This window comes from Zea mays, chromosome 4, assembly GCF_902167145.1.
Source record: "Zea mays cultivar B73 chromosome 4, Zm-B73-REFERENCE-NAM-5.0, whole genome shotgun sequence".
NCBI lineage: Eukaryota > Viridiplantae > Streptophyta > Magnoliopsida > Poales > Poaceae > Zea > Zea mays.
In genome coordinates, this window is record NC_050099.1 from 249,599,128 (window position 1) to 249,671,216 (window position 72,089).

Here is a 72,089-nt window from a genome sequence, read left to right on the forward strand (position 1 = left end):
CCTTGACACCAAAAGTTCTACCAAATCATCATTGTATTCGATTTTTTCCTTTCCTTTGTCTTCTTCGGCCTTTCTTCTTGATTCTTCTTCTTCGGCCCTTTTCTTAGCATCTTCCTCTTTCATTTTGAGGAACATCTTATCGGCAATCTTCATGGCGAGGTCGAGGACCTTGGGGTCTATTTCCTCACCGGAAGATGTGACAGGGATTTCCTCGAGGAGAGGATCCACATGGTCCCTTTGAGTAGACATGATCGTTTCCTCACGCGGTTAAGCGTAAAACGAGGTACGGTGCTCTGATACCAATTGAAAGTAGCCTAGAGGGGGGTGAATAGGCTAATCTTAAAATTTTCACAACAAACTTCGAAAGATTGTTAAATACACCGTTCAACTGGTGCAGGCCGATTCAACAGCTACGTGGGCAAGTTGAACCACTCTGAACCAATCCAACTGTTTTATAAACTTTAGACTATAATCTACTCAAAAAAGTATTTCGCGAGTCCTTTTGAGAAGTGAAGTATAACTAAGTTAAAATGTGAAGGTGAATATATAAGAGCTATTTCACTTCTAGATCCACACTATGAGAAAATCTATATGTCAATCTTGCAAGTAAAAATATCTTAAGTTAAAGACAAGCAAGAACACAAGACACAAGATTTAACCCGAGGTTCGGCCACACCACAAAGGTGTCCTACTCCCCGTTGAGGAGCCCACAAAGGGCCGAGTCTTTTTCAACCATAATCCTCCAAAAGCCGACCACCAAGGTCAAGGCAATCTCTTCTTATCTTCGCTCAAAGAGCGGGTGATACAAACTTCTTGGGGTCATCCACAAATTTGGAGACTCATAAGCAACCTCAAACGGTCTTGAAACTTAGGGTTTCAAGAACACCAAGAACGCACAAGAGATGTTTGCACAAGCTCAAGATCTTGAAAGAGATGGGAGAGGAAAACCAAATCATTAGCACAAGCACAAACCTCACACCCAAGAGCTCCTCCAACAAGGTTGAATCTTGAGGAAGATTTAAGTGAGAGAGAGAATGGGGAGAGGAGTGCTTTTGTCTCAAGTTAGGTGAGCAATAAATGTGTAAGTGTACAACAGCATTGAAGAAGGGGGTGGAGGGTTCTATTTATAGCCCCGGCTCAAAAACTACCCGTTTGACCTAGAACCCCACTGAAAACCGGTTGAATCGCCCCCTAGGGCGGTTGAACCGCCCCCTGGCAGGTCAGTAGACTGTCTGCCAGTCTGACTGCCAGACTGACTGGCAGACTGACCTGCAGACTGGTCAGGCTGACAAGACCGCTTGAACTGCCCCCTGACAACTCTGGTGGCCTGACTGCCAGTCTGACTGGCAGACTGCAGGTTAGAAGTCAGAGGGGTCAGAGACCAGTTGAACTGCCCCTCAGGACCAGTTCAGCTGGTCTAGACCAGAGAGTTTAGGAGAGAAAACCCCAGCTCAACTGCCCGGAGACAAGTTCAGCTGGTGTATGGTCAAAGAGGTCCACAGCTAAAGTTGAAGTTCAGCTGGAGTTGAGAAAGCTCAACTCAGCTGAAGTCCAACTCAGCTGCAGCTGAAGAAGCTCAACTCAACTTAAGTTAAGTTCAGCTGGAAAGTTCAGCTGCAGTTGAAGAAGTTCAGTTGTTTTTCAACAAGAACGCTCTAGGTTTCTCAAACCTAACCACGGTCAACCATAGAATGTTAAAGTGATTTTTTGGTTTTCAAAAATAGCTTTTGAATTTGGGGACTTGAGCTATAGCAAACACCACCTGTGCGAAAAATAATAAGGAAGAATTACATCATGCAACTCAAGATTTACATAAAATTTTATACGTCCGTTGCATGAAGTCCTTGATGCTTCCTTAAGTTCCTGTTCCTTTCTAATCATACACTGGGAACAAAAACTGTTAGTACCCTTATTTGTTTTGTCATTAAATCACCAAAACCCTCACTTGGGGTTGATTGCACTTACAGAGGAGTACAACAAGGTGCAAGGGTTGAAAAGTGCCAAAGAAATTTGGGACGTCCTCAGGACGGCGCATGAAGGGGACGAGGTGACCAAGATCACCAAGCACGAAACGATCGAGGGAAAACTCGGTCGATTTTTGTTCTCAACAAAGGAGAAGAGCCACAAGAAATGTATAACCGGCTCAAGACAATGGTCAATCAAGTGTGCAACCTCGGGAGCACGAAGTGGGATGACCATGAAATGGTCATGGTTATTCTTAGATCTCTAGTTTTTTCGTAATCCCACTCAATTGCAACTAATCCGTGAAGATCCTAGATATAAACAGATGTCTCCGGAGAAGGTAATTGGCAAGTTTGTGAGCTTTGAACTTATGATCAAAGACTCCAAACACATTGTCAACTTGGAGCAAGGTGAAACTCCACACTCGAGGTACAACCTGTTGCATTCAAAGCAACGGAAGAGAAGAAGGAATAGTCTACACCAAGTAGTCTCCCAATCAATGCCTCTAAGCTCGACAATGAGGAGATGACTCTTATCATCAAGGGCTTCCGGTAAATCCTCAAGCAAAGGAAGGGGAAGGACTACAAACCCCGTTCCAAGAGGGTTTGCTATAGGTGTGGTAAGCCCGGTCACTTTATTGCAAAATGTCCATACACAAGTGACAGTGATAGGGACGATGACAAGAAAGGGAAGAAGAAGATGGAAAAAGAAAAGATACTACAACAAGAAGAAGGGTGGCGAAGCACACATGGGGTAGGAATGGGACTCCGACGAGAGCTCCACCGACTCCTCCTCCGATGAGGACGCTGCCAATATCGCCATCAACAAGGGCCTACTTTTCCCCAACGTCGGCCACAAATGCCTCATGGCTAAGGACGGCAAAAAGAAGAAGGTACATTCTAGAGATACCCCAAATACACTACTTCCAATGATGAGGGTAGCTCTAGTGATGATAACGATAATTTAACTTCTCTTTTGCAAACCTTACCAAAGATCAAAACAAAAAGATAAATGAATTGATAGAAACCATTAACGAGAAGGATGATATCTTGGAATGCCAAGATGACTTGCTCGTTAAAGAAAATAAAAAATTTGTTAAGTTGAAAGATGCTTATGCTCTTGAAGTAGAAAAATGTGAAAACTTGTCTAACGAGCTTAATATTTGCAATGATTCAATTTCTTGTCTTAGAACTAAAAATGCTAGTTTAATTGCTAAGATTGAAGAATTGAATGCTTGCAATGTTTCTACATCTACTGTTGAGCATGTTACTATTTGCACTAGATGTAGAGACATTAATATTGATGCTACAAATGATCACCTTGCTATGATTAAAGAACAAAATGATCACATAGCTAATTTAAATGCTAAAATTGTCGAGTATGAGTTAGAGAATGAAAATTTTAAATTTGCTCATAGCTTGCTCTATAATGGGAGACATCCTGGCATTAAGGATGGCATTGGTTTCCAACATGGGAGCCAAAGCAACATCAAACTTCATGCCCCTATGAACAGACATTCTAATTTTGTTAAGGGCAAGGCTCCCATGGTTCAGGATAGGGAAGGTTACATTTTATATTCTAAAAACTATCATGAGCACAAAATTAGAAGAATTCATGTTAGGAAATCTCATTTTGTTTCTCATCGTGCCTATATGTATAGTAATGAGGCTTCTAGCTCTAGGCATTCAACTCATCAAAATGCCTAAAAAAGATTGCAAATGCATCAAGTGAACATAGCATCTCATTTAAGACTTTTGATGCATCTTTTGTGCTTACTAACAAATTAGGCAAGGTAGTTGCCAAATATGTTAGAGGCAAACACAAGAGTCCTAAGACTTGTGTTTGGATACCCAAGGTGCTTGTTTCTAATGTGAAAGGACCCAAAACCGTTTGGGTACCTAAGAACAAGGCCTAAATTTGTTTTGTAGGTTTATGCATCCGGCGGGTCAAGTTGGATAATCGATAGCGGGTGCACAAACCACATGACAGGGGAGAAAAGGATGTTCTCCTCATATGAGAAAAATGATGATCCCCAAAGAGCAATCACATTCAGGGATGAAAATCAAGGTTTGGTCAAAGGTTTTGGAAAATTGCTATATCTTCTGACCATCCCATTTCTAATGTTTTTCTTGTGGATTCTTTAGATTACAACTTGCTTTCTGTTTCTCAATTCTGTAAAATGGGCTAAAACTGTCTTTTTACTGATGTTGGTGTTACCGTCTTTAGAAGAAGTGATGATTCAATAGCTTTTAAGGGAGTGTTAAATGGCCAACTTTACTTAGTTGATTTCAATGATAACAATGCTGAACTAGACACTTGCTTAATCGCTAAGACTAATATGGGCTGGCACTAGCATCGCCGACTTGCTCATGTTGGAATGAAGAATCTTCACAAGCTTCTAAAGGGGAGCACATTTTAGGACTAACAAATGTTCATTTTGAGAAAGACAGGATTTGTAGCGCATGTCAAGCAGGGAAGCAGGTTGGAGCTTATCATCCACACAAGAACACCATGACGACCGAGAGGCCGCTTGGGCTACTCCACATGGATCTATTCGGCCCGATCGCTTACATAAGCATCGACAGGAGTAAGTATTGTATTGTTATTGTGGATGATTATTCTCGCTTCACTTGGGTGTTCTTTTTGTAGGAAAAATCTCAAACCCAAGAGACCTTGAAGAGATTCTTGAGATGGACTCAAAATGAGTACGGATTGAGAATCAAGAAGATTAGAAGAGACAATGGAACGGAGTTCAAGAACTCTCAAATTGAAGGATTTCTTGAGGAGGACGGCATCAAGTATGAGTTCTCATCTCCATACACAACTCAACAAAATAGTATTGTGGAGAGGAAGAATAGAACTCTTTTGGATATGGCAAGGACTATGTTTGATGAGTACAATACACCCGATCGGTTTTGGGCGGAGGCGATTAACGCCGCTTGCTACTCCATCAACAGACTCTACCTTCACCGAATCCTCAAGAAAACATCGTATGAACTCCTAACCGGTAAAAAGCCCAATGTTTCTTATTTTAGAGTTTTTTGGGAGCAAATGCTTTATTCTTATTAAGAGAGGTAGAAATTCTAAATTTTCTCCTAAAGCAGTAGAAGGCTTTTTACTTGGTTATGGCTCAAACACAAGGGCATATAGAGTCTTCAACAAGTCCACTAGATTAGTTGAAGTTTCTTGTGACATTGTGTTTGATGAGACTAATGGCTCTCAAGTAGAGCAAGTTGATCTTGATGAACTAGATGACGAAGAGGCTCCGTGCGTCGTGCTAAGGAACATGTCCATTGGGGATGTGTGTCCAAAAGAATCCAAAGAACCCTCACAAGCACAAGATCAACCATCATCTTCCATACAAGCATCTCCACCAACTCAAGATGGGGAAATGGCTCAAGAAGAAGAGGATGAAGATCAAGACGATGAGCCACCTCAAGAGGAGGACATTGATCAAGGGAGAGATGAAGATGATCAAAACAAGGAAGACGATCAAGAAATTCAAGATCAAAGACCACCACACCCAAGAGTCCACCAAGCAATTCAAAGAGATCACCCCGTCAACTCCATACTTGGTGACATTCACAAGGGGGTAACCACTAGATCTCGAGTTGCTCATTTTTGTGAACATTACTCTTTTGTGTCTTCTATTGAGTCATACAGGATAGAGGATGCACTTAGATATCCGGACTGGGTGGTGGCAATGCAAGAGGAGTTCAACAACTTCACGAGGAATGAGGTATGGCATTTATTTCCACGTCCTAACCAAAATGTTGTAGGTACCAAGTGGGTATTCTGCAACAAACAAGATGAGCATGGTGTGGTGACTAGGAACAAGGCCCGACTTGTTGCCAAAGGATATTCACAAGTTGAAGGTTTGGATTTCGATGAAACCTATGCACCCGTAGCTAGGCTTGAGTCAATTCGTATATTACTTGACTATGCTACTTACCATGGCTTTAAGTTGTATCAAATGGACATGAAGAGTGCCTTCCTCAATGGCTCTATCAAGGAAGAGGTATATGTTGAGCAACCTCCCGACTTTGAAGACAATGAGTACCCTTCACATGTTTATAAGCTTTCAAAGGCGCTTTATGGGCTCAAACAGGCACCAAGAGCATGGTATGAATGCCTGAGAGACTTTCTTGTCACTAATGGCTTCAAAGTTGGAAAAGTTGACCCTACTCTCTAAACTAAAACAATTGCTAAAGACTTGTTCATATGCCAAATTTATGATGGGGGAGTTGAAGTATTTCCTTGGATTCCAAATCAAGCAACTCCAAGAAGGCACCTTCATCAGCCAAACTAAGTACATTCAAGATATACTCAAGAAGTTTGAAATAAAGAATGCCAAACCCATCAAGACACCCATGGGGACAAATGGGCATCTCGACCTCGACACGGGAGGTAAATCCGTAGATCAAAAGGTATACCGATCGATGATAGGATCTTTACTCTATTTATGTGCTTCAAGCCGGATATTATGCTTTTCATATGCATGTGTGCAAGGTTCCAGGTTAATCCTAAGGAAGTTCACCTTAGGGCCGTAAAAATAATCATGATATATTTAGTTTACACTCCTAAGTTTGGGCTTAGGTACCCCAAGGGATCTACCTTTGATCTAATTGGGTATTCCGATGCCGATTATGCTGGATGTAAAATTGATAGGAAGAGCACATCAGGGACTTGTCATTTCCTGGGAAGATCCCTGGTGTCTTGGGCTTTCAAAGAAACAAAACTCAGTAGCTCTATCCACCGCCGAAGCCGAGTATATTGTTGCAGGCCATTGTTGTGCACAATTACTTTGGATGAGGCAAACCCTTAGGGACTATGGCTACAAGTTGAGCAAAGTCCCTCTCCTATGTGATAATGAGAGTGCAATCCGCATGACGGATAATCCCTGTTGAACACAACCGCACTAAGCACATAGACATCCGGTATCACTTTTTGAGAGATCACCAACAAAAGGGGGATATCGAAATTGCTTATGTTAGCACCCACAACCAATTAGTCGATATCTTCACCAAGCCCATAGATGAAAAAACTTCTAGCAAGCTAAGGAATGAGCTCAATATCCTCGATTCTCAGAACTTTGATTAAAATCTTGCACACATAGCTCATTTATATATCCTTAATCATATCTCATTAATTTGGTATAAATGCATATTTCTTATTCTTCTTGTGCCAAAGCTAAGACTAATGTGCTTCCAAGTGTATTTCTATCCTTAGTCTTAGATTGAAAGGGAAATGGAGTATTCTGTAAAGACAAGGCTTCCACTACGAGTCTATCGGTATCATTTATCCTTTGCCCTACTCATAAACTTTCATTCATATCCTTTTACACAAAGGGAAGAGAATAATAGGCCTCTAGTTCTCTCTGTTTTTGGTGCTTAATGCCAAAGGGGGAGAGAATATAGGCCCAAATCAAAAGGACCGCACCACCACCCTATTTTTTAAAAACTTTTTAACACCCTGTTTTTCTAAAAAAATTAAAAAAGAGACAGAGATTATTCAAATTGCAAAAAAACCTCTTGACAGATAAGGGGAGAACTTTTTCAATGGGAGCTTTTATTTAGCCAAAGGAAAAGCATTTGAAAAAGGGGGAGAATTTTCAAAAGTTGAAAATGCATTTTGAAATCATATTCTTATAGCATTAGCTATTTGCAAAAGAATTTGAAAAGACCTTTCTAAAAGATTTGCAAAAACAACCTAAGTGGTGCAAATGTGGTCCAAAATGTCAAACATATCAAAACAACCATATATGCGTAGAAATACTTTCCATTGGTTCATTTCAAAGTAACTTATGCTCATCTAACAAAATTCAAGCTAGTTACATTTCTACACTTTATATTTGCTTTGGTTTGTGTTGGCATCAATCACCAAAAAAGGGGAGATTTAAAGGAAAATGGGCATAACCATTTCCTATAATCAATTTCGGTGTTTGACGTCCATCACAAACCATATGGACTAACTAGCTTGTCTAGTCGCTATTTTCTCAGGTGCATAAAGTTCAACATAAACATCCAAAGAAAAAGACTTGAAAGAATTCTACAGAGCTTGGAGCATACAAGTTTGGCGCAACCTGTGGCGCACCGAACACTGTCCAGTGCACAGGCTGCAGCCCTCCGCGAACTGGCCGCTCTCGGATTTTCTCAGCACGCGTCCGCTAAAATTCACCAGACTGTTCGGTGAAACTACGGAGCAACAGTCAACTTCGCCCAACGGTCGACTGCGCTGGCTGCAGCACAGTCAGCAGAGCAGAAGTCAGAAGTCAGTCTACAAAGTCAGAATGCACCGGACTGTCCGGTGTTGCAAGAGGACAGAAGACTTCAATGGTCAACCGCTCCAAATCCCAACGGTTGGCTGACGTGGCACTCACCGGACAGTGAACAGTGCAGTGTCTCGTGCACCACCGGACTGTCCGGTGTGCCCATCGACAGCAAAGCCAGCCAACAGCTAGGAAGTGGTTGGAGGCTATAAATACCCCACAACACCTCCATTCAAGCCATCCAAGCTTTCCAACCTTCTCATTCAATACCAGAGCAAAAGCATACACTCCAAGACACAATCAAAGCATCAAATCCTCTCCAAGCTCCAATATCAAATCAAGTGCTTAGTGACTTGAGAGTGTGTGATTGTGTTTCTTTTGTTGCTCTTGTTGCTTGGATTGCTTTCTTCTTCTCACTCTAAACTTCTCAAGTGTTATGTAAAGCAAGAAAGAGACACATATTTGTGTGGTGATCCTTTCGGGGTCTTAGTGGCCCATGTGATTAAGAAGAAGCACTCGACCGGTCTAAGTTACCGATAGAGAGAGGGAAAGGGTTGGAATAGACCCGGCCTTTGTGGCCTCGTCAACAGGGAGTAGGTTCTTTGGAACCGAACCTCGGGAAACAAATCACCGTGTTCATTTGTGTTGATATTCATCACTCGATTTGTTTCTCCCCTCTCCTCTCTCTCTCTAAAGTTCCCTTGCTCATATTATTTTGAGTTTGCTCCCAAAGTTATCTGCATTGATTGAGCAACTCATAGAAATAGGAACTATCTTCCGCACTCTGAACTCACTATTATTTATTTCTAACCCTAACACCAGGTGAAGTGCGTGTTCAAAGTTTGTAATTTTTCAGGTTTCACCTATTCACCCCCCTCTAGGTGACTTTCAATCATCTCATAGAGAGCCCTTGGTTCTTACGAGGACCAAGGGAGAGCAATACCCGTGTGCGGGTGTTCCAACAAGGACTAGGGAAAAGTGCCAACTTTTCGATACCTTGGCAAAAATTTGGAGGAGTCTTCTTACCCTAACTTTACATTCCGCATTTACTTTGAGCATTTTACTTTGTCCAATTCCTTAGCTAGTATTTGTAGTAATGACTTAGAGTTGTTGTTCATCTAGTAGTATTTACTTATTGCTAGTAGTTGGGTGAAGTTGGACTCATGCTTAGGGTTTAACTTTTGTTGGAATTTTATGAAAGCCCAATTCACCCCCGCTCTTGGGCATCGTGATCCTTTTAGTGTCGTCTCGGGAGTTTCCCACCGGTTTTCATTTAAAAAAATAGCTACTGGACTTCCCGTCCACCATAACTCACAACTCAATGCCGAACCTTTCAAAACCTTTTTTCAAAATATTCTAGAAAACAAAACATTAATTGTCAAATCCATGCCATAACTCATCCATATCCATGGACACGGACTATTCGAATAGATTTTTGAACTTTGCTCAGAGGTGTACACTTTACCCACTAGTCTGGTTTCTGCAATCTCATAGTCATGAGATCTGAATACCAAAACTCTATCCTCCCTTGCACGACTTTACCTTCACAATTATACCAAAAGGAACAAGGCCACCTCCATGCCCTAACCAGGACAAAACTTTCCCCCTCCTTGTCCTCCTAGTGCTCCTCAACCACCATAACCCTAGGGTGCAGATCGTGCTGGATCGAATCAAGCGACTGCCCATACAGTCTTGAGTGGTTGTACTTGATAAGAGTATAGATAGGGAGTGATGAAAAACTGATCCTTATGCGAGATGGACAATCCTTCATGCTCATAACTAACACGGCTGAGCCATCACCTTAAGGCCCTCCCAAACCAGGGACTCCCTGATCATCCCGCTCAAAGGTGACAAGGGTGATAAACCTTCATCATACCCATTTTGAAAAACATTTTCTTTTGAAAAACTCACACCTTTTCTCAAATCATTTTGTAATAAAAATGTCAAGGAATATAAAGATGAATTGCGGCAAAGTTCTAAGCAAAATCATATAATGCATAAAATAACAGGCTGAGGGTTGTGTTTGAAAAAGAATAAAAGGGAATTTACATGAGTTAAGTTATTACCTTGAATAATATATTTAGAGTCATTCTCTAAAATGGTATAGGTTAGAGTATCATTTAATAAATACAACACCTTGTAAATAACTTTTCTAAAATAAATATTGTGGTGTGTATGTTTATAAGCATTTGCATAAATCAATAAAACAATAAATAATAATAATAATATTATGCTTACATTTCATGCTAGAGTTTATTGTTTGTGCAATTGAACTAGAGCATGGAATTCAAATTTTAATTCAAATTTGAAAAATTAAAATAGAAAGGAAAATAAAAAAGAAGAAGTGAACGCCTAGGCCGACTTCCCATCCGGCCCAAAGTGCATTCGTAACCTAGTTCACCTCGCGCAGCCACTTCGGGGCGCCGACAATCCTGCCCCACATGTCAGTCTCCCATGACCACAGCCCACGTGTACGCTCCTGAGACTGATGCACTGGGCCCGCCGGTCAGTCGCACGCACACACGCCTGTGCCACCTTCTTCATTTCGGTTATCGCGCGCCGCATCCCCTTGTCCCTATCGCTTGGGCCCAGCGCGTGCAGGTCATCTCCCCCAAACAGAACCGAGCTCTGCAATGATCGCGTGCGAGATCTCTCGTAACCGCCTACTCTGGCTCGTGGGGATGTGAGCTCCATCCCTGGACTATAAGACTGACCTGGGCACCCCTTTGACTGCCATGGGTAGAGCTCCAAGCCTCACGCATTCACGGGAAGTCGTGCGCTTCATAGTGAGAGGGAAAGAGGAACCGGGTAGAAGATGGCACCGCCGTGAGCTTGCTCGGGTCATGCCACCGGAGTCCTGCGCCGAGTAAGGGAAGTGATCCGTTGGACCTCACCGTGAGTGTACGGGTACCAAAGAAGCTTAGGGGATCGCTTGGAGCCAATTAATTGCTCAATAGAGTGCCACCTCACACCGTGGGCCAACTCGTCTTCGCTTTAATCGTGGGTGAGGACCTTCTTCTCGGATCTGCCATCGTCTAGGCCACAGTTAGCGCTTAGGGTAGTTGGGTTGGCGCATCGGGGCCAGGAGTGCCCTACGGCGGCGCCGTCGCCGCCGTGGTGTCCTGTTCTCGCCCCCAGCCCTCCGATCGGCTAGAGGTAGGAGATATGCGATGTTCGTCGGATCCTGTCTGTGCGGCTTAGATTAGATCAGGGTGTAGCGTTTCGGTTGGATGACTCTGACCGTGGATCCATCATTTGATGATCAAGATTAGATCCCAGGTGTTTTAAATATCGGCCATCGGCTTTTGATCCTACGACTCCAGGTGCATATCGTTTCGGTCTTGGGCCGATCTAATCTTGGCCCTTGACTTGCGATCGACGACTAGGGTCGTCCGATACCCCTTCACCCAGGATCATTTGCATAAGAGCCCCTGACTTTCTTTAGATTTAAACCCGCCATCCTATTTTATATAGGAAGCCACGCGACTGACTTTTTAAATTACGTTCAGTCCTTGGACTTTTCAAATAAATCCCTAGAAGTTATTTTTTAGGTATAAAATTAATTCCAAATAACCTAGAAACTTGTTTAATTCATATCTCATCCGTTTTAGCTCTGTTTTACTCCGTTCAAGTTGCGATATATTTGTAATAAAATTGCCTACATTGTAATAGCATTAATTGTGTCAAATCACATACTTTTATAATTAGATATTTGTTTATCCTATGAGTAGTAGATTTATCTTACTAATCAAAGTTAGTCTGTCTATGATTATAACATAACTAAAATATTATTTCTACTTTAGTATGATGTAGATTAAAGTTATTCATTTAATATCTTTATCACATGATTTGTAAAATCAACATAAAGACCTAGATCCAATTGGTTAATCACATAGATCTTCTGAAAACCATATCCTTTCAACCATAACTCCGGTTTTAGTGATTATCGAACCTACGCTCTCGTAGCATCACGTAGAATATTTTACGTTGTTTGTTTTCATGTTTGGTGTACTGTTATTTTTATGTGATCCTTGTATGTTTGTTTGTATTGCTATGAGTAGCAGTGAGGTTACGAGTTACTTGAATACCAAGTTGGTACCTAGGAATCTCGAGTCCAAGTCAAGTTGTGCCCTTGATCACTTTTCTCTTTACCCAATAACGTTCCTATTAATTAGTGTGACACGCTCAGGTTAATTTGATGGGACCTAATAGGCTTCCCTAGCATTGTTTATCCTGCACCTTTGAGACAAAAGAACTATTAGGTAGTTTTGCTATTGCTCTACCTGGTTTTGGAAAATTAATGTTACATTATGATCATGTTCTAGTTATGTTGTTGTTTTAATTATTGTTCATGATAAGATTATTATGTTAATTGGAACATGGAGCGACCACTCGGGAAAACAGTGCTACCACAAGGGTGGTATGGGACGCCCTTGGCTGACTAATTAGGAAAGCTAGTGGAGGACTACCTTACCCGAAAGGGCAAGGGCGGTAGAGGAGCTGTATACAGGGAGGTTCTCGGGTCGATCATGCCGCGATGGATTTTCGGACGAGGGATTCCTATATTGCCCTTCTCAGAAACCGTAGCGGGTTTTCTGAAGCTAGTGCAACTTTGTAAAGTCCTCGTAGTGGATCCCTAGTCATTCACCTCGGAAGTGTCTAAGGGCCTTGCAAACCCTGGCTAGACGAGATACACGACTTGTGGGTAAAGATGCACAATCTCTGCAGAGTGTAAAACTGGTTATCAGTCGTGCTCACGGTCATGAGCAGCTCGGACCCTCACATGAGTAATTTATGGAACTAAACTTAATTTGTCATATGCATTGCATTATGGGTGTTTTTATCAATCTTGATCTCTTATTTATTTGGGTTGTGGTGTCTACTTATACTTAGTAATTGCTAATAAAATTTTGACCAACTGTAAAAGCAATGCTCAGCTCTAACCATCTCCTTTGGTAAGTCTTACACGTCACATGAGCTCCCATCTTTGGCGAGTTCATGCATATTATTCCCCACAACTTGTTGAGCGATGAACGTATGTGAGCTCACCCTTGCTGTACTCACCTTCCCCCAGGTCAAGAATAGGTACCATAGGATGAGGCGTATGAAGGATGTTGTGATGAGTTCGTGAGTGGTCTAGGCCGTCGTCTCCCAGTCAGCTATGATTGCTGGATCATTGTCTTCGTATGATGTAATCATTTAACTATTTTGTATAGAACTATATTATATAGTAAAGATGTGAGATTCGTTTCTGTACCATGAGTCATCATATGTGTGAGACTTGATCCTAGCACACACTTGATTATTCGCGCCTAGGTTTGGTACCCCTAAAATCCGGGTGTGACAGAAGTGGTATCAGACTAATGTTGACTATAGGACTTAACCTAGATAGAACTGGATAACCCTTATGTACTTACCTTTGTTACTCTGATTCTTTCTAAAACTTACCTTAATATTTTTCTCATCTATTGCTGCTTTACTCTGATTATTCTTACCTTTTCACTTCTAAAGACAAAAGTGGATTTCACACTTAGAAATTTTGTCCCTAAAGTGACCTTTAGGAATAGGAGACCTAATCTTAGGAACAAAAACAAAACTATTTTTGTATCTATACGCTTGAATGTTTGTTCTTATGAAAACTGGATGATTTGGTTCTTTGATTGAGTGTGATGGGTTGTGGAATAATATTCACAATTGCATCTACATATGCATATAAGTATAAAAAATTTATGTTTGGAAAGATAAATTATCTCCCATAAAAGAAAATAAAAATAAATAGATAGATCTATCTGGTAGACCATCTTACCTTAAAAAATTATTCTATCTTATCCGTATAGATTCATCTTACCCTAACCACTTTGCTTATATCATCCTAGAGCAAGAACCATGATCTAGTCCAAATTGATTAGATCCTATTTGGTCTAATATAGTCATGCCAAACTAATCTAGATCCAACCTAATCTAATGTAACCTCTGATCTAGCCCAATAAAACCTAGTATACTTGACTCATATTTCTTGCACTTGTCTAAAGGGTAGAGTCAGCTATACCAGATTAGTTAATGGATTAAACTTTACACATAGAACTTCTTTTCCTATCTAGTTCACTTAATCCTAAATTGATGAATTAGACCGACTTGGACATGAACAAACAACCTACTAACATATTCATGGTGACCATCCATTTCATCTTAGATTTTGCCATAATACACTCATGCATCCTATGCCATCTACCCATTAACCATTTGTCCTTACCTACAAGTTATCTGTTATTGTCCCTAGCTCGGATGGCAACTCCAAAATTAAAGACTATTGATGATTAACTTCATCAAGGGATGATAAGCACCAACTCAAGTCTACAAAGAGCCAAGTTAGATCACCATATGGGTCAAGATCCACCATCTGTGATGGAGTCTTTCCTTGCCATAATCTCTCTTACCCCAACCTATCCATCTCATGCCCCTCATGTTAGGCGACTAGATACCCAGGCCCTCCTAACCACCCACTAATGGTTATAAAAGAAAAGACTCTTCATTTTCGAACCAATTTGAAATTTAAAGCTAATTTCACAAACCAACCTTTCTATATCCCTTTTCTTACTAATCTTGAGGACGAGATTATTTTTAAGGGGATAGAATTTGTAATACCCCAAAATCATATTTTGGGAAATTGATGAAGTCCTCAAAAAGAGCTAAATCAAAATATCTTTTAGTAAGAATTTTTCTCACCTTTTCATGACACATCCCCTAAAATAAAAATAATTATAATAAAGAGTTTCAATAAAAAGGGACTTCACATGAGTTAAGTTATTACCTTGAATAATATATTTAGAGTCATTCTCTAAAATGGTATAGGTTAGAGTATCATCTAATAAATACAACACCTTGTAAATAACTTTTCTAAAATAAATATTGTGGTGTGCATGTTTAAAAGCATTTGCATAAATCAATAAAACAATAAATAAATATAAATAAAAGTATGCTTACATTTCATGCTAGAGTTTATTGTTTGTGCATTTGAACTAGAGTGTGGAATTCAAATTTAAAAAATTAAAATAGAAAGGAAAAGAAAAAAAACAAGAAGTGAACGCTTGGGCTGACTTCCCATCTGGCCCAAAGTGCATCCGTGGCCCAGTTCACCTTGCACAGCCACTTCCGGGCGCCGATAACCCTGCCCCACATGTCAGTCTCTTGTGACCACAGCCCCCGCAGCACGCTATTGAGACTGATGCATTGGGCCCGCCAGTCAGTCGAACGCACCACACACGCCTGTGCCACCTTATTTGTTCCGGTTACCGCGCGTCGCATCCCCTTGTCTCTGCCGCGTGGGCCCAGCGCGTGCAGGTCATCTCCCCAAACAGAACCGAGCTCTGCATTGACCACGCGCGAGATCTTTGGTAACCGCCTGCGCCGGCTCGTGGGGGATGCGAGCTCTGTCCCTGCACTATAATACCGACCTGGGCACCCCTTTGACTGCTATGGATTGAGCTCCAAGCCTCGCACATTCAGGGCTTGTTTGGGACAAAGGGTAATGGAGGGGATTGAGGGGGCTATAATCCCTCACTATTCAAAATTAAGTAGTAGGGGATTCTAGCCCCCTCAATCCACTCCATTACCTTTGATCCCAAACAAGCCCTCAAGGGAAGCCGTGCGCTTCGCAGGGAGAGGGAAAGTGGAACCGAGTAGAAGATGGCACCGCCGCGAGCTTGCTCGGGTCATGCCACCGAGGTCCTGCGCCGAGTAAGGGAGGAGATCCATTGGACCTCGTTGTGGGTGTACGGGTACCAAAGAAGCTTAGGGGATCGCTTGGAGCCAATTATGTAACACGCAGAGATCCACAAACACCACGAGGTGCTACTAAACTACACATCTAGCATTCATATATAAAATTTTGACAGCATCTTCTTTGAAAATTGCATAAACAGGGAAGAAACAAAGTATAAACAAATATCATGACAAGAAAACATACTAGACATTAATAATCTGCTAGCAATGGGAAGATAACCATAACGACATGAACTGAATTAACTAGTGCGCATGACTAGTTAAAACAAACATCCTTTGACAAGAAGTTTCTAATTAAATCATGGCTGCGCCTGAGCAGCGTTATTATGAGAGTGAAGGTGGATGTGTTGCTACTTTCCTCATTCCCAACATGAATCAAGTACCTGCATTGAGTAATGCAAGAGTAAGATGACACATCTCAGCAAGTAAAATAATATCAAATTGTTTAACCACATAAGAACATTGTTTTATCACCACTTGATTTCACAACCTTCTTATTATGAAGGTGTGGCATGAATACAACGTACAACACATCTAGTTACCACACCTCGCAGGTAGAAACAACAATAGTAACATAGCAATGTCACACTTCATATATATCTCATGAGTGCAAATGACTGCAAATGCAAGGATGACTTCTGCCTTCATACCTTTAAGGATATGAAGCCGCATCATACCTCTCCTCGGGCAACGTACGATGCTAAATGTATCAGTACGGTCAGACCATAGATCACGACATAACTTCAAGATGCAAGATGGATGATGCAATGTGCATGACATCCCAACAATACTTCACTACATATAACATGCTTCATAATAGAAACTTCAACTTCCTCAAAGACGTGAGTCAACCACATATATCATTCTCAAATCATGATCATCAACATTATTAACATATACCATCAATACTTTCGATCAAATAAAACCTCATCGTAGAATTCCATGTTTAACACATGCAATACTTATGAATACTTAATGACATGGAATAAGATACGAATCAAGCGATAGCAAACCACCACTGCATTTTACTTGCTTTCGCCGGGAATTCGGAATTGCACTATGTATGATCCGGAGCCCCACCACCTGTTGTGGGCATTAAACTTAGTACAAACAATCACATAGCAATTGCTAATAATCAAAACCGCTCCTATGCACAACCTCAACACTAACGTGGACAACCACTGCTCCCTACCACCCGTCAACAGCAGCAGTGTTGCTTGTTAATTTTGTATCTTTAAAATTATTACAGCAGTGCTATCAAACAAAATATCTATAAACATCAAAACACTCTACAACTTCGGTATTCGATGGATAATTAAATTTTGCCATCTATAAGTTCTAAAACATCTGACATCATAACCAACTGAATCTGTTTCAAACAGCAGTATAATTAACTTTAAAGTTCGATATCTCCCAAACTACTCAACCAAAAATTATGAACTTTTGCTGGCAGTAAGTACTTTTATCCCTCTACAAAAGTCTCCATAGTTGGAAGAGCCAATTCAGCCATTTACTAGATAAAACCCACCAGTGAACAGACCTGCTTGGTTTGCCAGGAAAATAGGTACAACCACTGTAAAACAAACATAACTGGAGTTTCAAAATTCATATGAAACACCCTTTATAAATCTAGAAAGCTTATGAAATTATCTACAACTTTTTTTACTAACTCAAAGTTTAATTCTGTTGATAGAATTGCCTAAATCTTAGGAGAACAAATTCTGCACAGAATTATGAGACTGAAAAACTGTTATAACCAAACTTTAATTACTCTCTGATCTGATGTCTGATTGAGGTGTTCTTTGCAGCCATAGAAAGATCTACAAATTATCGATGACTCATAGATAGACTTTTTATTTTTTTGAGGCCACTAAGTCCACGGAAAACTGGCATGAACATAAACTATCGAATCTGTCACTCTGCAGAGACTAATTTCGAGATCAAAATCTAATCCTCATCTAATCCAACCAAGAAAGGCTAATTATAGGGCCTAAAACTAATCCAAAACAAGGTAAAGCATTCATCAAGTGGAGAAAAGAGAGAGAGGAAAGGAAATCCAATCGATTCTTGGAGAGGAACGACGACGATGGGCGACAATATGCCCTCAACTCCCCTCTCTTCTCTCCCTTGTTCTTCCTCTCTTCTCTTGGGGCAAGGCACAATAGGGTGATGGCTGCTAGGGGTGGGAGGACGCGGCTACTAGGGTTAGGGAGGTATAAATAGAAGAAAACTTCCACAATTCTAATAACCAATGGTTCATATCAACCGACACTCAAAAAAGACTCATCCGGACTCCAAACAAGGCAAACTAGTAATTGATCGGAATCATCTCGACAAGATCTATACATTTATGGCCTCCGATCATCCATAGGACATACCATATTTGGATTATAAACATGGTTTAATTTTTAGGGTGTTACATTCTACCCCCTTAAAAGAATTCGTCCTTGAATTCTGCTATTTCTACAAATCAAGACATTCACCAACGGTAAAACTCAGTCAAACTCCCTAAATAGACTCATATAATAGACTAGTAACATTGATGCCATCTTGAAAAAAAAAGTTTTCCTCGAAACAACCTCTAACTCAGACTAATTTATCAAAGAAAACAATACACCTTGACAACAATCATAAAACAGTATAAAATGAAACCTAAGGCATTGTCATATGTGCAATCAACACTAGGATTTCCCATCATCGAATTTGGATGCAGCTCCCCAGTCTTTAAACAACACTTCACCAAATACGTTAGAACACTAAGCACAACAATCATTGAATTCAACAACCTCGTTTGTTAATGCCACTAAGGCCAAACATCCATATATCGTTAATGTATGAAACACCTGACATACCACTCTCAAGCACTATAAAACATGGTTGTTATTACATTAGAATCCAACTACTAGAGACCTCCAAACTATTCTGTTGACATGAAGCAAATGGTGCTTATGTCATATAACGTCCTTTTCTCCTCTCAAAAAAGATAAAATTTGCGATATATAAACCCCACCCCCACAGGTGAAGAGCAGGTAGCCCAGGAGGAGGTCTACTACGAGGAGTACGAGCTAGTCTAGGTGGCGTCTCCCAGTCAGTTTTTTGGCGCTAAGGAATAGTATTAGTTCGCTTTATTGTTATCATTTATTTTTGTAAGACACTTCTGCGATGTAATAATATTTTTGACATTTATCTCTGTACACTTGGTCATTATATGTGTGGTTCTTCTTTGGCGCACATACGCGATAAAAAACGCGAAACAAGAGCGAGCAAGCGCGTGCGGCAGCTTCCATGTGAAGAGTAGTGAACACTCCCACATATAATGTTAGATTTGGCCTCTGTCAGATTTGGGACCACAACTCAAATAAGACTATCAAAAATGAAAAAAATCAATTATGAAAATAGGACTATCAAAAGTGAATGGAGGGAATATATCCATAGCTCTCTTCGGGGACTTAGTTAAATCCTCTATTATTTTGTTATTTCTTGTGCTTCTGGTAACCATAATCATATTTTCTAGATCGATTGGTCGAAGACATGATGTTAAGGTACCTTATGATTTGATCACTTTGATTCCTAAATAGAAAGACGAACCGCCCCTCCGCGTCTTAAAACACACCTCAGCATACATGCCAGCCTGCTGACTGGCCATTTGGTTAAATCAGCGTAAAATATTAAAAACGGAGGAGGTGGGGTTCGAACCCACACCCTGATGCAAGAAGGGCGAGAGACACTATGTGAAGTCGTCTAACCAATAGAACATCATGCTCAGATGTTTTTAATATTGAATATAAATTATACATATGTATATACATTTTTTGTAAAATAAAAAAATATAACCATGTCGGGTCGGGCCAGCACTACGAGCCGAGGCTACAGCCCAAGCAAGGCACGACGCTCGTGACGGGCTGGCCCAGGCACTATTAAATGGGTCGTGCCTCGGACCAGCCCATCAGACACGACCCATTTGGCCATCTATACCTCCGTATGATAATGATGGTCCTCGCCTCAATTGCCGCCACCTCCTTCGTCATCCTGCTTATTTTCTCTCTTCCCTCAGGCCTCTACCTTCGCGCCACCTCATTCTCGGCAGAGGGCATGGGAGTAGGCGTCTCCTCCTCGTATTCGTCCAACACCAGCCCTGACACCAACCTACTGCTCCCGCCCACGGCCGCAGCCGTGAGCCGACCGATGCTCTTCGACGCGGGTATAGGGCGAGTCGGTCTTGCTCCTGGCCTTTCTTCATACGTGCCGCTGAGGAGGACACGGTGGCACCTGCCACGCTTAGGTTATCTTGGCGATGAGGAGTACAAGTCTGAGATATTGGACAAACAAGGCTCGTAGCGCTGCAGTAGTTGGCATATGCTATGGAGTTGGTGGTGGTGTTGTGTCGCCTCAGCGGGTCCAGGGCTGGGAAAGCACTCGCATTATGTCGCCCTTCCCGGATCGACGCTTGGTGCGAGTGCCTTTCGGTTTGGAGCTGCTTCAGCTGGGCTTCTTTCTTCGCTTGCGTGCTCTCTCCCTATATGTATCTAGCTGTATACTACCTATGTCACCTCCAGATGCCTAAGTCTTCGTCGTGTTCTTCTTCAACAACGAACATGTATGTCCGCCTCTTCCCTTCCCTTCCTGCTCTACGAAACCTTGGAAGTGGGGAGACGAAGAATGAGGGTCACTGATTCGCTGCCTATGGTACCCGTTCGATGGCTCGGCATCTCCTGTCTACATGGCATTTCCCTTACCACGGTATCGACTCGGTATGCTTCTACCGCTTCTATGTACCTGTCACTATCCTTCTGTCATTGCAAAAATTATTGTGTTGTTCCTCTGTTGTTTTGGGTGTTAGTTTTTTGTTGTGCTAAGGACTGGACATAATTTGGGTGTGTTAATACTTTATTTATTGTCTGCATATGGTTTGTGTTCTTTTAATGATGGCTCATGGATCCTACAAAATATGTGTTAGGATTTGGAGATCCATGCGGGCACCACCATAGGGTGCTCGTCCCTTGTGTTTTTGGCTCTTGCATGCATTGAGTCGTTTCTAAGACTACATTGGCGCAATGTACTCCGTGGTGTTTGAAGTTACTGAATTGGATGGAGCAACAATGATTTGTCACACTAACAATAAAAGGAAAGATTATTTGTTGGTTTTAAACGTTAGTAATTGCTACGAAGTATCATAATTTGTATGGAGAGCATCCAGTTCTTATTGATGCCTGGTTTTAGCAACCACTTCATATTTTGATCTATCTTATTTTATAAATTTGAGTTCATGTGACTTGTTTTAGAAACTTGAGCTCACAAACTTCATCTTATTTGGTCTCTGTATGGTGGAATTATGTCATTTTGTAATCTCTGTTCGTTCAGTCAGACGTTGTGAACTCGCTTCTAATCGCTTCCTTCATTGGTCGTGTTGTACCAAGACATATTGAATGGAGTAAACAACAACATCAGCTAGTCAAATCAAAAAAATATTATGCGAAGAGCGGAGACAGTCAATAAAAAATATTAAGATCTTTTTTGTGGATAGTTTACGTGGGTATTGGGTATTGTTGTGAGTCCTCGCAACGCACGGTCAAGCGACTAGTATGTATTTATATACGTGGTATGGTGCTTGCAATGCGTGTAAAATTAATCGCACATTTATAGCAAAATGATATTTTTTTTTCCGTTGCATCGACGTACGTAGAAGAGGAGAGAGATCCAAAAACGCATTTGTACCCCAGGAAAAGAAGAACAGAAGAGTACGTACGTAGTGGAGCAATGGTGCGTGCTCAGCGGGAGGCCAGTGCAGTATATAGTAGGTAGGGTTCGTGGGTGGATGGCGCTGCTGCATGCACATCAGCGTATGCCTGCTTGCCTTTGTGGATCGGAACTACCCAGATGCGCATGAGCCACATGACATACCTAACTCCATGGATGCATATGATTATGCACGTCGTCGTCCATATATTCATTGCGATTAATCCTCCCATCATCCATGTCCATTATATACTATACTCCCTAGCTAGCTCCTAGCAGGCAGAGCAGCGAGCTAGCTGTGTAAGAAGAAGAGGAGGACTGGAGGAGGAAGAAGACTATCGATCGATCGATCCATCCATCCATCGAATTAATGGCGGCGACAACACCGTACAAGCCCAAGAGGATCCTGATCACGGGCGCCGCGGGGTTCATCGCGTCCCACGTGGCGATCCGCATCGTGAACAGGTACCCTGAGTACAAGGTGGTGGTGCTGGACAAGCTTGACTACTGCTCCAACCTCAAGAACCTCCTCCCCGTCATGGGCTCCGGCGGCAACAACTTCAAGTTCGTCAAGGGCGACATCGCCAGCGCCGACCTCGTCAGCTTCATCCTGGCCACCGAGGGCATCGACACCGTGATGCACTTCGCGGCGCAGACCCACGTGGACAACTCCTTCGGCAACTCCTTGGAGTTCACCAAGAACAACATCTACGGCACCCACGTCCTCCTCGAGTCCTGCCGCACCGCCGCCCAGATCCGCCGCTTCATCCACGTCAGCACCGACGAGGTGTACGGCGAGACTGACGGCGACGCCGTGGTGGGCAACCACGAGGCGTCGCAGCTGCTGCCCACCAACCCGTACGCGGCCACCAAGGCCGGGGCCGAGATGCTGGTGATGGCGTACGGCCGGAGCTACGGCCTCCCCGTCATCACCACGCGCGGGAACAACGTGTACGGGCCCAACCAGTTCCCGGAGAAGCTCATCCCCAAGTTCATGCTGCTGGCCATGAGGGGCCAGCGCCTGCCCATCCACGGCGACGGCTCCAACGTCCGCAGCTACCTCTACTGCGACGACGTGGCCGAGGCGTTCGAGGTCGTCCTCCACCGCGGCGAGGTGGGCCACGTCTACAACATCGGCACCAAGAAGGAGCGCACGGTGATGGACGTGGCCAGGGACATCAGCGGCCTCTTCGGCCTGCGCCCGGAGGAGGCCATCCAGTTCGTCGACAACAGGCCCTTCAACGACCAGAGGTACTTCCTCGACGACGAGAAGCTCAAGGGGCTCGGCTGGCGCGAGAGGACGCGCTGGGAGGATGGCCTCAGGAAGACCATGGAGTGGTACGTGGCCAACCCCGACTACTGGGGGGACGTGTCCGGGGCGCTGCTGCCGCATCCCAAGGCGGGAGGCGTCAGCGTCAGCGTCACGACGGACCACGGCGCCCGGGGATCGTCGGAGATGCTCGACGATCGTTTCATTTCCATCCCCTCTTCTCCGGGAGCGGCGACGGTTGCAGGAGACGACGATGACGGCGCACCAGCTGCAATGCCGTACAGCAATGGCGGCGCCACCAATGGAACCACCACCGTGCATTGATTGCATGCCTGCCTGCCTGGGTCGTCGTTTCGTCATATCACATCACATCCACACCTGAACAATTATAATTGTTTTTTCAAGCTATATATTGTATTATTTGCTACTACTACTAGATCGAGTATTATTGTTATGTAGTATGTTGTTTGAGTCCGCACGTGCCGTTGTATTCCGCTGTTTTGTTGGATCCACACATCACCTCCCGTTGGATTAAAATGAGTATTTAAACTGTAAGGACAAATTTATTATTTTAAAATAGATATCTATGAAATTTGTTGTTGACCTTTTCTTAGGTTATCCAACACATTATTATAAATAAGAATACAATTTTAAATAAATTATGTTATCCATTATTTGCTCCCTACAAAATAATGAAGAAAAATATGTATTTGTATGAAAGTAAATCATATTTATAAGCTCAATGTTAAATTTAAAGCTTACCTTTTATTAATCTTTATAAGCTCAATGTTAATAACAAGAATATATTTTTTTATAGCTGAATCTAAATCATAATTATTCACAATCAAAGGAAAAATACCATAAAATTAGCATCCGAATAATTATATGTTTTCATCATTACCGTTGACTATGAAAGTTATTCACAATCTAAATCCAACAGTTATAATTTTTTTTGTACTAATTGTTTATTCATTTGAATAAATACTTCTCACTAAATAATTATATGAAAGTAATAATTCACTAAAACCAACAAAATGAAGTCCTTTTGTTTATTTTTATATTTTTGTTTCTTCAAACTCAACTCCCAATGTCAAACTCAAATCTAAATTGGAACCATTAAGATTTAATCTTACAATTCATTTATTTATTTTACAAAGAATAACTTTGAAAAAGATAGGAAATTTCTATTAATGACATTCTAATTCTAATCTTTTTGGATATTTTTTTCTAAATCTCAAAAGAGGATTTAGGGTGTTACATGTGACGTCAAGATCCGCGAGCTTAGGTGATGGCAGGGGCGGGAGAGCACGGTGGAATCCACAACCACAAGGTTGTCCGAATGCAGGGATAGGAGGCAAGCCCATCCATAAATGACTGCAGCAACCAAAGATTCATACAATTCATCACCAATGACTGCAACAGTGTGAGGAGCAGGTACATAAATGAACCTACAATTACATACGATAAAAGTAAACATATGTGAAACAAGCAAAATATGAAAAGCAATCATATATATAAGTCTACCTCATGATAATATTTCTAAGGGTCCATGATTCATCATTAAAGTGGGCGGTAATAGCCATGTAACCTCTTTTTCGATTGTCAGTGGTTATGGCAACCCTTGATTGAATTGCAGCCATATATTCAATCGCTTTTTTCTCTCCAACTCATATTGTGCCATGATATCAGATCTACAACAAAAAACAAAATCACTAGGAAATACATTTCAACTAGACGTAAAACTAGAAGTCACATCTATTATACCTTATAGTGTTCCTTGTCCCAATCTTGAAAAGTGACTGAAGTGCATCAACAAACCTTCAAAAGCTTACATGATCAACCATGCTTAAGGGGTACTCATTAAGTACTATCATTGCACTAAGTTCTTGTCTAGTTATGTCTTGATCAAAGGTTTATTTCTCAACTAAAATTGTCCCAGCATATGTTTTACCAAACCTCAACGAAGCTTGTGCCATGGACTTTCGATTCACCTTGATCTTCTTTTGCACACAAGACTTCAAATGGAGACGATGATGGTTAGTTCCATTCTTGGATGATTCTAAAAGCTTCTTGGAGCAATAGTTGCATTTTGCATGTACATTGCCTCCAATCCGCACTTCAGTGAACTCTTTCCAAACAGCTGAAGTTTGTTTCCTCTTGGACCCAGCTGCAACATCTTCCTATTCATCATCTATCACACCCGGTTTTAGAAGGTAAACCGAATGCGAACCATGTATGTGCCAGGATCAACAATTCACGTACATAGCAGTTACATAACCGAACATCATGAAAGTTGCCTAGAGGGGGGTGAATAGGCAAGTTGAAACTTTTTCAACAAAAACTAGAAACAAACTGGGTAAAACCGGTTCAACTGGTTTGCACGAGCTCAACTAAATGATGAGATATAAAATTGAATTGATCTCGAAATTCACCCAGTTATCTTTGGAAATGAGATGTTCTAGATGATCCACAGGGTTCAAATTAGTAGATCTGAGAAGGACACTTCTCAAGATCCACACGCACCAAAAAGATATGAACAATCTTTCATAGAATGGTGAGAGAACGAAGAACACGAACAAACATAATGAACAAGAACACAATAGGCACAAGATTTATCCCGAGGTTCGGTCACACCACAAAAGGTGCCCTACTTTCTCGTTGAAGCGCCCACAAAGAGCCGGGTCTCTTTCAACCCTAATCCTCCCTTCGTTGACTACAAAGGTCAAGCCCACACACTAATCTTTGCTCAAACGAGTGGGTAATACAAACTTTCTTGTGGTCTTCCACAAGATTTGGAGACTCACAGGAGACACCTAGTCGTCTAGGAGCTAGAAGCTCCAAGAGTAATTAATCCACAAAGAACTCGATGTAGTACCAAAGCTCAAATAAAGAAGAGCAAGAGGGATCTAGAGACGAAGCACAAAAACTGTAGCTCTCAAACTCACTCAAAGATTTCTCTCCAAATATTTGAAATGGGAGAGGCAAGAGATGTGTGAGAGAGAGTGGGAGGTGTTTCTCAAGTTAGAAATGGAGTTTGGGTCGTGCTCAAGTTAGAGAGGCGGGGCTTCAAAACTAGTCGTTGGGCTGAATTTTCTAGGAAGGACCGGTTGAACCACCTCTGGTCTGATTGTCGGTCTGTCTGCCAGTCTGACTGGCAGACTGCTGCAAAGTCTGGTCAAGTTGACCAAAACTGGTTGAACCTCTCTTGGGGGCGGTTGAACCTCTCCTAGCAGACCTGTCAGCCTGTCTGCCAGTCTGACGGGCAGACTGCTGCGCAGTCTCTGACCAGAGACCGGTTGAACCGCCCTTAGGGACCAATTCAACTGGTCTTGACCAGAAAGTTTAGGAGAGAAAAACCCTAGTTCAACTAGCCCAGAAACAGGTTCAACTGGTGTATAGTCAAAGAGGTTCATAGTTGAAGTTGAAGTTCAACTGCAGTTGAAAAAGCTCAACTGCAGCTGAAAAGGCTCAACTGAGCTGAAAAAACTCAATTGCAGCTGAAGAAGCTCAACTCAGCTGAAGTTCAACTCGGCTGAAAAAGCTTAACTATAGCCACCACAGGAATCCAGGTAATTCCCGTCGGCTCAGAACCGACAGGAATAAGCTATAAACCGATGGGGATAACTAATTCCCGCCGGCTCTGAGCTGACGGCAATTAATCGTCGGGGTTAGGCCAATTCCCGTCGGGAGCTGATGGGAATAACTAATTCACGTCGGCTACGCGTAAGCCGATAGGAATTATTCAATTAATTTCTGTCGGCCACGTTATTTCTGTCGGCTATTACTGGCCCATGGGAATTATTCGAATAATTCCCGTCGGCTGCGCCTGGCCGACGGGAATTACCTAGCCCATGGGAATTAGTTGTTAATTCCCATCGGCTATGGTCAAGCTGACGGGAATTAATCTTTCCTGCTGCAAAACAACACCAAATGAGGTCTGTTGGGGGCCTTCGGCTTCCGAAGGTCCTCAAAAACATGATTTAACAATGCCTCTGGAGTATAATGTGTGGACAGGGATCTTCGAACAAGAATCCACGATATGAAGAAGCATGGAAACAATACGAAGGATGGAACAGAGCCGAAGTTGTGCGCAAGGGAGCTTCGGCATGGTGGCAGAAAAGAGGAAACCGACTTAAAAGAGAAAAAGACTATCTAGACCCAGATAAATTACTATAGAGTTATTGTCAATAGCAAAGGGCCTGGTTGTAATTTTGCATGGGCTGCGACCCGTGCCTATAAATAGGTGAACAGTGCTCCCATACTGTTCACGCTGACTGGGCATTCGCTTTTGCATCACGCTTGTACCCTTACTTCGCTTCGAGCCGAAGGTACATTCATAATTTGTTATGGTTGATACAGTAATGCAAATAAAAATAAGTTGACAGTAATGTTAAAAGTGTTTATGTTATTTTTCATATCTTGCATATGAATTCCTCTTCGTCATTTATTATGCTTATGAAGGTTTGTCCTTCATAACCTTCGTTCGGAACTCATTATATCCGAAAGGAGATAATGCTTCGAAGGACGAAGGACTTTAACATTTAACATTTTTCGTGTTGCCTTGCTCTTAACTCTAAGCATTTGAGAACAAGTCACCAACAAGGTCCTTATTTCTCCACAATATTGCACACAACAACACACATAACATATATATCATCAGACAGAACATAGATCAATATTGGCCAAATTACAAACACGTACATTGACATAGTTCACAAATACTTCACATCACCAACGGGAATTACATAAACATTTCAAATAGCAACAATGAGATAAGTTAAAGTGTTTAGTTCACGAAAAACATAGCATGCACGAGTTAATAAACAAATACGGCCAAACACCATATTTAGTGATAACCACCACTTGGATGATTAGAGCTTTGGCCGCTGCCACCACCAGGAGGAGGGTACGCGAAGAGGGACTCAACAAATCCAGTACCTGCTGTGAGATCAGACCCACTCCCACCCGCTTCGGGCGTAACCTATGCAAGGAAGCAAATATCAACAAGTTAAGTATACAAGTGTATAAATTCATCGAGAGTTATCAAACATACCCTATCTCCAGGTGCAGGTATATGTGTCGGAGGGGTGTTGAACTGTTGAGTCCCAATCCCTAATTAATGAATATTCAACAAGTTAAGTATAAGGTTCATGTTTTGCTACTACACAAACTAGATGAATTGCTAATTTAGACAATGTTATTAAACGAATTTGCTCAGATTAACGTACCAGAGCTGGTGTGGATGCAAACTGGCTCCATTGTGGTGGTGGTGGAATATTTGGTGTCATGCCATGTTGCTGCATTAACTGTTAAACATATGTGTTACTATTGAAGATGATGTATTGAAATATAATAATTTAGAGTTCGGTGTGCAGTGGTGGACGACGGCGGTGTACAGTTGCTGCATTAACTGTTAAACATATGTGGCTGTAGTGGTGGACGACGGCGATGTGGCGGCAGTGGACAACGGCGAAGGTGGGGCGACGGCGGTGGAGGCGGACGACGTTGGGGCGGCGGCAGTTTAGGCGGGTGGCGTTGGGCGGGGAGACGGCGGTGGATGTGCGCGCGACGGAGGAGACGACGTTGGGCGGCGGTGGAGGCGGGCGACATGGGGAGGCGCGCGGGGGGAGACGACAGCGGTGGTGGAGACGGTGGAGGTCGGAACGGCGGCGGCGGCCGGCGTCTCACATGCACAAATTTGAAATGAGCCCGTGCGGGTAGAGAATGTTGTCATATTCGATTAATTCCCGTTGGTCGTGGTACAGGGCCGACGGGAGTTATCTTATTTCTGTCAGCTAGGGTTCAGGTCGATGGGAATTACATTTATTCTCGTCGGCTGTCTTTTGGCCGACGTGGATTCTGTTATTTCCGTCGGCCTTTTCCCAGGCCGACGAGAATTACTCTAGCCGACGGGAATGCTTTGGATTCCTGTTGTGAGCTGAAGAAGCTCAACTCAACTGAAGTTCAACTCAGCTGAAAAAGCTCAACTGCTTTTCAATAGGAACACCCTCAGTTTCTCAATCCTAACAACAGTCAGACACAGAGTGTCCAAGGGATTTTGGTTTTTCGAAATAGCTTTTGAATATAGAGGCTTGAGCTTTGGCAAACACCAACCTTCTTTTTGGATCCCCTTGATAGTACGACGATTCCTATACTCAAGTTAAATAAAATATAATTAAGTAAACTCCTTGAGTAATTGGTGTCTCATGTGTTATTTCTCCATGGCGTTGCTTCATAAGGATCACAAACATCTTTGTCTCCCTTTTGAAGCAAACACAAATCAAACCATGTGACTTGTACCATATCACCATATATGAGTTCAAATCATGGCTTCAAGTCACCTTACCGATGCATCAACATGTTATAACTCTTCATAGCTGATTAGTTCATCGACTTAGTGCAAGTACTCTTTTCTTCACCTTAGCCATGGTACCTCGGTCCACAAGTCATCGCTTGGCCTTCACCTTCGCTTAGTTCCTCAAAGCCCTTTCCTTGCTATCTTCACCCTATCAAGCTATTCTTGAGTCACATCATATTGAGCATCCATTGAGAGAATCATTTCTTCAATATTGTGAACCTTGCTTGAATGTATTCTATATATAACTGTTAAGATCAATCAAGCTCTAGTTTGATTCTCATAGAAGCATATATGGACTGATAGTAATATGGTCAAGCCAATTCACGATTCCTCATGTCTTATTCACTTTGACTTGACCAATCCTCTTATCACTTCATCCTCTATTCTGATCATATCTTTGTAGTGATTTCTCAGGTATTGTCCATATATCCAAACCAATATAGAGATCATATTATATCCATTTGCATTGTCTCACTGGTTATTTAACCTTGTGTTGAATCTTTATTCACTGATCATTATACACTATTCAAGTATGTTCATCATACTGAATTTCCTATTCAACACTTAACAAACTTGTTAGACCTTTAAATGTGTTGTTATCCAAATTACCAAAACTCACAAAAGGGATGAATGCACTTTCACATCATCACACAGTGCTCAAATAATAACATAGAAGAGGGTAATAGTCTGATTACATCATGATGTCCGAGACATCCACATAGTCATTAACAATTATCAAAGTGCGAAAATGAAACATAGCTAAACACGGCTTTCACAGGTAGCCGACTGGGGGTTTACCGCTAACCCACGTTTAGAACTCATCATACTCTTGGAACTCCTGGAAATCCTCCACCACGACTTTATCTTCTCCTGAGCACTAGTTGCAATGTGGACAACCTAGGGGGTTTGGTTGTAAAGCAAGGGTGAGTACACATCAACATACTCAGCAATTGTCCCATTTGGCTGTAGTGGACTAGCTTTATGTGGGGTTAAGGTCAAGCAGTTGCTTTTAGTTGGTCGGGTAATTATTACTAGTAGAGAGCCAGGTTTTAGCATTAACCCAAGTTGTTAACCCAAAAGTACTCTTTCCAAATAGAAAAATACTAGAAACCATAATCATAATCAAAATCAACATCATCACTATCCTCATCATCACCTGTAAAAAAAGTATCTCTGATCAATGTGTATCTAATCAATGGAGCACCCAAGGCCGCTCATAATCGTGAGCATGGCTCATATATCAGTTTCATAGCACTCTGCAGAGGTTGCACACTTTACCCACGAGCCGTGATTCCCTTTTGCCTCGAGCCGATCAAACCCTTAAACACTACAAAGGTGAATAGGCAAGGTTTCACTATGTAGCCTTTACAAAGATTCCCCTGAGGTTGTAGTCGCACGTTAGGTTTTCTAAATGTACTGCACTCCTCCCCAAGGGGCAAACCACCCTCGATAGAGCGAGCCACATACACCGAGCCCCATTGACGGCATGACGGCGAAGCGAACTACAACTCAGTTCCTCAAATTATTCAGCTAAGGGCATCCCATACCACCCTCATAGTTGTACTGTTTTCCGGGTGGTCATCCAATGAACCAGTCCTTACGGAGAGGCACTCGAGAAACCGCTCGACTCCCCTTAAATGTCACAATATCACCATCATAATCAAAAGGGGAAAACAGCGTATCATAAATAATCTCATCATGTTCATTGATTAGGGTGAAGCACTAGCATAGAGCTAAACCAAAATGATCCAACCCACATAGGTAAATAAGGACAAGATAAACAAAGCTAGTCAATACTTAGGTATAAATTGTGTAAATGTGGGGAGTGAATTATAAAATGTATAGGACATATATGGGTCAAGGGACACCTTTACCAACCAGCTGCTGCACGGGGTCTTCACCTGCAACTCCTTCGGACTCCACCAACGAACTGTTATCATAATTGCAAACTAGTTACATCTTTACACTTTATATTTGCTTTGGTTTATGTTGGCATCAATCACCAAAAAGGGAGAGATTGAAAGGGAAATGAGCTTAAAACATTTCCTATAATCGATTTTGGTGTTTGACGTCCATCACAAACCACGTGGACAAACTAGTTTGCTTAGATGTCAATTATCTCAGGTGCATAAGGTTCAACATAAACCAAGAAAGAAATTAAGTTGGGGACTCAACCAAGTTTGGAGCAAAGACTAGTATTGGTGCTGCCAGTGGCGCACCGGACACTGTTCGATGCCCAGGTCAAGGCACCAACAAACTGGCCACTCTCGGGTTTCTCAGGGACGCGCTTCGCTATAATTCACCGGACTGTCCGGTGTGCACCGAACAATGTCCGGTGAGCCAACGGAGCAACGGTCGACTGTAAAAGTGAATAGTGTGCAATCAGAAGTCAAAGCAGCGATGTCAGGACGCACCGGACATGTCCGGTGTGCCACTAGACTGTCCGGTGCAGATAGAAGACAAAGGACTCCAACGGTCAACCGCTCCGAACCCCAACGGACAGCTGACGTGGCACGCGCCGGACACTGAATAGTGCCATGTTCGGTGTACCACCGGACTGTCAGGTGTACCACCGGACTGTCAGGTGTGCCATCGACAAGAACAGCTAGAATAGTGGTTGGGGCTATAAATACCCCCCAACCACCATCATTCAAGCCATCCAAGTTTTTTGAACTCAACATTCAATACAAGAGCAAAAGACTACACTCCAAGACATAATCAATAGTCAAATCCTCTTCAAGCCTCCAAATCAACTCAATTGCTTAGTGACTTGAGAGAGGGTGTTTTGTGTTCTTTTGTTGCTTGGATTGCTTTCTCCTTCACATTCTTATTTTTATAAGTGCTTTCTAAAGCTAGCAAGTGACACCTAAGTGTGTGGTGATCCTTACGGGGTCTTAGTGACCCAAGTGATTAAGGAGAAGCCTCGACCGGTGTGTGTGACCGATTGGCAGAGGGAAAGGGTTGGAATAGACCCGACCTTTGTAGCCTCCTCAACGGGGACTAGATTCTTTAGAACCGAACCTCGGTAAACAAATCACCGTGTTCACTTGTTGATCTTCACTCGATTTGTTTCCCCTCTTTCCTCTCTCTAAAAGTTCTCTTGCTCATATTGATTTGAGTTTGCTCCCAAAAGTTATCCGCATTGATTGAGCAACTCTAAGCAAGGAGAACTATCCTCCACACTCTGATTTAATTCTAACGCTAACCCCGGGCATAGCGCGTGTTTAAAGCTTGTAAATTTCAGGTTTCGCCTATTCACCTCCTCTAGGCGACTATCAATTGGTATCAAAGCCCAATGCTTCATTAAGAGTCTAACAACTTGAAGTGATGTTGGGAGAACACACCAAGAGGGAGATGGTCACCGGCGAAAAGCCCGAAGGCTCGGGAAGGAAGAACAACGAACGGACTCAAACAAAGGAGGATGGTGACAAGTACAAGGAGGAATCCGCTTCCTCCATCAAGTCACATAGGAAGGGTGACAAGAAGAAAAAAGAAAAATGAATAAGGTGGTCTACTACAAGACCGACTCTTCATCACCTTCCACATCCGGCGCCGAGTCTACTACTTCGAAGCGCCAAGAGCGCAAGAAGTATAGTAAGATGCCTCTACGCTACCCTCGCATTCCTAAACACGCTCCCTTACTTTCAGTACCCCTAGGCAAACCACCATACTTTGATGGTGAGGACTATTGTATGTGGAGTGAGAAAATGAGGCACCATCTAGCCTCACTCCACGAAAGCATTTGGGATATTGTTGAGTTTGGACCGCAGGCACCACAGGTAGGCGAAGAGGACTACGACTCAGATGAGGCCACCCAAATTAAGCATTTTAATTCCTAAGCAACTTCTATACTCCTCGCTTCCTTGTGGAGAGAGGAGTATAATAAGGTGCAAGGGTTAAAAAATGCCAAAGAAATTTGGGATGTCCTCAAGACGGCGCACAAAGGGGATGAGGTGACCAAGATCACCAAGCGCGAGACGATCAAGGGAGAGCTCGGTCGTTTCGTCCTCAACAAAGGAGAGGAGCCACAAGCAATATACAACCGACTCAAAAAATGGTCAATCAAGTGCGCAACCTCGGGAGCACAAAATGGGATGACCATGAAATGGTCAAGGTTATTCTAAGATCTCTTGTTTTTCGCAATCCTACTCAAGTTCAATTAATCCGTAGAGATCCTAGATATAAACAGATGTCTCCCGAGGAGGTTATTGTCAAGTTTTTTAGCTTTGAACTTATGATCAAAGACTCCAAACACATTGTCAACTTGGAGCAAGGCGCCACCTCCACACCCGAGGTGCAACCTGTTGCATTCAAAGCAACGGAAGAGAAGAAAGACGAGTCTACACCAAGTAGACTCCCAATTGATGATGCCTCCAAGCTCGACAATGAGGAGATGGCTCTTATCATCAAGAGCTTTCGGCAAATCCTTAAGCAAAGGAAGGGGAAGGACTACAAACCTCGTTCCAAGAGGGTTTGCTACAGGTGTGGTAAGTCCGGTCACTTCATTGCAAAATGTCCATATACAAGTGACAGTGATAGGGATGATGACAAGAAAGGGAAGAAGAAGATGGAGAAGAAGAGATATTACAAGAAGGGTGGTGAGGCGCACATGGGGCGAGAGTGGGACTTTGACGAGACCTCCACCGATGACGAGGACGACGAGGACGCCCCAACATCGCCATCAATAAGGGCCTTCTATTCCCCAACGTCGGCCACAAATGCCTAATGGCTAAGGACGGTAAAAAGAAGAAGGTACATTCTAAAGATGCCCCCAAATATACTACATCCGATGATGAGGGTAGCTCTAGTGATAATGAAGATGATTCAACTTCTCTTTTTGCTAACCTTACCAAGGACCAAAAGAAAAAGATAAATGAATCGATAGAATCCATTAACGAGAAGGATGATCTCTTGGAATGCCAAGAGGACTTGCTCGTTAAGGAAAATAAGAAATTTGTTAAATTGAAAAATGCTTATGCTCTAGAGGTAGAAAAATGTGAAAAATTTATCCAAAGAGCTTAGTATATGCAATGATTCAATTTCTTGTCTTACAATTGAGAATGATAATTTGATTGCTAAGATTGAAGAATTGAATGTTTGTAAACCATCTACATCTACTGTTGAGAATCTCACCATTTGCACTAGATGTAGAAATATTAATGTTGCTGCTATGAATGATCACATTGCTATGATTAAAGAACAAAATGATCACATAGCTAAATTAAATGCTAAAATTGCCGAGCTTGAGTTAGAAAATGAAAATTTTAAATTTACTCGTAGCATGCTTTATAATGGGAGAAGCCCTAGCATTAAGGATGGTATTGGCTTCCAACAAGAGAGCCAAAACAACATCAAACTTAGTACCCCCAAGAAAAAACTCTCTAATTTTGTTGAGGGTAAGGCTCCCATGGTTCAGTATAGAGAGGGTTACATTTTATATCCTAAAAACTATCCTGAGCATAAGATTAGGAGAATTCATGCTCAAAAACCTCATATTGTTTCTCATCATGCTTTTATGTATAGTAGTGAGGCTTCCAGCTCTAGGCATTCAACTCATATCAAAATGCCTAAAAAGAAAATTACAAATGCATCAAATAAGCATAACATTTCATTTAAGACTTTTGATGCATCTTATGTGCTAACTAACAAATCAGGCAAAGTAGTTGCCAAATATGTTGGGGGGCAAACACAAGAGCCCAAAGACTTGTGTTAGGGTACCCAAGGTGCTTGTTTCTAATGTCAAAGGACCCAAGACCGTTTGGGTACTTAAGAACAAGGCTTAAATTTGTTTTGTAGGTTTATGCATCCGGTGGGACAAGTTGGATAATAGATAGCGGGTGCACAAACCACATGCCAGGGAAGAAAAGAATGTTCTCCTCATATGAGAAAAATGAAGATCCCCAAAGAACAATCACATTCGGGGATGGAAATCAACGCTTGGTCAAAGGTTTGGGTAAAATTGCTATATCTCCTGACCATTCCATTTCTAATGTTTTTTTGTAGATTCCTTAGATTACAACTTGCTTTCAGTTTCTCAATTATGTAAAATGGGCTACAACTGTCTCTTTACTGATGTTGATGTTACTGTCTTTAGAAGAAGTGATGATTCAATAGCTTTTAAGGGAGTGTTATATGGTCAGCTATACTTAGTTGATTTCAATGATAACAATGCTAAACTAGACACTTTCTTAATTGCTAAGACTAATATGGGCTGGCTCTACCATCGCCGACTTGCCCATGTTGGGATGAAAAATCTTCACAAGCTTCTAAAGGGAGAACACATTTTAGGACCAACAAATGTTCATTTTGGGAAAGACAGAATTTGTGGCGCATGTCAAGCAGGGAAGCAAGTTGGAATTCATCATCCACACAAGAACATCATGACGACCGACTGGTCGCTTGAGCTACTCCACATGGATCTATTCGGCCTGATCACTTATATAAGCATCGGCGGGAGTAAGTATTGTCTTGTTATTGTGGATGACTATTCTCGCTTCACTTAGGTATTCTTCTTACAGGAGAAATATCAAACCCAAGAGACCTTAAAGAGATTTTTGAGACGGGCTCAAAATGAGTTCGAATTAAGAATCAAAAAGATTAGAAGCGACAATGGAATAGAGTTCAAGAACTCTCAAATTGAAGGGTTTCTTGAGGAGGAAGGCATCAAGCATGAATTCTCTTCTCCCTACACACCTCAACAGAATGGTGTAGTGGAAAGGAAGAATAGAACTCTATTGGACATGATAAGGACCATGCTTGATGAGTACAAGACACCAGATCAGTTTTGGGTGGAGGCGATTAACACCGCTTGCTACTCCATCAACCGACTCTATCTTCACTGAATCCTCAAGAAAACATCGTATGAACTCCTCTCCGGTAAAAATCCCAATGTTTCTTATTTTAGATTTTTTGGGAGCAAATGTTTTATTCTTATTAAAAGAGGTAGAAATTCTAAATTTACTCCTAAAGCAGTAGAAGGCTTTTTACTTGGTTATGACTCAAACACAAGGGCATATAGAGTATTCAACAAGTCCACTGGATTAGTTGAAATTTCTTGTGACATTGTGTTTGATGAAACTAATGGCTCCCAAGTGGAGCAAGTTGATCTTGATGAACTAGATGATGAAGAGGCTCCGTGCGTCGCGCTAAGGAACATGTCCATTAGGGATATCCAAAAGAATCCGAAGAGCCTCCACAAGCACAAGATCAACCATCATCTTCCATACAAGCATCTCCACCAACTCAAGATGAGGAAATCGCTCAAGAGGACGAAGATCAAGATCAAGACGATGAGTCACCTCAAGAGGAGGACATTCAACAAGGGGGAGATGAAGATGATCAAGACAAGGAAGATGATCAAGAAATTCAAGATCAAAGACCGCCACACCCAAGAGTCCACCAAGCAATTCAAAGAGATCACCCTGTCAACTCCATACTTGGTGACATTCACAAGGGGGTAACCACTAGATCTCGAGTTAATCATTTTTGTGAACATTACTCTTTTGTGTCTTCTATTAAGCCATACGGGATAGAGGATTCTCTAAGAGATCCGGATTGGGTGGTGGCAATGCAAGAGGAGCTCAACAACTTCACAAGGAATGAGGTATGACATTTAGTTCCACATCCTAACCAAAATGTTGTAGGTACCAAGTGGGTATTCCGCAACAAACAAGATGAGCATGGTGTGGTGACTAGGAACAAAGCCCGACTTGTTGCAAAAGGATATTCACAAGTTGAAGGTTTGGATTTTGATGAAACCTATGCACCCATAGCTAGGCTTGAGTCAATTCGTATATTACTTGCCTATGCTACTTACCATGGCTTTAAGTTGTATCAAATGGACGTGAAGAGTGCCTTCCTCAATGGCCCTATCAAGGAAGGGGTATATGTTGAGCAACCTCCCGGCTTTGAAGATAGTGAGTATCCTAACCATGTTTATAAGCTCTCAAAGGCGCTTTATGGGCTCAAGCAAGCCCCAAGAGCATGGTATGAATGCCTAAGAGACTTTCTTATCATTAATGGCTTCAAAGTTGGAAAAGCTTACCCTACTCTCTTCACTAAAACTATTGCTAAAGACTTGTTTATATGCCAAATTTATGTTGATGATATAATATTTGGGTCTACTAACAAGTCATCTTGTGAAGAGTTTAGTAGGATAATGATACAGAAATTCGAGATGTCAATGATGGGCGAGTTGAAGTATTTCCTTGGATTTCAAATCAAGCAACTCCAAGAGGGCACCTTCATCAGCCAAACTAAGTACATTCAAGACATACTTAAGAAGACTTGTTTGGAATGAAGAATGCCAAACCCATCAAGACTCCCATGGGAACAAATGGGCATCTGACCTCGACACGGGAGGTAAATCCGTAGATCAAAAGGTATACTGGTCGATGATATGTTCTTTACTCTATTTATGTGCTTCACGACCAGATATTATGATTTATGTATGCATGTGTGCAAGGTTCCAGGAAAATCCTAAGGAAGTTCACCTTAGGGCCATGAAAAAATAATGAGATATTTAGTTTACACTCCTAAGTTTGGGCTTTGGTACCCCAAGGGATCTACCTTTGATTTAATTGGGTATTCCGATGCCGATTATGCTGGATGTAAAATTGACAGGAAGAGCACATCAGGGACTTGTCAGTTTTGGGGAAGATCTCTGGTGTCTTGGGCTTCAAAGAAACAAAACCCAGTAGCTCTATCCATCGCTGAAGCCGAGTATATTGCTGCAGGACATTGTTGTGCACAATTACGCTGGATGAGGCAAACCCTTAGGGACTATGGCTACAAATTGAGCAAAGTTCCACTCCTATGTGATATTAGGAGTGCAATCTGCATGGTGGATAATCCCGTTAAACATAGTCGCACTAAGCACATAGACATCTGGTATCACTTTTTGAGATATCACCAACAAAAGGGGGATATCAAAATTTCTTATGTTAGTACCCACAACTAATCAGTCGATATCTTTACCAAGCCACTAGATAAAAATACTTTTAGCAACTTAGGAACGAGCTAAACATCTTAGATTCTCGAAACTTTGATTGAAACATTGCACACATTGCTCATTTATATACCTTTGATCATGTCTCTTTCATTTGGTACAAATGTGAAAGTCGCCTAGAGGGGGGTGAATAGGCAAATCTGAAATTTATAAAGTTTAAGCACAACTACAAGCCGGGGTTAGCGTTAGAAATATAATCGAGTCCGAAAGAGAGGACGAAAACAAATCACAAGCGAATAAGAACGGATGACACGATGATTTGTTTTACCGAGGTTCGGTTCTTGCAAACCTACTCCCCGTTGAGGTGGTCACAAAGACTGGGTCTCTTTCAACCCTTTCTCTCTCTCAAACTGTCACTTAGATCGAGTGAGCTTCTCTTCTCAATCAAATGGGACACTTAGTCCACTACAAGGACCACCACAACTTGGTGTCTCTTGCTTTGATTACAATGACCTTGGGAACAAGAATAGAGGAAGAAGAAAAGCAATCCAAGCGCAAGAGCTCAAAAGAGCACAAAAGTATCTCTCTCTCTAGTCACTAATTTGTTTGGAGTGATTCCAGACTTGGGAGAGGATTTGATCTCTTTGTTTGTGTCTTGGAATGAAGTCTAGAGCTCTTGTATGAGGTTTGATGGCTGAAAACTTGGATGCATTGAAGTGTGGTGGTTGGGGGGTATTTATATCCCCAACCACCAAAGTGGCAGTTCGGGAAGGCTGCTGTCGTATAGCGCACCGGACAGTCTGGTGCACCACGGACACTGTCCGGTGCGCCAGCCACGTCACCCAACCGTTAGGGTTCGACCGTTGGAGCTTCTGACATGTGGGCCACCGGACAGTCCGGTGGTGCACCGGACTGCCACTGTTCACTGTCCGGTGCGCCTTCTGGCGCTTGCTCTGACTCTGCGCGCGCAGTCGCGCACTGTTTACTGTTCTTGTAGCTTTTGCAGACGACCGTTGGCGCAAATAGTCGTTACTCCGCTGGCACACCGGACAGTCCGGTGTTACACCGGACAGTCTGATGAATTATAGCGGAGTGGCTCCCAGAATTCCCGAAGGTGGCAAGTTTGGAGTTGATCCACCCTGGTGCACCGGACAGTCCGGTGCGCCAGACCAGGGCAGCCTTCGGTTGCTTTGCTCCTTTCTTTTTGAACCCTTTCTTTTAACTTTGTATTGGTTTACTGTGAACCTTTGACACCTGTAAACTTATAATCTAGAGCAAACTAGTTAGTCCAAATATTTGTGTTGGGCAATTCAACCACCAAAATCATTTAGGAAAATGTGTGAGCCTATTTCCCTTTCAATCTCCCCCTTTTTGGTGATCGATGCCAACACAAACCAAAGCAAATATGTAAGTGCTGAATTGAACTAGTTTGCATAATGTAAGTGCAAAGGTTACTTAGAATTTAAACCAATATACATTTCATAAGATATGCATGGATGCTTTCTTCTAATTTTAACATTTTGGACCACGCTTGCACCACTTGTTTTGTTTTTGCAAATGTTTTGGAAATTCTTTTTCAAAGTCTTTTGCAAATAGTCAAAGGTATATGAATAAGATTTTGAGACGCATTTTCAAGATTTGAAATTCTCTCCCCCTATTTCAAATGTTTTTCCTTTGACTAAACAAAACTCCCCCTCAATGAAATTCTCCTCTTAGTGTTCAAGAGGGTTTTAGATATGAATTTTAAAAGAGGTCATTCCAATTTGAAATTATATCAAAAATAAGATATCAATTGAAAAACTTCTTTAATACAAATCGAAAGTCTACAATTTTTTTAAATTGGTGGTGGTGCGGTCCTTTTGCTTTGGGCTAATACTTTCTCCCCCTTTGGCATGAATCGCCAAAAACGGATACTTGTGAGTGAAATATAAGCCCTTTTACTTTCTCTCCCCTTTGGCAAATAATAGATGAGTGAAGATTATACCAAATTGGAGAGCGGTGTGGAGCGACGGCGAAGGATGAATAATTCGATGGAGTGGAGTGGAAGCCTTTTCTTCGCTGAGGAACTCCATTTCCCTTTCAATCTATGACTTAGCATAAAACTCACTTGAAAACCACATTAGTCATAGCATATGAAAGAGAAGTGATCAAAGGTACATAAATGAGCTATGTGTGCAAAATATCAATCAAAATTCCTAGAATCAAGAATGTTTAGCTCATGCCTAAGTTTGGTAAAAGTTTTCTCATCTAATGGCTTGGTAAAGATATCGACTAATTGTTCTTTGGTGATAACATATGCAATCTTGATATCCCCCCTTTGTTGGTGATCCCTCAAAAAGTGATACCAAATGGCTATGTGCTTAGTGCGGCTATGCTCAACGGGATTATCCGCCATGCAGATTGCACTCTCATTGTCACATAGGAGAGGAACTTTGGTTAATTTGTAACCATAGTCCCTAAGGGTTTGCCTCATCCAAAGCAATTGCGCGCAACAATGGCCTGTGGCAATATACTCGGCTTCGGCGGTAGAAAGAGCTACAAAATTTTGTTTCTTTGAAGCCCAAGACACCAGGGATCTTCCCAAGAACTGACAAGTCCCTGATGTGCTCTTTCTATCAATTTTACACCCTGCCCAATCAGCATCTGAATATCCTATTAAATCAAAGGTGGATCCCCTGGGGTACCAAAGGTCAAACTTAGGAGTATGAACTAAATATCTCAAGATTTGTTTCATGGCCCTAAGGTGAACTTCCTTAGGATCGACTTGGAATCTTGCACACATGCATACAGAAAGCATAATATCCGGTCGAGATGCACATAAATAGAGTAAAGATCCTATCATCGACCGGTATACTTTTTGATCTACGGATTTACCTCCCGTGTTGAGGTCGAGATGCCCATTGGTTCCCATGGGTGTCTTGATGGGCTTGGCATCCTTCATCCCAAACTTGGTAAGAATGTCTTGAATGTACTTGGTTTGGCTGATGAAGGTGCCCTCTTGGAGTTGCTTGACTTGAAATCCTAGAAAATACTTTAACTCCCCCATCATTGACATCTCGAATTTTTGAACCATAATCCTACTAAACTCTTCACAAGTAGATTTGTTAGTAGACCCAAATATGATATCATCAACATAAATTTGGCATACAAACAAATCATTTGCAATAGTTTTGGTAAAGAGAGTAGGATCAGCTTTTCCGACTTTGAAGCCATTAGCGATAAGAAAATCTCTTAGGCATTCATACCATGCTCTTGGGGCTTGCTTGAGCCTATAAAGCGCCTTAGAGAGTTTATAGACATGGTTAGGATACTCACTATCTTCAAAGCCGGGAGGTTGCTCAACATAGACCTCCACCTTGATTGGTCCATTGAGGAAGGCACTTTTCACGTCCATTTGATAGAGCTTAAAGCCATGGTAAGTAGCATAGGCAAGTAATATACGAATTGACTCAAGCCTAGCTATGGGTGCATAGGTTTCACCGAAATCCAAACCTTCGACTTGTGAATATCCCTTGGCCATATGTCGGGCTTTGTTCCTTGTCACCACACCATGCTCATCTTGTTTGTTGCGGAAGACCCACTTGGTTCCTACAACATTTTGGTTATGACGTGGAACAAGATGCCATACCTCATTCCCCGTGAAGTTGTTGAGTTCCTCTTGCATTGCCAACACCCAGTCCGAATCCCTTAATGCGTCTTCCACCCTGTATGGCTCAATAGAAGACACAAAGGAGTAATGTTCACAAAAATGAGCAACACGAGATCAAGTGGTTACCCCCTTTTGAATATCGCTAAGGATGGTGTTCACGGGGTGATCTCGTTGTATTGCTTGGTAGACTCTTGGGTGAGGCGGTCTTGGACCCTCGTCATCTTCCTTGTCTTGATCATTGGCATCTCCCCCTTGATCATGCCCTCCTCTTGAGGTGGCTCCTCTTGATCTTCATTTTCATCATCTTGAGCTTGATCCCCATCTTGGGTTGGTGGATATGCTTGCATGGAGGAAGATGGTTGATCTTGTGCACATGGGGGCTCTTCGGATTCCTTAGGACACACATCCCCAATGGACATGTTCCTTAGCGCGACGCACGGAGCCTCGTCATCATCTAGCTCATCAAGATCAACTTGCTCTACTTGAGAGCCGTTAGTCTCATCAAACATAATGTCACAAGAAACTTCAACTAGTCCAGTGAACTTGTTAAAGACTCTATATGCCCTTGTGTTTAAATCATAACCAAGTAAAAAGCCTTCTACAGCCTTAGGAGCAAATTTAGATTTTCTACCTCTTTTAACAAGAATAAAACATTTGCTACCAAAGACTCTAAAATACGAAACAATGGGCTTTTTACCGGTGAGGAGTTCATATGATGTATTCTTGAGGATTCGGTGAAGGTAGAGACGGTTGATGGCGTAGCAAGCGGTGTTGATCGTTTCCGCCCAAAACCGGTCTGAAGTCTTGTACTCATCAAGCATGGTCCTCGCCATGTCAAGTAGAGTTCTATTCTTCCTCTCTACTACACCATTTTGCTGTGGCGTGTAGGGAGAAGAGAACTCATGCTTGATGCCCTCCTCCTCAAGAAAGCCTTCAATTTGAGAGTTCTTGAACTCCGTCCCATTATCGCTTCTAATCTTTTTTATCCTTAAGCCGAACTCATTTTGAGCCCGTCTCAAGAATCCCTTTAAGGTCTCTTAGGTTTGTGATTTTTCCTGCAAAAAGAACACCCAAGTGAAGCGAGAATAATCATCCATAATAACTAGACAGTACTTACTCCCGCCGATGCTTATGTAAGCTATCGGGCCGAATAGATCCATGTGGAGTAGCTCAAGTGGCCTGTCAGTCGTCATGATGTTCTTGTGTGGATGATGAACACCAACTTGCTTCCCTGCTTGACATGCGCTACAAACTCTGTCTTTCTCAAAATGAACATTTGTTAGTCCCAAAATGTGCTCTCCCTTTAGAAGCTTATAAAGATTCTTCATCCCAACGTGGGCTAGTCGGCGATGCCAGAGCCAACCCATGTTAGTCTTAGCAATTAAGCAACTGTCGAGTTCAACTCTATTAAAATCAACCAAGTATAGCTGACCCTCTAACACTCCCTTAAATGCTACTGAATCATCACTTCTTCTAAAGACAGTAACACCTATATCCGTAAAAAGACAGTTGTAACCCATTTTGCATAATTGAGAAACAGAAAGCAAATTGTAATCTAAAGAATCTACAAGAAAAACATTAGAAATAGAATGGTCAGGTGATATAGCAATTTTAACAAGTCCTTTGACCAAACCTTGATTTCCATCCCCGAATGTGATAGCTCATTGGGGATCATGGTTTTTCTCATAGGAGGAGAACATCCTTTTCTCCCCTGTCATGTGGTTTGTGCACCCGCTATCGATGATCCAATTTGAGCCCCCAGATGCATAAACCTAGAAAACAAATTTAGGCCTTGTTCTTAGGTACCCAAATGGTCTTGGGTCCTTTGACATTAGAAACAAGCACCTTGGGTACCCAAACACAAGTCTTTGACCCCTTGTGTTTGGCCCCAACATATTTGGCAACTATTTTGCCTGATTTGTTAGTTAAAACATATGATGCATCAAAAGTCTTAAATGAAATGTTATGTTCATTTGATGAAACAGGAGATTTCCTTTTAGGCAATTTAACATGTGTGGATTGCCTAGAACTAGATGCCTCACTCTTATACATAAAAGCATGATGAGAGCCAGAGTGAGACTTCCTAGAATGAATTCTCCTAATTTTGTGTTCGGGATAACCGACAGGGTATAAAATGTAACCCTCGTTATCCTGAACCATGGGAGCTTTGCCCTTAACAAAGTTAGCCAATTTTTTAGGGGCATTAAGCTTGACATTGTCTCCCTTTTGGAAGCCAATGACATCCTTAATGCCAGGGCGTCTCCCACTGTAGAGCATGCTTCTAGCAAATTTAAAATTTTCATTTTCTAAGTCATGCTCATTAATCTTAGCAGTAAGTTGAGCTATGTGATCATTTTGTTGTTTAATTAGAGCTAGGTGATCATGAATAGCATCAACATTAATATCTCTACATCTATTACAAATAATAACATGCTCAATGGTAGATGTAGATGGTTTGCAAGTATTTAATTCAACAATCTTAGCATGTAAAATAGCATTCTCATCTCTAAGATTGGAAATAGAAACATTGCACACATTTAAATCTTTAGCCTTAGCAATTAATTTTTTGTTTTCACTCTTAAGGCTAGAGAGAGATGCATTCAATTTGTCAATCTTAGCAATTAAATTAGCATTATCACTTCTAAGGTTGACAAGAGAATCATCACTAACATTTAATTTCTCAACCTTAGCAATCAATTTATCATTTTCAAATCTAAGGTTGGAAATAGTGTCATGGCAAGTGCTTAGCTCACTAGTTAATTTCTCACATTTTTTATCTCCTGAGCATAAGCATTTTTAACCTTAACATGCTTCTTATTTTCTTTAATTAGGAAGTCCTCTTGGCTATCCAAGAGTTCATGCTTCTCATGAATAGCACTAATCAATTCATTTAACTTTTCCTTTTGTTGCATGTTTAAGTTGGCAAAAAGGGTGAGCAAGTTATCCTCATCATCACTAGAGTTCTCCTCATCACTAGATGTTGCATATTTAGTGGAGCCTCTAGATTTTACCTTCTTCTTCTTGCCGTCCTTTGCCATGAGGCACTTGTGGCCGACGTTGGGGAAGAGGAGTCCCTTGTTGATGGCGATGTTTGCGGCGTCCTCGTCAGAGGAGGAGTCGGTGGAGCTCTCATCGGAGTCCCACTCCCGGCAAACATGGGCATCGCCACCCTTCTTCTTATAATACTTCTTCTTTTCCTTCCTTCTTCCCTTCTTGTCATTATCCCTGTCGCTATCACTAGACAAAGGACATTTAGCGATAAAATGACCGAGCTTACCACATTTGTAGCAAACCTTCTTGGAGCGGGGTTTGTGAAAGGGAAATGTGCCCTTGGGCCATTTCTAAGTAAGTGAAGCGACGACGCAGAGAATTGAGAAGAAAAGGATGAGTCGGTTGCTATTCGCATATGTCCTCCGACTGAAGGACGTATGCCCTTTATAGACGGACCGCCGCAACCCCTTGATTTGATCTGCTAAATTCCAGGAACCGCCCCCTGGATTATCTCTACGTGCAACCGCCTGGAGATCTCACACGTAGTGTGCGTGCCCGTTACTCCTGGTTGACGTGGCAGTCTAGGTGTGATATTTGATAACCAAATAAACAAAAGGCAAAAATTAAACTGCCGTTTAGAACATGTCACGACGCGATCGAGGTGACCGCTGTCCACGGTGAGTGGGACCTTCTCCGTTCCATCGCGCAGCTCGTACTAGTTGTGTAGCTTCCGAGACCGAAACCACCACAGGTCCACACGCATGGCCGCTCCAAGGCCGTTGTCCTGGACGTATGCCTTCCATCCGGCGATGAAGCGATACCCGGAGTTAGACTCGAGGTACTTGCACGTGAGGTGGTAGCTCCTGCCGTCGCGGTCGAACGCAGTGACGAGCAGCCAGGCCCTGTCCCTGACGAGTCCCATCTCCGTCCGGGTGAGGACAAGGGTCACCTGCGACAGCGACTTGCGCTTCGATGAGAAGAGCAGGCGCGCCTGCTTTGGGTCCACGTCGCTCGCCATGTGCGACTTTCCGATCATGAATCGTGGCGGCTTTGTTGCACCAAGTGCCTTGAGGCGCTCGTGCTGCACGTCGGTGATGCTGCTAGGGACCCGATTCCGTGACTTGTTGGCGCCACCGCTATTTCGTCTCTCTTCCTTCTTCTTCTTCTTGCTAGAAGTCGCCACGTCGGGCCTCGCCTATGCGCTTCCACCGTTGTCCTCCGTAGGCGACGGGTCGAGAAGGGGCAGAAGGGGCAGGGCGACGAACTGCCATGGACCGCCAGTGCCGTCGTCCTTGCTGCGCTTCTCCGGCACTTCCTGTAATTAATGTACTGTGACAAGTGTCATGCATGCATGCGTGTTCAAGATCGATATGAACACATGTCTGGCGACGGCGAGGCCTCGCTCAGCATGCTTGTCGATGGTGGCGTCAACCTTGTTTGTGACATCCTCTTCTTGGCACTTGCGCAGGGTCATGATCTGCTCCGGAGCACCCTTGTTGCTGACGCGGTGACACCTGCCGTCGGCGATGCAGGCGGTGAGCGCCATGCACTTGTCGATGGGGTTGAAGTTGAACGGAAGGAAGTGCACCTCCTGCGCCGCTGCGTGGAGCTTTGCGCTGTCGTCCCTTGCGCGTGCGCTTCGGCGGCTATGCACCATCAGCGAAGCGAAGCGTGGCGATCAATCTGCTATCGGAGTTTGTGGTTTTCGAAGAAAGGGCACCACGGTTAAATTGGTGTGAAGATATAGGGAGGAAAAAGGTTGTTCAAGTTCGGCGGGATAGTGGCTACGTGTTTATCCAAAACATTCAAATCGGCGTTGCCTGCCTGGCCTGGCCTGCGACAGAGTCTCAACAACCCAGCTTTCCCTCGCTATTTGTTTCGCGTCCCCGCTCCCATCCCATGTTGGAAAATTAATAGGTTTAAGATTAATTTGATAATGCAGCATAAAACGAAAAATCCAGATCTACCGTCACTGCAACAAACTAAAACTGCAGATTTACTCACTGTGATTTCCATGAGTTTTGTAGAGGAACTCGAGCGGACATGCGCGAAGCACTTCCCAAAAACCTGATTTGTCGGCACCCGTGCAGGTCGTCGAAACGCTGACGGTGGTTCGGAGACACCGCTCTCCCTTGATCTGCTACATGACAGACGAAAAGACAGCAGGACAGTGAAGCGACGATGCAGAGAATTGAGAAGAAGAGGATGAGTCGGTTGCTATTTGCATATGTCCTCCGACCGAAGGACGTCTGCCCTTTATAGACGGGCCGACGCAACCCTTGATTTGATCTGCTAAATCCAGGAACCGCCCGTGGAATATCTCTACGTACAACCGCCTGGAGATCTCGCACGTAGTGTGCGTACCCGTTACTTCTGGTTCACGTGACAGTTTAGGTGTGATATTTGATAACCAAATAAATAAAAGAAAAAAAATTAAGCTGTCGTTTAGAACACGTCACGTCACGACGTGATCGCGCATCGTCACAAATCACGCAATAAATAATGCGAAAAACGCGAAACGCGAGCGAGCGCGTGGCAGTCTACATATCCCTTTATTTGTATTATGTGAAAAGTTGGGAACACTACCATATATAAGCTGGTTCTCTGTTATCTAGATAAGTGATATAGGACTAAAGTCTCTGAATACCACCTTTGTTTTCTTATTGAATTGAGCCACGTGCTAATGAGCCTAATTCCAAACAATCCAAAGGGGGAAGGAACTGCTGCCGCCGCAGCGGAACAGGTCTGAACCTCCCCTTCGCCGGAGACAGCCGCGACTTCGCGAGCGGCATGGTACTGCCTCCCCTTCGCCGACCCAGGAGGCTGCCCGGCGGCGGCGCTCTGCCGCGACGGCCAGGGTTTCCTCGTCGCCCGTTGACGCGTCCGGCTGCTGATTGATCTGATAAAGAATGGTATTTAGAAAAAGCTGTGTTCCTGATTTTTCTGCTGGGCTTCATCCCTCATGATAGGTGCTGTTATGCTCATCCGTTTTTTTTTGTGGAGATCTTTCTTATCATTTACTTTACAGGATGATTCATATCTGGAGAGAGCTAGATCAGTACTATTGGAGTTGATTTCGTACGTTAGTTTATCGATGAGATAAAGCAAAGCTGATTCTTTCTGTAGTGTCAGCCGTTGCTTGCATGCCTTGCTAGTTGTTACTCATGTATGACGTTTTTTCCTCCCTCAATGCTAGAAAATCCGCACTGTTGAGCAAGGTGTGAAGACAATAAAGCTGCAGATTGTAAGCAATCAACTGTAGTCAATGTTACATTTTTTAACAGTTAGAAGCTTTAACACTGATGTTTCTGCACATTTTTGTGATTTAGTGGGATACTGCTGGCCAACAAGAGCGTTAGGACCGGCACAAGCAGAAGCAGCTACTACCGTGGGGCTCATGGCATATTGTTGTGACACTTACCCACGGGGTACGCGGGTATGGGTACTGCACACCCGACGGGGTACGCGGGTATGGGTACTGCACACCCGACGGGGTACGCGGGTATGGGTACTGCACACCCGAATCCGTACCTGCTTTACCCGATGGGTAGAGGTTTCCGCCTAATTGCGTATCCGTGGGTAAGAGATTGCTTCCACGCTAGACTCTATATCAAATAAAATCTGTCGGGTTTACGGATTTCGGGTACTCATTGATATCTCTATGCACAAGGTTGTCCGGATGCAGGGATAGGAGGCAAGCCCATCCATGGCCTTTCATAGGCCTCCAGTTGCCACTTTACTCGACTGAGCCCATGGGCTAGCTCTCACCCGTGGTCATGTAGGATGTGTTTGGTTGGATGTATAAGTAGGGATGGAGGAGTGCATGAGCCGCCTCCGGAGCCGCCACGACGCTGACAACCGTGGCTGGAACCCGCTCCATGTTGCTGCTCGCAAGGGAGACCTCAAGGAGGTAATCAAACCCTCTCCCTTTTTATTTCTCTTGATTGATGATGCATTGCATGCTGATGCTATACCAAACTAAACTAGATTAGATTGTGAATGAACCCATACTATTACCAAAACTTTGGAAGAGGGGAAAAATAAGTCTGCTATTGTCCTGATTGATATAAAAAAAATATTCCCAAAGGACATCCAATTGCCCAACTTATGTGTGATATAGGATGGAAGAATAGACTGTAATCAGTTATATCCATATTTTTTTGGAATAGGAAGACTTTATTAATTTCAAACGCATTGTATCAAATTAATACAAGTTTATGAAAATTCTTCCTGCCTCTGCTCATCAAGAATCACACAGCCTAAAATTAAAGAAATACAGACACTCTAGTGGCAATCAATCCGATGACTAGGTCGCCACCCATAGGCCTGGAAATAAAAGTCCTTGACCACCTGCACCAACAATCGTAGCACCGCCCATGTACGGAGCCAATGGGAAATGGCATAAATCACCTGCAAAGGAGAGTAAATTGATTTTTTCTCAAAAACAATATCATTTCTTCTTAGCCAAAGAGCCCAACAAGTGCTTGCCGCCCCTAGCAAAATGATGTTCCTAAGATTGTGCTCAAACCCCTCTAGCCAGCTTCCAAACATATTAGAAACACTAGAAGGTGGAGATATCCCAAAGGCTAAAAAAATTACACCCCAGACCCTACGAGCAAATCGATATTCAAAGAACAAGTGCTTAATTATCTCTGGCTTATGACAAAAGCAACAAGATTTGTTTCCATGCCAATTGTGTTTGGCAAGATTATTCTTAGTTAGGATTACTCCCCTCCTAAGGTACCAAAGGAAAACTTTGATCTTTAGCGGAGCTTTTAATTTCCATAGTCTTTTGTTTAGATTGGGCACCTCATTTTTATTAATGCTTGATAATGTGATTTCACAGAGAACTGCCCGGATTGGGTCAGATTCCAATGAAAAACATCATCCTCTTGTGTTAACTGAATGTTAGCAATGCGCTAACGAAGTTCATTCCACTCCGTTAGCCTAGATCCAAATAAAGTACGTCTCCAAGAAAAAATGGTTTCATTATTTGTTAGCACCTCAACAATAGTTTTAAATTTTGCTCTTGTGATGTTATATAGCCTAGGGTACTGATCTTTCAACCCCTGCCCTCCAAGCCAGGTATCTTCCCAGAATCTCACATGTGATCCATTTTTTATTTTGAAGGTTCCAAAACATAGAAAATCTTGTTTTACCTTCATTAAACTATACAAAAAATGTGAGTCTCCGGTTTTCCAATCAACTTCGACTAGAGGTTTAGAGCCTAGATATTTGTTCCTAATAAGTTGTTGCCAAGTGTCGTCCGATGTTAAAAGCTTGAATAACCATTTGCTTAGGAGCGTTGTGTTCTTAATATTTAGATCATGGATCCCAAGGCCACCTTGGTCTTTGGGCTGACATAAGATAGTCCATCTAGCAAGGCGGTATTTCTTCTTGCTCTTATCTCCTTGCCAAAAGAACCGAGAGCGAAAATAGTCAAGTTTTCTAAGAACACCTTTAGGAATAGCGAAAAAAGACATCATGTATAACGGAAGGCTGTTGAACACCGAGTTAATCAATGTCAGTCTACCTCCAATTGAAAGGTGTTTCCCTTTCCAACTGGCTAGTCTTTTTTCCACACGTTCCTCTATTATCTTCCAATCTGAGTTTCTAAGCTTTTTGAAGTGTATAGGTAGCCCTAGATATTTTAGAGGAAAATCCCCATGTTTGCAGCCAAACAATTCCAAATAACTCTCTAAAGAATCTTGGGCATCTCCAAAGCATAATACTTCACTCTTATGGAAATTTATTTTGAGACCTGAGATTTGTTCAAAAGCGCCTAACAACAACTTCATATTACGAGCCTTCTCTAAGTCGTTTTCCATGAAAATGATCGTATCATCTGCATATTGCAGAATAGATAAGCCTCCATCAATTAAGTGAGGCACTACCCCACTGACTTGCCCATGTTCTTTAGCCCTGTTAATCAAGATCGCTAGCATATCTGCTACGATGTTGAACAGGATGGGAGGCAGGGGATCGACTTGGCGTAATCCCTTCTTTGTTTGGAAGAATTTTCCCACGTCGTCGTTGACATTAACCGCAACACTACCTCCCATAATGAAGGATCTAACCCAAGAAATCCACTTGGGCGCAAATCCTTTCATCCGAAGAGTTTGGAATAAGAATGGCCATTTGACCTTGTTGTATGCCTTCTCAAAATAAATTTTAAGAATAACCCCACTTAGCCTTTTCCTATGCAACTCATGAATGGTTTCGTGCAGTATGGCGACTCCCTCTAGGATATTTCGCCCACGCATGTATGGGCAGACTACAACATACACATTGCATCACGTGTTGGTTCACATGAATTGTGCGCGTGCATCACACACAAATAAACACCAAATACAATAAAATTGCACTCGGGCCAAGATGAACTACTACTTGGTCTGGGTGCGATTTTATATCAAAATATACTGCCCATCTTAAGCTGGTATGACTGTCTTCACTCTTTAAAAATATGTGCTCATATTAAGCCCATATGTCTGCCTTGGAAATTTTACTATCTTAATTCATTCTGAATTATCTGATTCTCAATTCTAGTTCCTCATCAAGTACTTTTGTCACTGGTTATATACGACTATTTTCCTTTATCTTACCCCTTGGTTTCACGTGCTTCAACTAATAAATATACTGTATATTCTACACAAATAAACACCATATACAGCTAAACCAAACACACCATTATTGCTCCAGATTCCAGAATGATATTCATACTGGGCCTTTAGAATGATATGTCCTAGGATATATATTAACCTTTAATGTTCTCTTTTTGTTTCTCTTGTTGCTACCCTACCCCACTCCATCTGGCTGCTCAGGGTGGGCATGTTAAAATCATGGATGAACTACTGGAGCGTCGAACCAAAGGGGCTTGCGGCTGTGAGTTGACGCTAGCTTCCTCTGACTCACTTATTGCCTGCATTTTTAGATAGTAAAGTTGTTGGGTATGCACATTTGCAGTGTCATTAATCATTTTTCATGATGGAGTTGATGCTGCTTCTTCATGAACAGATCTTTCAAGCATATGTTGACTCACTTATTACAAGCATGCGAACAAATAAGCAGGAAGCTAGCTAGTTTGCGCTTCGGAGCAAGGAAAGGTATCCGCCTTGTAGGTTCCTCACGTTGGTGAAGCCCTGCTTATATGCAGCACACGTACACAATAAACTCACTCTTATAATAAATATATAAAAAAACAATTAGTTGTAAATCTAAGATGAGATAGCACTAGGTTAAGGTAAGCTTACCGCGTTGACGAGGTCTGCAGTGGCGAGTTTGGACCGGATGCCAGAGCGGCAACCCTGTTAGTTAGTTGGTTTGGTTAGCGGCAAATGAAATCAATTAATTACTATGTATGAGGCAGGCATTACCACAATCAAGTTTTGGTCCTTGGCGTAGAGCGCGGAAACCTGTTCCACAAACTGGGGATTCTTCTCCTTCCCATGCGGAGTGACGGAGAGGTAGTAGGGAACATTCCGAGCACCGGCGACATGGCCCTTGTCAAAATCCTCCCACATCCTGCTAGTACAAATAAATCACATGCATCATGTGATGGATGGATGATCGATCAGCAGGCACGCACCTGACATCCAGATAGTGGTGTGTGGAAGAGCTGAGGAGGGCGCATGCTTCCTCCGCATCCACCGTCGGAACACAAGCAGCCATGAGCAATACTGTGTGGCTGCTGAGAGCAAGCAATCCGATCCATATATAATAATGCAGGAGGTAGATGTGGATGGGATGGAATAATATTGTGGGTGTGGATGGAATGGATAGCCACGCTGCTGATGCGGCGACACATCCGATGCCTGCCTACACTACACACTAGCTATAGCTAGTTTATCCCTTTTCTGTTCCTCCCTTGACCAACGGACAGATAATTATAATTCGTGCAACCATGAACTGATACATAATTGTATGTTTCATTTTTAGGTGGTGGTATATACAAATGGGAGAAGAAGAAAAAAAAAATAGCAAATAAAAGGTTGTATGCAAGGCAGATTATTGGGCTACTCCACGTGGTACGAAGAAGATGAAGATGAGCGTGCGGACCATCATGGATGGATAGAAAGCGACTAGACTCGACCACTACCAGAATTTGTCTCTGCTTTTTCTAAAAACACTCATCAAACTCAGAGTCGCAAAAAATTCAATTTTTTTTTTGTCTATTTCTAAAAAACACTCTGTTTGGCACTCGGTAAAGATTTTCTTTGCCAAGTGTCGAAAAAATCACTCGGCAGCAACGAACCGAATTCTAATAATGAACGCCGCTGGGCCAATTGCCAAATGTCATTAGGGCTTGTTTCCATAGTGGTGTTATCAACTTGACTGGTCCAGGTAGCAATACCAAGCATTGGATTTCTTATGTCTGGCGTCAGGATCATTTGCCTGGCAGACAACTGCATGATAGGTTCGAAAAGAGACTCGGCAATTGGAAAGGGAAGTTTTGTCTTCAGGATGACGTGGGGTGTTACTTGACTCGGTTTTAAGTTACCTACCAATTTTCATGATGTCGTTCTTTAAGATTCCGGTGGGGGTGCTGGAGAAACTAGATTATAGGAAGACACTTGGATGAATGATAGAACCCTAAAGGAGTTTGTCCTAATTTGTTCAATATAGTGCGTGATAAAAAAAAAGCCTCAATAATAAAAGTTCTTCCTCTGTCGCCCCCAACTACATCATTCTACATGCCTTTGGTGGGTATCAAATGGGTGATTGTTGAGCTTGGTTGCATCAGTTAATTTGAAGACGAATCAGGATAGTTTTATTTGGAGAGCACATATAGATATGGAAGAGCTGCTCCTACAGAGAAGTTGGAGCTAGAGCCTTTTTCAGAGAAGTCGAAGCCCCATCGAAGAGACTCTTAACTCGCTCTTAGATCGTGTGCAACAGTTCACCCATATGTGCATATAAAGATATGGAAGAGCTATTCCTACATTGTAGATTGTACTGTTCGCATAGTGGAGTTTTGAATATGGATATAGAGATGAGTAAGTTGGTAGAGATGGCCTTAGACCATTCTCATTGATAGTTTCATCACACTATTTCCCAATGCTGTCACGTCAATAAAAGTGAGATGAAATGAAGAATGAAATATGACCTTTCAATGAAAATTTTCATAGGCTAACTGTGACTTAAATGATGCATCTAAATAACCAACAGAAACAAATGAAATAGATGAAGACGAAACAAATTGCTCTCAATGATAGTTTCACGCGCTTTCTAATACCTTGGAAACGGGTTGACATAGTTTCATGGTAATAAAACTAGTTTCACCATTTATAATAAATGTAGTGCCGTGTCATCAAAATTCTATGTGACATACTAATTAGTGTCATGAAATCTCATGAAAATGCCACTTAGAGCACTTGAAAGTTAAGAACCAGCAGAGTTGTTTGGGCCGGCCCACTCAAAGCACAAAGCAGAGGCCAGTCGGAGTAAGGTGGTCCACTGGAGTCATTCCACGTGGATTGACTTTGACTCGTTGAAATCCAACTCCTGCAGCTGCAGCTGCAGCACAGCGACCGAGCCATCTCCATTTGAATTTCAAATTCCCCTCTCCTCCTCCTCCCTCACTCACCCACCGCGCACCCTGGCCATTCAATTTCTTCCCTCCTCTTCCCTTTCTTTTTTTCCCCAGCACCACCACCACCACCACCAGCAGCAGTAGCCAGGATGGGGTGCGTGTCGTCCGCCTTGCTCGAGGAGGACGGCGCCGAGGACGACCGCCGCCGCATCATCTCGCACCACCACATCGTCTCCCTCACCTCCTCCACCTACGGCATCCTCACCAGCCCGCGAGCCTACTGCTCCTCCTCGTCGTCTTCCACTGCCCTTGGCTCAGAGCCGTTGGCTCGTTGCGCGCCTCCTCCTCCCCCTCCGCTGCCTCCCCCTCCACCGACGACGGCAAGACAACAAGCAGCCCCAGCACCGAAACCCGAATCCCAGCCCCAGGCGGAGGTCATCAACTCCTGGGAGCTCATGGCAGGCCTCGTGGACCCCTCGACGCCGGGCAAGCCCACGAAGCTCGACGGCGGCGGCCAGCAGCGCCGCCGCCGCATCCCTCTGCGCGCCATCGACGGCAACTCTTCCGTCTCCAAGGCGCCGTCCTCGTCCGCGGTTGTGCTCTACACCACCTCCCTCCGCGGGGTCCGCGTCACCTTCGAGGCCTGCAACGCCGTCCGCGCGGCGCTGCAGGCGCACGGCGTCGCCTTCCGGGAGCGCGACGTGTCCATGGACCGCGGGTTCAGGGACGAGCTGAGGAGCAGGCTGGGGCTGGGGCTGGGCGGCGGCAGAGCAGCAGCGGCGGGCATGCTCCCCAGGCTGTTCGTGCGGGGCCGTCACGTGGGCGGCGCGGAGGACGTGCTGCGCCTGGACGAGGAGGGCCTCCTGGCGCGGCTGCTGGAGGGCCTGCCCAGGGCGCGCGGAGGGGCCTACTGCTGCGACGGATGCGGCGGCATGAGGTTCCTGCCCTGCTTCGACTGCTCGGGGAGCCGCAAGCTGGCTGTCGCGCTTCCCGTGGTGGCCTCCTCGCGGAAGAAAGCAGGGACCGTGGTGGTGCGATGCGGGGAGTGCAACGAGAATGGACTCGTGCTCTGCCCAATCTGCTCCTGAATAAAACGACGACAGAGGCAATCTGGATCGAATTTGCTACATATGCGCTCCGTGCAATTTTTAGAAACATTTGCTGCGCTACTGCTACTGGTCTGATTGATGATCATCATCAACAGGTAGTAATAATCAACAAGTACATGATCCTCAGCTGCATGTCGTGAAGTCGCACATGAGCCTTGTCCGCCCGCCGCCGCCCGCGTTGGCCCTGCGGAACCGCGCGCCCTCCAGGAGCACCCTCTGCCCGGAGCTGAGGAGCGCGCCGTTCATGTGGTCCATGACGCTGGCCGTGGTCGGGTACAGGAAGGGACCCCCGGGGGCGTTGTAGTAGGCGTTGAGCAGCGCCGCCGTGGCCTCCCGGAGCAGCGTGCGGTACATGTCGCCGCGCCCCTCCAGCGCCTCCCCGAGCGTCAGCTCCGACCCGTACCGCTGCGCCGCCAGGGGCCCGAACGCCATGGCCACCGTCGTGTTCGGGGTCACTACCTTCCAGTGGCAGCGGTGCTCCGGCGACGACCACATGCTGCCATGCCATGCCATGCAATGCAATGCAAAATAGTCCCCATCACCCCATGGCATGCAAATGCAAAAACGATGGACGGACGTACTCGTAGGTGCAGGCGGAGGAGCCCTGCGATGCTGCCGTCGTTGGAGGCGGCGGCGGCGGCTGCAATGTTTGTGGTAGTGGCTTTCGCCAGACGGGCGGCAGGAACCTTGACCTCCGGCGCCAGAAGAAGGGCGGCGAGGAAGAAGGCGAAGCCGGCGCCGGCGCCTGCGCCTGCGCCTGCGCCTGCGAAGATGGCCTGCCCCGCCTGAACCTGTCGTGGTCGTGCCCCGGACAGAAGTCCATGGCCTCCTCCGGTTGCGAGAGCAGCGGCGGCACGGTGTAGAGCGAGAGGCCCAGCATGCGGAAGGCGAGGGTGAGCTCGCGCGGCACGGCGCCGCCACCTGATGACGACGCGGCGCCGCAGTGGCCCGTCCCCTGGACGACGCGCGCCGTGCAGCGGTTCATGTCCGGGGAGCCCTCCATGCGGACGGAGAAGCCGCCGAACCAGTTGGTGTTGCTCTCCCGCACCGTCAGCGGGGTGTCGCCGCCGCCGCACTGGATGGCCACGCGGGCGCCTGATGCATGCATGCATCATCAAACACACACACGTCGACCTCGTGACCCATCCATCCATCCATCACAAGTTCATTCATTAGGTGCGAGGATGCAACAGCATGCATGTACCTACCGTAGAGCGGGTAGTCGAAGAGTCCCCTGGCGCCGTCCTTGCACTGATCGCAGAACACCATGCCGGCCACCACCGTGCTGGCCATGGCCGGCACCGCCACCGCGGCGAATTCCAGCAGCAGCAGGGTCAGTAGTAGCCTGCTGGTGTTGATGACCATCATATGACGCGGCTCCTTCACCATATATATAATATATGCAGCACAAGCAGAGCAGACGATCGTTGTTGATGCTTTGCCAGCAAAACTCAGATGTGTATATATATAGAGAGAGAGAGAGCTGAACTAGCTAGCTCAAAGGTATAGTAGTAAGTAGCTCGCTTTGCGTGACGCGGCCGATTCGGCAACCACACCTACATCCATATATATAACCAGCAGGATGGATGGAAATGGGCTTTGCATTGCTGCATTTTCTAATTAACCAGGATCTTAGGAGTATTTGGTTCGTAACTGATTAACACTTGTATCCATCGGTAGCTTCGGCCTTCATGCCAAAGGGATCGGAACTCTTCAAACATTTCCATACGGAAGAAGGGCCGTGCACCACTCTAGCGGTTCCAATTTTTTATAAGGAGTAAAAATCGATTTCTACTAAAGGTTGAGATAATAAAACCGTCAATACTAATCTTTTCCAGTAAATATAAACATCTTTTCCAGTAAATATAAACAAGGTTTTAAAAATAGTAAAAAATATTTTAATTAGGGAAGTCATCACCTAACCGGCGGCGGCATTTTTCGCGCAGAATACGCACGGCTACACGATCGGTGAGAGTCGAACCCACAACCTCACCCCTCGCGTATACCCTCCTCCTCTATCACGCCACCCATACCGTGATATGTTTAAATTGGAGTTTTGTTGTCCACGTATTAGAACAAACATAATGTAAATTGATTGTTTAAGAACTGTAAATAGATTCAAACAAAAAAAATGTCAATTACAAAGTTCAATAACTTTTGAAGTTCTACAATTTTTTATTTTACTACTTTTCACATCCGAGGTCGTTTGCAAAATTTGCATTTAAAATTTGACAAATTCATATGCAATTTTTAGAGCCAAAATGATTTCAAATAAAACAATTGTTCACTATAAAGTTTTATAACTTTTAAAGATCTGCAACTTTTATGTTAGCGGTTTTTTCATATACGGCCATTTGAAGAACTACAAAATCAGGATAAAAATTATTTCCAGTGAACCGTAAATATGATTTCTACATGCAATTTTCTTAAAAACTATCACTAGCGTTTGATAACCGAAATTGACTACAAAAATTAGGCTTATTATAGACTAGGAGTTGTTTTCTGCTAGTGGTACCAGCAGAGAAACAAAAGTGGACAATCTTGATACTCGTCGATGCAACGTACACAACTGTTTCTCAACAAAACTCGTCATGTCCATTACCACCAGCTGGTGAGGGAACATTCACCCCACATGTGAACTAGCACGTTAGGACGTTTTTCTCAACTAACGTGGTGCTAACCCCCATGTCATACACAAGTTTATGGAGTTGCTATAGCCAATCTTCTACTTACTTGCAAAATCATATTATATAAATCCATCAAAATCCATATAGTTAGACATCATGCATCAAAGTTAACTGACAAACTTTATGTCACGGTTACAATTACATGGAAAGAAAAGGAGCTTACAGCATAAAAGATTGTGAATCTTAAACTGATTATATATTCCTATTATCCAACTGTTCTTGTTTAACTCTTACACTCGGTCGCTACTGAAAGTCACCTAGAGGGGATGAACAGGTGAATTCTGAAATTTACAAACTTTGAACACAAACTTTAACCAAGGTTAGCGTTAGAACGAGAATTAATAAAATTGGAGTGTGGAAGATAGTTCTTCTTGCCATGAGTTGCTCAATTAATACGGATAACTTTGGGAGCTAACTCAAATCGATCACAAGCAAGAGAACTTTAGAGGGGGGAGAATCAAATTGCAATGTAAGATTAACACAAAGACACGGGCAATTTGTTTTCCGAGGTCCGGTTCCTAAGAACATACTCCCTGTTGAGGAGGCCACATAAGCCAGGTCCTTTGAACCCTTTCCCTCTCCCAAACGGTCACTTAGACCGGATGAGTGCCTCTTTTTAATCACGAGGGTCATTTAGACCGAGCAAGGATCACCACATACTTAGTTGTCCTTTGATAGCTTTACAAGTCAATGAGAATGTAGAAGGAGAGGAAGAAAGCACGATCATGTCACACCCGGTTTTGGAAGGCAAACCGAATGTGAACCATATATGTGCCAGGATCAGAAACTCACGTACACAACGATTACATAATTGGACATCATCACACATTGCTCAAAAAATAATAGCGGAAAAGGTATTTTATTACATCACGATGTCCAAGACATCCACAGAGTCATTAACATAACATAGTCATTAACGTGATCAAAGTGTGAAATACGAAACATAGTAAATATGGCCTTCACAGACAGCTGACTGGGGGTTTGCCACTAACACAACTAGAACTCATCGTAGTCCTGAAACTCTTCGAAGTCCTCCATGTTGCCTGCATCTCCTCCTGAGCACTGATTGCAATGGGGACAACCTAGGGTTAGGTGGTTTTTAAAAGCAAGGGTGAGTACAAATCAACGTACTCAACAAATGTCTCGTTTGGCTAAAGGTGGACTAGCTGTATGTGGAGTTAAGGTTAAAGCAGTTGCTTTTAGTTGGTCAGATATTTATTATTCGTAGTAAGCCAAGTTTTAGTAATCAGCCCAGTGGAGCTTTTTACTGGCGCTGACCCCAATGGGTGTGCCCTTGATGACACTGATCCCAATGGGTGTGCCCTTGATGACGCTGATCCCAATGGGTGTACTGCTAATGTCGTTGACGAGGATGAAGAAGAAGAGGAGGAAGTCCCCTTGATCCGGAGAAGCAGTCGGCGTTATACAGTCAGTGGAGAGAGTAGTGGCGTTCCTTCTCCAGCTTTGTCTGCTCTCGTTGGTTTGCAAGAATTGTCTCTAGAAAACTTTGATCAAGCTCTCGAAGACGTGATTCCTGAAGATCTGCTATCGGAACCGACAGGCGATGGTGTGTCTGACGTGGGATTAGAGTTGTCCCAAGCTGCGTCTCGTGCCTCGTCGACCTTAGAGCGCGGTCTTCAGAGTCAAGAAGCTGATCCAGATTGCTCTGTTCCCATGAAGGTGGCTGAGGATCCTCCAGCCTTAGAGGTGGCTGCAGCAGAAAACCTGGTCCCCGAGGATGGCGCCAGCGTCTGCCCAGCCCCCGAGGGTGTTGCCGGTAATGATCCGGCTCAGGTGGGCAGCGCGAGCTGTGACCCAACCCCCGAGGGTGTCCGGGCAAGTTCTCCTTCTCACACCTCCATGGATGTTCACGTCGGGTCCTCACCTCCACATTCTGATTTCGCGGCAGCAACACGTGCTTTGAATCAGGAAATCCCCTTAGAGGCCGGCGTACCTGATACCAGAGTTTTAATTCCTGTCGATGACACTGTGTTGGCCCCCAATGATGCTCCGCAGATTGCTTCAGTTGATGATCCTTCGTCAAGTCATCAGCAGGCTTCCCATGATTTGGGGCTTCCTTCTTTCGTCTCCAATCTTTTGGTAGTTGGCTTTTCCTGATCTGGCTATGTTCCAGGCGAAATATTGTCTTTGCACTCATTTGCTTTCAATTGTCAGGCTTTGGTTGACGAGATGGCCGGTCAGCTGAAATCTCAAGGTGCTTTTGTCCTGGAAAGAGCTCTGTCTCTAACACATTGGAATCCAGCACTGCTTCGGCGGTGAATATCTGAGTTAGAATTGACGAACGCTGGTTAGTGCCTTTTGCTTCCTCCTTGGCTGCTTGATTATTCTGCTTTCTTACTGAATGTCCTTGTTTCACTATTTCTTGCTAGATATGGCTCGGCAATACTCTGCCCTTGAGGAGAAGTATTCTCAAGGCCAGACGGACTTGGCTCGGCTGTCTGCCTCTTTGGATAATGCCAACATGCTGAATTCCTCTCTCAGTGCCCAGCTTGATTCTAAAAAGGTAGCTGATAAACTGGTCTTTGCATGTTTTTCTCTGCTGTGTTCTTACTGCCTGTTTGACGTTTGAGAGCTGATTCTTGTGTGTAGGAGGAAAACCGCGCCCTTGCGACCTCTCGCGACAACCTTGACAAGCTGTATCGCGATGCCAGTAACTCCTTAGCCACTTTGGAGAGGAGCCACAGCTTCACCATGGAGGACTTGCATAATCAGCGCTACAAGCTGCAAGAAACCTTGGATGATATGATTCGTCTTAGGGAACTGATATCGAGCAAAGATTCTATCATCAAGGATCTGCGTGCTTCCAAGAAATCAGTTGTTCGGGAGTTGGAGGCTGCTCGGCTGGCTGTGAAGGTTGCAGAAGAAACTTCTGCCACTTTGAGGGCCCAGCACGATAAAGCTATGGACAAAGCTATTCGCGCAGGACGAATTTTGGTGAGAAGACCCGGGGTGGCTGTTCCCGATGACATAATTGCAGACGTCAACGCTGCTCCTGATTCTTCGAGTCGCCCTTCTTCATCAGTTGCTCCTGAGAAAAACATTGCCAAATAGAGCCGTCGAATACATTTGAGAGTTATATGTGTATGCTTGAATATTTTGTCAGAGAGTGTTTTCAGTACTGCATGCTATTATTATTTTCCTGTCGTTTGAATTCAACAATTGCTATGTTTAGCAGGAGTGAATACAGTGTGGCGGTTTGGAGACTTCTTTTTATTTCGCGAGGCATAGAGAACGCCCTAGGACGAGCAGTCGCGAGCGTGCTTAGATCAAGTAGATGTGAACATGCTGCACCGCCTTAAGTCGTCGCCGACTTAAGTCGATTGCTCCGTTGATAGGGTATAGTGGCCACCCTAAGTTAAGTAAGCGCGAGCATGTCACATCGCCTTAAGTCATCACCGACTTAAGACGATTGCTCTGTTAGTAGGGTATAGTGGTCACCCTGAGTAAAGTAAGCGCGAGCATGTCACAACGTCTTAAGTCATCGCCGACTTAAGTCGATTGCTCCGTTAGTAGGGTATAGTGGTCACCCTAAGTTAAGTAAGCGCGAACATGTCACACCGCCTTAAGTCATCGTCGACTTAAGCCGATTGCTCCGTTAGTAGGGTATAGTGGTCACCCTGAGTCAAGTAAGTGCGTGGAATGATAATAAACAACTCGAGTGCCTTTGAGAATGAAGTCTTTTTATTGATGATGCACTTTCCATTTTACAGAATACAATGGCGTCCCAATAGCTTTTGAAATCTAGCTAAGGGTAGAACTTCCTGAGATGCTCTATATTCCACGAGTTCCCTATTTCCGTGCCGTTCATTTGAGTGAGGCGATATGATCCAGGCCGAGTGACTTCTGCTACTATGAACGGTCCTTCCCATAGTGGCGACAATTTGTGTCGTCCTTCCCCCGTTAGAATTCGGTGGAGGATGAGGTCTCCTACTGTGAAGGATCGATGACGTATAACTTTGTCATGATAACGCCTTAGAGCTTGCTGATACCTGGTCGACTGAATTACTGTATTCAATCGCTCTTCTTCCAATACGTCAATGTCTTCCAGTCGAGTAGCTTCAGCTTCTGCTATGTTTTCGAAGATTAATCTTGGTGCCCCGAACTTGAGATCAGCAGGTAGCACTGCCTCCGAACCATAGACCATAAAGAAAGGAGTGTTCCCATTCAAAGCTCGGCTAGGTTGAGTTGTGAGGCTCCAGGCCACGTATGGCAACTCTCTGATCCACTTTCCTGCGAACTTTTCATTCTTATCTAAGACCTTCTTTCTGAGTGCTTCTAATATCATTCCGTTGGCTCTTTCTACTTGCCCATTTGCTCTCGGATGCGCCACTAAAGCGTATTTTATCTGAATGTTTTTTGTTCACATATATCAAAGAATTCTGAACTAGTGAAATTGGATCCCAGGTCAGTTATAATGTTGTTCGGTATTCCGAATCTGAACATTATGTCTTGTATGAATTCCACTGCTTTAGCTAAAGTTAGAGAAGCGATAGGCTTATACTCTATCCACTTAGTGAATTTGTCAATATCAACCAGCACGTGAGTGTATCCCCCATGAGCTTTCTTGAAAGGTCCAATCATATCCAGTCCCCAACACACGAATGGCCATGTTACAGGGATGGTTTGCAGTTGTTGCGCTGGTAGATGTTGCTGCTTTGACAAGTATTGATAGGCTTCACATCTCTGGACTAGCTCGGCGGCATCACTCTTTGCTATCGGCCAATAGAAATCAGATCTGAAAACCTTCCCAACCAGAGTCCTGGATGCTGCGTGTATCCCGCATTGCCCCGTGTGGATTTCTTCTAGCAGATGTTTCTCGGTGGCTGAAAGAATGCACTTCATCAGAACTCTTGTTGCACCCCTCCTGTATAGTGTTTCCCCGATGAGAGTATAATGAGCTGACTGCCTTGCAATGCGCTTTGCTGCATTTCTGTCATCTGGTTCCTCCTCATTCTTGATATACCTAATGATTGGCTCTATCTAGTCATCAGGGTCTGGCTCTGGTTGACACAGAATATTGCACTCTTCTATCCGATCCGCGGGAATACTCGGGCATGGTATTTCTTGGACGAAAACTCTAGACGGGACCTGAGCCCGACTGGATCCCAGTTTTGACAACGCATCTGCTGCCTTGTTGCGGACCCTTTCCACATGATGGAATTCTAGCCCCTCAAACTTGTCTTCCAGCTTTCGGACGGCTACACAGTATTTGCCCATGGAATCATTTGAACAGTCTCACTCTTTGTTTATCTGACTTATGACCACCAGTGAATCTCCATATACCATCAACCTCTTGATGCCCAGTGATACGACAATGTTCAGACCATGAATCAGAGCCTCATATTCTGCTGCGTTGTCGGATGATGAAAATAGTAACTGAAGAGCATATTTGAGTTGTTCACCTCCTAGTGCAATGAAGAGGATTCCCGCGCCTGCCCCTTGCAGCTTCAGTGATCCATCGAAATACATCCGCCATACTTCTGCAGTCTCTGGGTTATCTGACATTTGTTGCTCAGTCCATTCTGATACGAAGTCAACTAGCGCCTGAGTTTTGATTGCAGTTCGAGGTTTAAACTCAATGTCATGAGCTCCCAACTCGCAGGCCCACTTGGCTATCCTTCCGATGGCTTCCTTGTTGTGGAGAATATCTCCTATTGGAAATCCAGTGACTACTATGACTTTGTGTAACACCCCGGAGTCCACAAACACCCCGGAATGCTACTAAACAACACTTCTGACATCTATATATAAAATTTCGGTAGCATCCCCTTTGCAAAATTGCATAAATGAGGGGGCAACAGTGTATAAACATATATCATGACAAAAACATACTAAGTATTATTAATCGGCTGGCAAAGAGAAGTTAAACATACGACAAGAACTGAATTAACTAGTGCGCACGACTAGTTAAAAAAACAAACTTCCTTTGACAATAAGTTTCTAATTAAATCATGGCTGCGCCTGGGCAACGTTATTGTGAGAGTGAAAGTGGACGTGCTGCTACTCCCCTCATTCCCAACATGTATCAAGTACCTGCATTGAGTAATGCAAGAGTGAGATGACACATCTCAGCAAGTAAAATAATATCAAACTGTTTAACCACATAAGAACATTGTTTTACCACCACTTGATTCCACAACCTTCTTATTACGAAGGTGCAGCACGTATACAACGTACAACACAACTAGTCACCACACCTCGCAGGTAGAAACCACAATAGTAACATAGTAATGTCACACTTCATATATACCTCATGAGTGCAAATGTCTGCAAATGCAAGGATGACTTCTGCCTTCATACCTCTAAGGATATGAAGCCGCATCGTACCCCTTCTCGGGCAACGTACGATGCTAAAAATGTACCGGTACGGTCGGACCATAAGATCACGACATTACTTCAAAATGCAAGATGGATGATGCGATGTGCATGTCATGCCTACAACACTTCATATAACGTGATTCAAAAAGATACTTCAACTTCATCCAAGATGGGAATCAACCACATATATCATTACCAAATTATGATCATCCACAATATTAGACAATTGAGAATTAATACTTCCAAACAAATAAACTTCATCATAGAATTCAATGATTAACATATTTAAAACTTATGCATACTCAATGACAGGGAATAGGATGCAAACCAAACGGTAGAAACGTACACTGCCTCACGGCCCAGCGCGAGGTCCCCGAATCTGCCAGCCCAACCGCCAAACAACATGACAAAGCACAGCTGCAAAGCAACGACGGGACCAAGACTGTCCCTCTCGACAAGGCGACACCCAAGCAAACTGTCACCATCAGCGAAGACCTCACCTCACATGACGAGGAGAGACTCCTCAGCTGTCTGTCCAAGAATAAAGACGTCTTCGCCTGGTCCGCCCTCGACCTGGTCGGAGTCAGTCGCTCCATCATCGAGCACAGCTTGGGAATTGACCCTTCGGTAAGGCCGAAGAAACAGCAGCTGCACAAGATGTTCGACGAGAAGACAGAGGCCGCCAAGGCCGAGGTACATCGCCTGCTGGAGGCCAAATTTATCGAGCCAATTGCCTACCCTACATGGCTCGCCAACGTAGTGATGGTGCAGAAGAAGAGCGGCAAATGGCGAATGTGTATCGATTTCACCAGTCTTAACAAGGCTTGCCCCAAGGACAACTTCCCGCTGCCTCGGATCGACAAAATCATCGATAGCGCGGTCGGGTGGCCCTCAAATATACATGAAGGAGGAGGACAAGGCGAGCACCAGCTTCATAACACCCTTCGGCACGTATTGCTTCATCAGAATGCCGGAGGGACTTAAGAACGTCGGGTCCACTTTCTCTTGGCTCACCAAAACGGTGCTCGAGGGCCAAGTCGGCAGGAATATATTCACGTATGTGGACGACATCGTCGTGGCCAGCAGAAGCAAGGAAGACCATCTGGCCGACCTCGCCGAAACGTTTGCGAACATGCGGGACGCACGACTTCGCCTGAACCCCGAAAAGTGTGTTTTCGGTGTTCGCCAGGGGAAAATCTTGGGCTACCTGGTGTCACACCGTGGGATTGAAGCCAATCCAACCAAAATCCAGGCTATCATCAATATGACGCCTGAAAGTCGCCTAGAGGGGGGGTGAATAGGCGAAACCTGAAAATTAAAACTTTATCCCCCAACTAGATCCCTTGATAAGTGGTTAGAACAAGATATACAAATATCGGAGAATAGAAACTAAGTTCTTGCTTGAAAAGAGTATTGCTAAATAATGCGGGAGTGATAAATCAATACAACTAGTAAGTTATAGAATAACAAAGCAAGAAGCCTTAGATGATAAGAGCACTAGGACAAGTTCTTTCTTGCAACGTGTTGCTTCACTAAATGTGAATTTAACTTGAAGCAACACCAAATGATGTTAGCAAATAAAGGTGCAAGAAAACTTAGATGAAGGGAAAACAAACAAATCACAAGCAATAAACACAATGGACATGGGTGATTTGTTTTACCGAGGTTCAGCCCTCGAAGGCCTAGTCCCCGTTGAGGAGTCCACTTAAGGACGGGTCTTTTTCAACCCTTTCCCTCTCTCCCCCGATCACACAAGGATCGGTGAGCTCTTCTTCTTCTCAAGGATCACTCTCGATCCCACAAGGACCACCACACACTTTGGTGTCTCTTGCTAGCTTTTACAAGCCTCCAAAACTTTGGAGGAAGTTCAATGGGAGTCAAAACTCCACGCGCAAATGAACACAAAGATGAAGCACACACTATCTCTCAATGAATCTCACAAGGCACTAGTGCTAAACTCAAATGAGTAGCTCTCTTTTGCTTGCTCTCTCTTTTGTGGCACTTGTGTTGGTTGTAGTGGTCTAAATCTTGTGTATAGGATGGATCAATGAATATATGTGGTTGGGAGGGCTTGAGTATGTCAACTAGATGACTTAGAATGTTGCTTGGGCTCCCATGCCTTGAAGTGGCCGGTTGGGGTGGTATTTATAGCCACCAACCAAAATCTAGCCGTTGGTGAAAGCTGTCTGTCGTATGGTGCACCGGACAGTCCGGTGCACACCGGACATGTCCGGTGCGACAGCCACGTCACCCGACCGTTAGGGTTCTGACCGTTGGAACTCTGACTGTTGGGCACGCCTTGATGTCCGGTGGCGCACCGGACATGAACTGTAGCGTGTCCGGTGCGCCTGCTCCCGCGTGCCTGACGACTGCGCGCTTCTGGCGCGCATTAAATGCGTCTGCAGGTGACCGTTGGCGCGAAGTAACCGTTGCCCCGCAGTTACACCGGACAGTCCGGTGTACACCGGACATGTCCGGTGAATTATAGCGGAGCAGCTGAAATGAATTCCCGAGACTGGCGAGTTCCTGAGGCCGCTCTTCCTTGGAGCACCGGACATGTCCGGTGTACACCGGACAGTCCGGTGAATTATAGCGGAGTCGCCTCTGGAATTTCCCGAAGGTGACTAGTTTGAAGTTGGAGTCCTCTGGTGCACCGGACATGTCCGGTGGCACACCGGACAGTCCGGTGCGCCAGACCAGAGGTGCCTTCAGTTGTCCCTTGCTCCTTTGTTTGAACCCAATACTTGGTCTTTTTATTGGCTAAGTGTGAACCTTTGGCACCTGTATAACTTATACACTAGAGCAAACTAGTTAGTCCAATTATTTGTGTTGGGCAATTCAACCACCAAAATTATTTAGGAACTAGGTGTAAGCCTAATTCCCTTTCAATCTCCCCCTTTTTGGTGATTGATGCCAACACAAACCAAAGCAAATGTAAAAGTGCATAATTGAACTAGTTTGCATAATGTAAGTGCAAAGGTTGCTTGGAATTGAGCCAATATAAATACTTACAAGATATGCATGGATTGTTTCTTCATTTTTAACATTTTGGACCACGCTTGCACCACAAGTTTTGTTTTTGCAAATTCTTTTGTAAATTCTTTTCAAAGTCTTTTTGCAAGATAGTCAAAGGTAAATAGATGAGATTTGAGAAGCATTTTCAAGATTTGAAATTCTCTCCCCTTGTTCCAAATGCTTTTCCTTTGACTAAACAAAACTCCCCTCAAATAAATTCTCCTCTTTAGTGTTCAAGAGGGTTTTAAGATATCAAGTTTTTTAAAAATACTACTTGCTCCCCCTTTAGAACACAAAGAGATGCCAATTTGAAATTTTCCAATTGAAAACCATTAATTTTAAAATTAGGGTGGTGGTGCGGTCCTTTTGCTTTGGGCCAATACTTTCTCCCCCTTTGGCATGAAACGCCAAAAACGGATACTTGGAATGAAATATAGGCCCTTACCTAACTACTTTCTCCCCTTTGGCAAATAAAACATATGAGTGAAGATTATACCAAAGTGAAGAACTATGCGGAATACCGGCAAAGAGTGGATAATAGCGATGGAGTTGAGTAGAAGCGTCGTCTTTGCCGAATACTCCAATTCCCTTTCAATCCTATGACTAAGCATGAGAATATACTTGAAAACACATTAGTCATAGTATATAAAAGAGATATGATCAAAAAGATATATAAAATTAAGCATGATCATAGTTCTATATAACATAGATTGCTCCCCCTAAGTATGTGCATGGAGAGGAACACATATTTTGGTCTTAAATGCCAATTGCACATAATTAGGTTAATGAGAAACTATCTATATCATACAGATTGTGAAGTGCATTATGTCATAGTATAAGTGTGATGCTCATGACAATTTATGCACTTATGAAAGCATGTTGTAAACAATTTAAGCATTTTCCCTTAAGGATTTCAAAGAGACTTAAGGACCATCCACCTTTGAAACAAAGGCAGCTTATCCTCGTTACAAGGTTAAGCTTTAAGCTCTTTGACAATAAAGGTACTTCATCTAGTTTCAACAAAGATGCATTAAAGCATGAATGAATTTTTGAGAAGTTAAACTAGATATGAAGCAGGGATAATACATGGACATGCTTTCTCTTCCTTTCATACAAGATATGCAAAGAATGTATAGAAAAGGAAGATTTAGGTACAAGTTTAAATGAAAGGAGATAGTTTTACCTTTTTGTACCTTTACATAGAGACGCTCTCTTCATTGTGCTTTGTCCTTAGTCTTAGATGCTTAAGACTTATTCTTAATGACAATATATGGAAATATTTTGCACAAGAGAGAGTTCTACAACTAGTGATCTTTTCAAGTTATTGTTAGCAAATATCAAATGGATCACAAGTTGCATAAATGTATCATGAATTCTCCTTTTAACTTAGTGCATATCAAGAGAGATATCGATTGAAAGTATATACGTCACTAAGAAGCATGATTGTTGATTGAAGTCATTCAATGATCAAACAAATAACAGATGTGATCAAAAGAACAACATACGCATTAGATTATCAATTAAGCTTAGAGTAGGAGAATCCAGCAAATATGCTACTTTAGAGTGAAAGACAAGAATTTAAAGATAGTAGCATACTTCATGAGGAACTTATTCTCATGCAAGAGACTATATGAAATTACTGAGATAAAGCAATAGTCTCAACATAATCAAGATAAAAAGGCTCCCCCTAAAAATATGCATCAAGTATTTGAATGAATTGAATGGATGCATTTACTTTAAAGACAAATAGAGAGAAGCATTATACATCTTGATCAAGGCTCATTAAATTTGTAATAAACAACTTGAGCCTAGTATTCTCAATATGAAAGGGTTTAGAATACTCACAACCACACCATTGATTGTTTCGTAGAAGTAGGTGGTGTTGTTCTTGATGTTCTCCTCTTTCATTTGAGAGTCCTCCCTTTGCAGTGGCTTCTTTTTCCTTTCAAACTTATTGAAAATACTTCAAGAAGAATGTTAGTAATACAAGGGAGTATATAGTGATGGATGATTTCTTTTAGATAGGAAATAAGCATAATTCATCATCCATGAGTCACATAGACATGAAGTAAATTCCTTAACGTTAGTGCACATTAACAGAAAAGAGGAATGAGCACCTTTTTAATCATTTTTTATCAATCAAAGGAATTTTACTTTTTCATATTGAATTTATTATCATGACTTAGAAGCGCATCAATATGAGAATGGATATAGCAAAGGCATGAATTAGATTCTAATGGACAAGCGCATTTATGAAAATGATATTGAATGCACACTTAGTTAATTTTGGTCCAATAAAGAATCTATTCCTCACAAGGGTAGAATATGATAATTTAGATTAAATACCCATTGAGATGGGAACCAAACTTAAGAAGATGAGTTCCCATACCTTTGCTTTTACCTTTCTTCCTTTGGGTGAAGATCAACCCATGAGGCTTGTGCACTTTCTTTCTTGTAGATTTTCATAATTGAACTCAAGAGAAATGTTAGTAGCAACACAAGCACTAGTTTCCATTTTTTGTAATCATTTTGATAAGGAATGGGAAGCTAGATTACCGAAACAGGGAAATTCCATAGCATGAACTAGATTATCCATAGATGATGTTATGCTCAATTTTAACTCATAAAACAAGCATAAATAATCCTTTGAGATTATAGGAATAAATCTAATTCATGATTTGGAAAGCGATAAATGTAAAAGAATCATATCCAATTTGAGCAAGTAAAAATCATAAAACATTTGGATTGATTTTTCTTTTCATGTTAGATTACATGCTTCCAAAGAGAAACTTATTCTCTACAAGTGAGACTACTTGGGTCACTTAGATAAAAATCATTAGTCTCACTATTCTAGTTATAGAGAGAGTTTTCCTTTTACAAGTGTTCTAAGGATTTGAATTCCTTACATGACACTTTATTCCTTTAAGAACATGAAATATCTCTCTATATCTAGAATCATGGCAATAACAAGATAATTAGAGGAAGAATATGCCATGACATACTAGCAATAAATTAAAGCATGTAGATTGCCATAGTATGGAAATGATGAATGTGCAATCTACCATATGAGAGGAGATTCTTCAAAGAATGGCAATACCAATTTAAAGACATTTGAAGCGCTACACATTTCTTATGTGACTACACAAGACACATAATAAAATACTTGCACTTTAAAAGCATAGAGGTTACCATCCTTTGACTTTCCTCCATGTTGTAGGCCTTGATTTTTCCGCATAAGATAATTCTTTATTTCCTACAACATCAATAACTTCCTCGAGATGATATGAGTTTAAGATGTAGTAGTTTGAAGAATAACCTTGGGTCAATCACGGATAAAGATCATTGAAGATTTGATAGCTTGAGTTAAATTGAATTAATTTTCTCAAGCACCCCAAGGCTTCATACCATCTCCTTTTCCTACAAAGCTTGTCAAGGATACTTTGGTACCCATCGCTTGATGGGTCCATCATGGTTAGTCAACAAAGATCTAGGAGCCCAAATGTCCTTTGTGTTAGCACTAGGTAAACTCATTACCTTTCTAGCACAAGTTGCAACTTTGGGTTGCCTAGTTACATGAGAATTAATTGACAAGCTAGGAGTAGGATTGTTACCAATGGGACAATCCCTGCATTGATGTCCCTTCTTACGGCATGTGTAGCAAAGGCGTTTTTCAAGTTTTGAAGTTTTCTTCTTTCCTTGTTTGTTGCTTGCTACATGGTTAGTAAAAAATTTCTTTTCTAACCCTATGCCTTTTTGTTTTAAATGGGGACAAGATCTAAGCAAGTGTCCCTTCTTGGAGCATTTAAAACAAAGTCTATCATCCTTGTTAATAATCAAGCCATTTTAATGTAGGGACATGACCTAATCAAGTGCCCCTCTTCAAAGCATTCACTACACCTCTTAATGTGAAGTGTGGCTTGATCATTACCTTGGATGTTACCTTTTGTGGAGGCGTGGTTGAGGCTTTTGGAGGAGGTGTTGAATTTCATCTTTTGTTTCTTCCTCTTGGCAATCCTCAAATCCTTGACATTTTCTTCAAGGGATGTAGTGCATGCCACGGTTGTTCCCGTCTCAAGCTTCTTCACCATGTGATCACGGTTATCTTGAGAAGGTTGGGCAATGCATTTCCCTTTTAGTTGTGTCAAGCTCATCTTTAGCCTCTCATTCTCTTCTTTGAGCTTTTGATATGTATCATTTTTTGTTCCTACAAGTTCTAGCTCAAAAGAAGATATGCTTGTTGACGGACAACAAGCATTAGCACATGGAAATATAGTATCAATTTGAATACATGTGCATGAGTGAGGTTGTTGGGATTTTAAGTTTTCTATCACAACCTCATGAGCAATGTCTAATATGATATGATCATCTCTAAGATTTTCATGAGAGCATAGGAGCATATCATATTTTTCTTGAAAAGCTAGATTTTCAACCTTTAGCTTTTCTACTT

General features: G+C 43.2%; 4 protein-coding genes across 12 annotated transcripts; 1 reads left to right on the plus strand and 3 right to left on the minus strand.

Annotated features, from left to right (window-relative positions):
* Positions 1 to 22,046: 22,046 nt before the first annotated feature.
* On the minus strand, positions 22,047 to 23,591 carry LOC100382056 (uncharacterized). Its single transcript, NM_001174821.1, has one exon. The coding sequence runs from the start codon at positions 23,376 to 23,378 to the stop codon at positions 22,116 to 22,118; it is 1,263 nt and encodes a 420-aa protein (NP_001168292.1). The 5' UTR covers positions 23,379 to 23,591; the 3' UTR covers positions 22,047 to 22,115.
* A 25,525-nt stretch (positions 23,592 to 49,116) lies between these two features.
* LOC100281897 (senescence-associated protein DIN1) lies at positions 49,117 to 52,892 on the minus strand. 9 transcript variants are annotated; one of them, XM_020551541.3, is made up of 5 exons: positions 52,549 to 52,760; positions 52,337 to 52,484; positions 52,214 to 52,267; positions 52,003 to 52,102; positions 49,117 to 49,373 (listed from the first exon to the last, which is right to left on the minus strand). In XM_020551541.3, the coding sequence occupies exons 1-4, from the start codon at positions 52,629 to 52,631 to the stop codon at positions 52,040 to 52,042; spliced, it is 348 nt and encodes a 115-aa protein (XP_020407130.1). In that variant the 5' UTR covers positions 52,632 to 52,760; the 3' UTR covers positions 49,117 to 49,373; positions 52,003 to 52,039. The 9 variants fall into 9 exon arrangements, with proteins under 9 accessions (XP_020407130.1, XP_008677224.1, NP_001148289.1 ...); XM_035966916.1 differs by lacking the exon at positions 49,117 to 49,373 and adding an exon at positions 49,380 to 51,882 and having other exon boundaries at positions 52,340 to 52,484; positions 52,549 to 52,892; XM_035966917.1 differs by lacking the exon at positions 49,117 to 49,373 and adding an exon at positions 51,583 to 51,882 and having other exon boundaries at positions 52,340 to 52,484; positions 52,549 to 52,812.
* A 1,210-nt stretch (positions 52,893 to 54,102) lies between these two features.
* On the plus strand, positions 54,103 to 55,733 carry LOC103654996 (Glutaredoxin family protein). The gene has a single exon (XM_008681819.3). It carries the CDS (start codon positions 54,642 to 54,644, stop codon positions 55,578 to 55,580), a length of 939 nt encoding a protein of 312 aa, XP_008680041.1. The 5' UTR covers positions 54,103 to 54,641; the 3' UTR covers positions 55,581 to 55,733.
* Positions 55,523 to 57,138, minus strand: LOC100277247 (uncharacterized). Its single transcript, NM_001150872.2, has 3 exons — positions 56,810 to 57,138; positions 56,183 to 56,696; positions 55,523 to 56,097 (listed from the first exon to the last, which is right to left on the minus strand). Exons 1-3 carry the CDS (start codon positions 56,988 to 56,990, stop codon positions 55,725 to 55,727), a joined length of 1,068 nt encoding a protein of 355 aa, NP_001144344.2. The 5' UTR covers positions 56,991 to 57,138; the 3' UTR covers positions 55,523 to 55,724.
* Between the last annotated feature and the right edge of the window lie 14,951 nt (positions 57,139 to 72,089).

Coding starts and splice junctions, on each gene's coding strand:
- LOC100281897 (XM_035966916.1), bottom strand. CDS start 51,226: ATGCGTGGGCGAAATATCCTAGAGGGAGTCGCCATACTGCACGAAACC.
- LOC100277247 (NM_001150872.2), bottom strand. CDS start 56,990: ATGGTGAAGGAGCCGCGTCATATGATGGTCATCAACACCAGCAGGCTA. Junction 56,697..56,809: donor CTTCGACTACCCGCTCTACG/GTAGGTACATGC, acceptor TGCATGCATCAG/GCGCCCGCGTGGCCATCCAG. Junction 56,098..56,182: donor TCCTCCGCCTGCACCTACGA/GTACGTCCGTCC, acceptor ATGGCATGGCAG/CATGTGGTCGTCGCCGGAGC.
- LOC100382056 (NM_001174821.1), bottom strand. CDS start 23,378: ATGACGAAACGACGACCCAGGCAGGCAGGCATGCAATCAATGCACGGT.
- LOC103654996 (XM_008681819.3), top strand. CDS start 54,642: ATGGGGTGCGTGTCGTCCGCCTTGCTCGAGGAGGACGGCGCCGAGGAC.